This window comes from Thamnophis sirtalis, unplaced genomic scaffold, assembly GCF_051295495.1.
Source record: "Thamnophis sirtalis isolate CommonGarterSnake01/CBP01778 unplaced genomic scaffold, rThaSir2_p1.2 scaffold_1, whole genome shotgun sequence".
NCBI lineage: Eukaryota > Metazoa > Chordata > Lepidosauria > Squamata > Natricidae > Thamnophis > Thamnophis sirtalis.
The window spans coordinates 164,140,920-164,193,903 of NW_028261381.1; the positions used below are offsets into that span (position 1 = coordinate 164,140,920).

The 52,984-nt window shown below is 43.5% G+C and overlaps 1 protein-coding gene across 1 annotated transcript; it reads left to right on the forward strand.

Moving 5' to 3' along the window:
- The first annotated feature begins 1,542 nt into the window (after positions 1–1,542).
- Positions 1,543–46,499, forward strand: TBXA2R (thromboxane A2 receptor). The gene is made up of 3 exons (XM_087702539.1): positions 1,543–1,585; positions 40,123–41,086; positions 44,022–46,499. The coding sequence occupies exons 2-3, from the start codon at positions 40,268–40,270 to the stop codon at positions 44,289–44,291; spliced, it is 1,089 nt and encodes a 362-aa protein (XP_087558665.1). The 5' UTR covers positions 1,543–1,585; positions 40,123–40,267; the 3' UTR covers positions 44,292–46,499.
- Positions 46,500–52,984: the final 6,485 nt, after the last annotated feature.

Below are 52,984 nucleotides of genomic sequence, written 5' to 3' on the forward strand. Positions count from 1 at the left end.
GTTTGGATTTTGCTTTATTTTATTTAGTAGCTTTTAATATATATATATTTAATACACACACACACACACACACACACACACACACACACACACACACACTAGCTGGATATCCATGCTTGACGATGAAACTATGTGACCGGGCTATGCAGGAGAAATTCGGTTCACAGTCTGTTAGCTCAGTGGTGGTCGCTGATTGAAACACATAAGGGAATATCGCTCCCGCCACCTTGAGTCCAGAAGCAGTTCCATAGGTGAAAGGTGTGGACATTTTGGTGAGGTACCGACGTTTAGTACTGTAAGGAGCCCCACACTGCTCCCAAATGAAAGAGTGGAACGTTTGCCAGTTTGAACTGCAAGTAATGGAATATGAAGCAACTGGCAGTTGGAACGGGGTTCTTTTCAGGAGAGGAGGGGGAGCAGAATGTCTAATTCCTTAGTATCAGAACATGTTAATATAAGGCAACTGGCAGTTGGAACAGAGTTCTTTTCAGGTGGGGAGGGAGAGTAGAACTCCTTAGCATCAGAGTGTATTAATTGTTTTATAAGAAATGCTAATGATCTGATGGTCATTTCTAAAAATCCTTTCTTAGTGAGCACCTAGAAGCCAAGAGGAACATACAAACCAAATTTCAAGTTTGTAGGCTTTACGATTTTGGAGATTTCATGATGAGTGAGTGAGTGGTATTTGCCTTTTATATATATATATATATATATATATATATATATATATATATATATATATATATATATATATATATATATATATATATATATATATATATATATATATATATATATATATATATATATATATATATATATATATATATATATATATATATATATATATATATATATATATATATATATCCCACATTTATTATTTTTACAAAAAAACTCCAGATGGCAAATATATCTAGCACACCTTCCTCCTCCTATTTTTCCCCATAGCAACAACCCTGTGATGTGGGTTGAGCTGAGAGAGAATGAATGGCCCAGAGCCACCCAGAAGGCTTTCATGCCGAAGGCTAGACCGGAACTCACAATCTTCTGATTTCTAGTCTAGCAGCTTAGCCCCTACACCACTAGCTCAGCTTTAGCTACACTTCCTTCCCTCCTTAACCCCCACTGAAAAAAAACATCTGTTCCATCTGGGGTGGGGAATCCCCTCTCCATTCCAGAGTTTGGTGGGCAGCTGTCTCACCTCTTTGCAATGTCCTGTCCTGATTCATTTTCTCTTGCCTCATCCTCAATTCTAGTCCCTGGGGATTGAAATGGACCTAATTGTCTCCTGCCGCACATGTGTTCTCTCTTAGCATTCTGGAATGACCTTCCCAAAGTAACCTTCAATTACAAAAATAATTAAACTCCCTTTCCCAGGGAGTTCCACAGACCCCCTTCCCTTCTGAGCAATGAGAAGACTCCTGCAGATGCAGCCAACCTCTGGTCTAGAATCTGGAGGCCCCTCCCTTCTCCCACCCTCCCTTCCGTCTCTTCTGTGCTTTGTACAAATGCAGGCGGCTTAGACAGACGCCGGGCTGCCCCCTGAGCAAGAGACACCAACTTCTCAGTTCCCAGTTGAAAGGTAGGTGGCCAGTACCTGGATCTCCTCTGCTTGCTCTTGTTTTTCTGATTAAAGAAGGACCGTTCTGGTACTAAGATGCAGGCAGAAATCAACGGTGCCATGGTAAAAAAGTAAACTGAAAAATGTGTTCCTTTGGAAGTTCCTAAGGTACAAAAATGGTAATCCACAAGAAGAAAAAAGTGAGAAGAGAATCAGGGAGGAAGATTGGAAAACAGTAATGTGCTTCTCTTCTCTTGAGATGAAGTTAGTAAATAGGAGTGGCAAATGATGAGAACGTTGGCAGATAAATTAGGTTTATCAACTTAAAGCGGTCTCCAAGCTCCAGCTCTTGGCTGTGTCAAAACTGGCTATGTTTTTGCTGAGTCAGTTTCTTCATTGAAAAATCCTTCCTTAATGCATTAATCACTTAATCTGAGGAAACTTCATTAGCAGGCTTAGCACACTCTTCTTGTTCAGCTTCGTTGGTGTTAAGACCTCAGAGGATGGCTATTCCTTCTCTCTTCCAAAGAGATTTTCCAAAATAAGAACCATTCTCCAGATTACATTTGCTTCAGTATACGAGGTGATTTCCAGAGTGGGAACTTAATGAGAAGGCAATTTGTTTGGGGATACCAAATGGTTTCCCTGTTCTCATGTATAAGCAGGAGAAGCAATGAATCGGAATAGCCTGTTTGCAAGTTATCAATAGCTGAGTCTTGCTCCGACATCCAAAAGTAAAGGATTATGTCTTTTCACAATGCATGTTGGTAGCTGATGGAACATGCCACTATATGTGATGATGATGATGATGATGATGATGATGATGATGATGACGACGACGACGATAGGCTTCAGAAGAGATGAAATGCATTCATAAATAAGGAAGACGGTTGTTAAAGGTTGATTGGGCTGTTAGAAACTTTCATTTGCAGACGCAAAACTACAAAAAAGGCACACTAGAAGGTACAGGAAACCCAAAGAAATGGATTCTAATCTTTCATCTCTAGCTTGGAAGAAATAAATTCATGTTAGAACACAGTGGTTTTTGGACCATACAGTTTAAATTTGTGAGGTTTGTGGACGAGCCTGTGAATCATAAAAGTCATGATCTCTTTTAAATAATTGTTTCAGTTTCTAAGTCTCTCATCTGTCATAATTTGGCTCAAGATAGTTTTCTGTTTCTCATATCTCCCTGGTGTTCCATTACTTCGTAAATTGTTGACACATTTTTGTGCGAAAGTTCCCTGTAGTTCAGGGCTCAAATCTGAGGCCCTGGATGCGTGAGGGAGCCTGTCTCCTAGTTACTGATTTATTTTATATATTAAATGCATACGTTATGTTGATAATTATTTGTTGTTTGCAGGTTTTCATGTTTTTAAGTTTTTTTTATTATTATTTTAATGTTAGAAGTGGCCCAAAGTAATTTATTTGAACTGGGTAATTATATAAATCTATGAAACAAAAATAAATCTCCTAAATGAATAGGAGAACTTTGTTCCCATCCTTCAGTGTGAACACGATTTGACCGACTGCAGGTATTCTTCGCTTCTTTTAAATCAACATTTTAGACCAAACTCAAGACCCAGGGGCTGGAGCCGGACTGCGGAGTGCTTAGATTTTGTCCCAAGGCTGCCCTGGAAACAGCGAAAGATGGCCCACGGTGCCTCTGCCAGCGAAAATGGAGCTCTTGCAAGGACTGTGGGCAGCCCTCCCAAGCTCAGTTTTCGCTGGCAGAGGGTTGCAAGAGGCCTTTGCAGCCAAAAATGGATCTCAGGAGCCATTTTTGCTGCCAGAGCGCTTGGGCCACCGGTTCCACCACAAAACCGCGCTCGACTAAACCGCGCCCGACTAAACCGCATCACTGATGTCATCAACAGGGCGACAACAGCGCGGAGACAGAAGCACGCTGTAAACCCTAAACCTAAAATTAACCCCTAAACCTAAACCTAACCCCCCTAAACCTAATCCTAAACCTAATCCTAAACCTAACCCTTAACCTAACCCTAAACCTAATCCTAACCCTTAACCTAACCCTAAACCTAATCCTAACCCTTAACCTAACCCTAAACCTAACCCTAAACCTAACCCTAAACCTAACCCTTACCTTAAGTTGAATCGGCTTGCTTTCAAAGCGCTATTTAAAGCGCCCTTCTTTCTCCGCGCTGGCTGTTGTCGCCCTGTTGATGACATCAGCGACGCGGTTTAATCGGGCGCGGCTTAGTCGAGCGCGGTTTTGACGGATCACGTGGGCCACCACAGGTGCCCCAACATGAGTGACACCTAGTGGCCATGCCCACCCTGGCACCCCGAGTTCAAACACAACCCTGATGCGGCCCTCAATGAAATCAAGTTTGACACCCTGTTATAGACACCAATCACTCCGTTATGAAGCAGCAGAGCGATTCAGCTCTTTCTGAAACAAATTTGGGAGAGTCACTTTGGTCTAGTGCAGCAGGGGTGCAGAAATTAATTTCCCCAGGGATATCACATGAGAAACTGGGGCTGTTGTGGGGGGGGGGCGCGAACAGATAGGGCTGTGAAGGTGTATAGGAGCACACGCACATACGTAAATTGGAAAATAAAAAAAGCAGTCGCCTTCAAAATAAAAGCAACGCAGTTGTATTGCATGCATGGTGCATACTTATTTATATTTGATTTCTAATTTCCAATTGACCTCCTGGGCAGGGGGGGGGGGGCACACCGGGACTGCCAAAGTGCCAGTTGTGATCCATGGGCTGTAAAATGCCCAGATCTGGTCTAATGCTAAAGGCACTAGGCTTGATACCAGGAAACTATGAATTCGAATCCTGCCTTAGGCCACGTGAGTGATTTGGGTCAAGTCACAATCTCAGCCAAACCTACCTCACAGGGATGGTGATGTGGGGAAAATAGGAAGAGGATGCAGTATTAGGAATGTTAGCTGTCTTGAGTTACTTATAAAAAATAATAAAGGGATACAAATAAATCATACATTTGTATTTTCCTTGATTTATCCATTGCCTCATGTTTTGTGGAGGAAAAAACAGAGGAATAAAGGCAAGAAAATATAGAAAATGGGTTTGAAGATGGAAATGCTTTTGACTTTCCAGGCAAAAAGGAGTGAGTTTTTGATATGGAGCATATCATATGATATGGGCTGTAAAAGGGCTGAATCAGTAGTGGGTTGCAGGCAGTACATCCCGGTACGGTCGTACTGGAGCCAGCCCGGAGCTTTAAGCGCTGCCTTGTCTCGCAGCCGGGGCCGCTCCGGGCCGCCGGCCGCTGGTACGCACTCCTGCGAGAGCTTCTGCGTAGTGCCGGGAGGCCGCGGAGAAGCTTCGCTCCGCTTCTCACCCAGCCTTCCCCCAGAGGCGATCCGGGACTTTCAGCGGTGGAGCTTGGAGAAGCAGCGGCCGCAGGCCGGGGCAGCGGTCTGCCTCGGCAGGGAGGGGATTTGCATCGTGGGAGCCGCCAAGCACCTTTGCTGCAGACCCAGGTGCTTGGTTGCTCCCGCGATGCAACCCCCCCCGCCGAGGTCAACCGCTGCCCTGCTGAGCTGCTTCGCAAAAGGATGCCCAGCTGAGCCTCACCAGGTATAAACCTCACCGCACGTCACTGTTCTGCCTTCTATCAAAATCAGCTTTGTTTCTTTTTACCACCAAGGCACACTCCCCCCCCCCCCATATTTTCCCCTTTGGCTGCCAAAAGACAAAACTTTACCTCTGTTGCATCTCCAAATATTTGGTAATGTCTTTCATTCTGGATGTAAGCATTTCATTTGTATTAAAACAAACTAGCAATCCATCAGTCTTGGTCATGTTTTAGCCAGGCCTGATTTTGGGGACACCCACAAGTTATGGGGCACATTGTGTTGTGAAAAAGGGGAGACATTTAGAAGATGGAGGGCAGGCAGGAATTAGGAACAATACATTCCCAGGGCTGGGAAAATGATAAGAGGGTCCAGATTCAGCTGTGACTTGCTGTTTGCGAAATACATTCGAAGGACATCATGAACCCAGAATACTGAATCAATCACAGTTTTGTTTTCAAAACATGTCAAATCAAAAAAAACGTAAAATAGGAAATAAATGCTGTTAACGCAAACAAGTTGCTCTCAGAAAAATGTGTGTTTGTTTGTGTGTGTGAGGGGGGAACTATTGCTGCTTTTAGTTGTTTGGAGAAGTTTCTCTCTGGATCATGCTTGGCTCTTGATTATTTTTGATCATATTCTTGATCATTTTTCAGGCCACCCCACTGCATTGATTCATTGTGCTGGGCACGGTTGATTCCCTTTGAAGCAAACAATCATAGAGCCATAATGTTAATGGGTTTTTTGTTTTTTTTAGGGGCAAAGTATAATCTAGCTCAGGGGTATTAAACTCGATTTCATTGTGGGCCACATCAGAAAAGATATTAAAGTTAGCAATCCAGGTAGTATAAATGTTAAGCAAGCAACATAAAATACAATTATTAAAAAGTTGAGAGAAAAAAACCCAATAAAATGTTCCAAAAGGAAATTGAGAATTGTAAACTTTTCTTACACAGCCCCTATCAAACCTGAGAAAAATATATTACAATAGCTGACATGTCATTTATTTATTTATTTATTTATTTATTTATTTATTTATTTGTTTGTTTGTTTGTTTGTTTGTTTGTCTTGTATGCCGCCCACTCCCGAAGGACTCCGGCCGGCTCACAAAAGACAAGGGAAAGGGGGAAACGAGACAAAGACAACATATTAAAAACAAAACCAACCAACATTCACAATTTCCGTGGAGGTAGATGTTTCTCAGACCCCCCCCCCCCAGCCTGCTGGAACAGCCAGGACTTGGTGGCTTTGCGGAAGGCCGGGAGGGTAGTAAGGGTCCGGATCTCGACAGGGAGCTCGTTCCAGAGGGCCGGAGCTGCAACAGAGAAGGCTCTCCCCTGGGGAGTCACCAGCCGACATTGGCTGGCAGATGGAATCTGGAGGAGACCCAACCTGTGCGATCTAATTGGTCTGAGAGAGGTAATCGGCAGGAGGTGGTCTCTCAGGTACCCAGGTCCGATGCCATGTAGGGCTTTATAGGTAGCGACCAGCACCTTGAAGCGGATTCGGAGACTAATAGGTAGCCAGTGCAGCTCGCGGAGGATAGGTGTAACGTGGGTGTACCTTGGTGCACCCACAATCGCTCGCGCGGCTGCATTCTGGACTAATTGGAGTCTTCGAACACTCTTCAAGGGCAGCCCCATGTAGAGCACATCAACTCATTAAAAAAAAGAAGTTAGAAGAGAACCAATGGTTAATGCTGAGCCAGAGGCATTGCCGCCTGTCCATATTCAGGCAGGGGTAGTTGATCTTAATGATTCTTTGCCTGATATTGCGTGCCGCTACGATGCAAACGTGGCAACCTTGTGTGTTATTTCGGGATTGATGTTGAAAAGTAGAAATGGTTTGTAGTGTTGATTGGTGAGTCCTGTTTTGTTGGTCAGGAGCCCAGCTCAGTGAGAAAATCCAGACCAAAGCATCCCAAAATGTTAGCTGCTTAAGCCTCTACTTAATCCATTCATTAATTACTTTCTAAATAAATCATTGCACACTCGAATAGATTTAGATTTAGATTTAGATTGCTTTTATTTATAGGCCGCCCTTTTCCCTGAGGGGACTCAGGGCGGCTTACAACCTATAGGGAGGGGATACACATAATGACATATACAGACAGTACATAATTAAAAAATAGAAGCAACATTCATTCATCATTCGGGTGGGGACAGATCCTAATCTTTAACCCCAGGCCTGGCGGGATAGCCAGATCTTAAGGGCTGTGCGGAAGGTCTGGAGGGTGGTGAGGGTACGAATCTCCACGGGGAGGTCGTTCCAAAGGGTCGGAGCTACTACTGAAAAGGCTCTCCTCCGCGTAGTCCGTGAGGAGGTAATTGGCAGGAGGCGGTCTCTTAAATAGGTTTAAAGAGGGGCCAATCTTAATGTTCTTTTTCTTTTATTCCCCACTCCAACTCTTGTCTCTGCCCTTCATGGTATTGGACCTGGGTACTTGAGAGACCGCCTGCTGCCAATTACCTCCACTAGACCGATCAGATCCCACAGATTAGGCCTCCTCCGAATTCCATCCACCGGCCAATGCCAACTGGCGACTACCCGGAGGAGAGCCTTCTCTGTGGCTGCTCCGACCCTCTGGAACGAGCTCCCCGTGGAGATTCGAACCCTCACCACCCTCCAGGCCTTCCGCAAAGCCCTTAAAACCTGGCTGTTCCGACAGGCCTGGGGCTAAAGAGCTTTTGCCCCCCCCTCGAATGGTATGGTTGTTGTGTGTTTTTAAATTGTGTATTGTTATGTTCGTCTTTTTATCCCCTGTCTGTACCCCCTTCCCTGACTTGAATTGTGAGCTCCCCTGAGTCCCCTTCGAGGAAAAGGGCGGCATATAAATGAAATAAATCCAATCCAATCCAATTTCCAGACCCAAAATTTCAGTCCCACCCACCCCCCTCCAAAGACCACAGAGCCATTGGGGGCTCCCTGCTGTTCCCAAAATCAAGTTACCTACCAGAGTAAAGCAGGTGGCAATGTATATTGAATAAATGAATGAATGAAGATACTAGGAAAGGAGCTTTATTCAACCAGATTTATAAATGTCTAAATTTCGGAAGTATAACACTCCACCATCACTATGTAAATTTTTCTCCCATTAAATCATTAATGTCCGTGTCACTTCCTCACCTCCATCTAATGCAGGGGTGTCAAACTTTATTTCATTGAGGGACGCATCAGGGTTGTGTTTGGGGGTCAAGATGGGCATGGCCAGCTTGACATCAGGGGCTCCTGTGGCGGGCCGAGTGCTCTAGCAGTGAAAACTGGATCCCAAGCTTCATTTCAGCTGCGACGGCCTCCTGCAACCCTCTGCCAGTGAAAACGGAGTTGGGAATGCGACTTGAGACCATCATGAGCTGCATTTTTGGGTGCGATGGCCTCCTGCAGCCCTCTGCCAGCGAAAACGGAGCTCAGGAGAGCTGCACACAGCCCTCCTGAGCTCCGTTTTCACTAGCAGAGGCACTGCAAGCCAGTCCTTCGCTGTTTCGAGGGCAGCCCCGTGGGCCAGATCTAAGCACCCTGCAGGCTGAATCCGGCCCCCAACCCTTGAGTTTGACACCCCTGATCTAATGCTAATGAAAGATGGCAAACTGAGCAACAGGATAATATTCCATGGTGAAGTTTTGGTCAAATCCTACCAGTTTTCTTCTGTATCTTTGTCTGTCTTGGTAGAAAGGACAGCAATCTTTGCCATACTGGCAAATATCTATAGCTCGGGTGTAAGATGAGGGCGAAGGTTCGTCCTCCAAGCTTGTGGGTTGGTTTCTGAACGTTTCATTACCAGGCAGGGTAACATCTTCAGCGGAGTTTAGGGGAGTCTTTGCTGCTGCTGTTGTTGTTGTTTTAACATTTAAACACTTTTTGCTCTGTGTACAGGTAATCCTTGATTTACAATCACAATTGGGTCCAGAACATTTGTTAAATGGTGAGGTTGTTAGTTAAGTGAGATATGTGATCATGAGATGATGTAACTTTTACAAGTGCACTACCATTGCCAAGTGCCTGAATCATAGTGAAGGCGTCACAGGGAAGCTCCATTTTCACTGGCAGGGGCACCACAGGCCAGTCCTTTCCTGTTTCCAGGGCGGCCCTGTGGACCAGTTCTAAGCACCCTGTGGGACGGATCCAACCTCCGGGCCTTGAGTTTGACACCCCATATGTAAGACATCTGTATACTCTTGAGACACTATTCTTTAAAGTTTAGGCGACTCTTTCAACACTCCCATATTTTTTTCAGGGTTGTGCAGAAATTTGAAATAAATCAATGAATTGGAAAGTTTAATGAATTGCAGAAAAATTCTGTGTTCCTTATTCCTTTCCTTATACCATTTCCCAAGCGCAAACAGCTCTGGTGCAGAGTGCTGAAAAAAACCCAGTGTTGGTTACTTGATGCACAATGCAGAAAATCCCACCGAAATCTCACCTTCTGTCTGGCAATAAGAACAAAACATAAGACAATTTATTCCATGTGGCACCCCCTAATAGGCTGTGTGACGTGATCCATGTGCTGAGGTTTGAAAAAGGACTGACTCTGTCTTTTTCTGCAGACTTGATCACACACAAGTCCCCACGGTGAGTCTCTGGGTTGCAGTGCAGAATTTAGCTGATTATATGAAAGCTGGTTTCTTTTTCCAAGAACCATTTGGGAAACTCGATGTACTTTGCCTTGTCTCACACTCACACCCATTCACCCCCCCCTTCCATCCTTGCTGAGGGTTGCTGACCACGTCACAAGGCCTTTCAATGAACTTAAGATATTGAAATTATGTCATTTCCCGAAGCGGAAGGAGATAAGACCTGGAAATCCTTGAGCGCAAAAGCTTCTTCCTCTAGAAATGAATGTTTTGCTCTTTTGACTCTGTGACTTCCAGATTTTACACACACTGAAAAGTTAAGTAGAAGTTGCAGTACTGATTGACCAGAGGGCTTGATTAGATTAAGAGGCAAAAAGTCATCCGTTTTACAACATGCCTTGGATAATCAAGTCACAGTGAACTGAAATGCATGTACATAAATATCTGGAAGATAGCCTATAGCGGGGGTATCAAACATGATTTAGCAATAGCAATAGCAATAGCAGTTAGACTTATATACCACTTCATAGGGCTTTCAGCCCTCTCTAAGCGGTTTACAGAGTCAGCATATTGCCCCCAACAACAATCCAGGTCCTTATTTTACCCACCTCGGAAGGATGGAAGGCTGAGTCAACCCTGAGCCGGTGAGATTTGAACAGCCGAACTGCAGAACTGCAGTCAGCTGAAGTAGCCTGCAGTGCTGCATTTAACCACTGCGCCACCTTGGCTCTTTCATTGAGGGCTGCATCAGGGTTTAGTTTGACTTCAGGGGCTGGGCTGGGGATTGCTGGGTGGGGTTGGCCAGCTTGACGTCACTTGTGTTGGGGCAGTGGTGGGTTCTAGATTCCATCGCAACCGGTATGCTGCGACGGGGCCGGGTGTCCACCATGCGCACCCACCGCCTGCAAAGCTCCAGCTGTTTGGCGGAGTATCACACAGATGCCGTATGCTGCAAATACAGGTAAGGAATGACGGCGGGCGGGCCCTCCAAAGCACCATTCTGGTACGGTGGCTGCGGATTTTGGCAGATCCTGGTACATGCGTACCGGGGCGTACTGCATGGAATGCACCACTGTGTTGGGGCATCTGTGGTGGCCCAAGTGCTCTGCCAGCAAAAATGGGTTCCCAATCTCTGTTTTCGGTTGAGACAGCCTCCTGCAACCCTCTGCCATAGAAAACAGAGCTTGGGAGGGCCACTTGCTGCCTTCACAAGCTCTGTTTTTGGCTGGGACAGCCTCCTGCAATGCTCTGCCAGTGAAAATGGAAGTAGGGAGGTCTGCGCATGGCCCTCCCAAGCTCTATTTTTGCTGGCAGAGGCACTGTGGGCCAGTCTTTCGCTGTTTCCAGGATGGTCCCGTGGACCAGATTTAAGCCTTGAGTTTGACACCCCTGGCCTACAGTGTCTTTTAAAGCAGCTTGCCTGCAGAACAGTGGTGGGTTTCAAATTTTTTTAGAACCTCTTCTGTAGGTGTGGCCTGCTTTGTGGGAGTGGCTTACTGGCCATGTGACCTGGGGGAGTGGCTTGCTGGCCATGTGACTGGGTGGGCATGGCCAATTTGTAAAATGTGGTGAAACTCACTTAACAATGCTCTTGCTTAGCAACCAAAATGTTGGCTCAGAAACTCTGGCATTGAAGTGTACGTCTTAAAACTGTCAAGTTACAAGACCCTTGCACCCCTAACCCTTTAGAAAAAAAACCCAGGGGTGTTCAAACTTGACAGCTTTAAGGCTTGTGGACTTCAACTCCCAGAATTCTTCCTCCAGTCATGTTGACTCAGAAACTCTGGCATTGAAGTGTGCGTCTTAAAGCTGTCAAGTTACAAGACCCTTGGACCCCTAACCCTTTAGAAAAAAACCCCCCAGGGGTGTTCCAACATGACAGCTTTAAGACTTGTGGACTTCAGCTCCCAGAATTCCTCCTCTTGCTCTTCATCTTAATGATGTGCGGACGGGCGGGGGGAGGGAACTGGAAACGGTTCTAAACGGCACGGTAGATTTGTGGAACCTCTTTTATAGAAGAGGTTAGAACTGGCAGGAACCCACCCCTGCTGCAAAAGTTGTGGGTGCTCCAACACTGGAGGTTTTTAAGAAGAGCCTGGATAGCCAATTGTCTTGAATGATATACTCCTGCTTGGGTAGGAGATTGGGCCTCCAAGTTCCCTTCCAATTCTCTATTTCTATTATTTCTTTTGATTTGTTCAAAAGATTCAAAACAGCCCCTGAAAAAAAGTGATTACAACCGGTGCCCCACCCCCCACGCATGCTGGCAGAGACCTGAAGACCAGGCGGCCAGCGGGAGCTGCATGCGCATGCGCAGCAGAGCTGAACTGGGGCGACAGCTCGTGTGCCATCAGAGAGGGCGCTGCCGGCCACCTCTGGCACACGTGCCATAGGTTTGCCATCACGGCCTTATTCCATTTCAGACAAGTGGTTGTCCAATCTCTTCTTTAAAAACTTCCAGTGTTGGAGCATTCACAACTTCTGGAGGCAAGTCCTTAATTGTTTAATTGTTCCACTGATTAATTGTTCTCACTGACAGGAAATTTATCCTTAGTTGCCCGAGAGACAAACCACCTACCTATACTGCAGAGGTCTCAGAAGTGAATGTGTCTTTGGTGGTGGTGGAAAGTTGTCAGAGAAGGTTGGAGAAAGGGTCATATAAAGGAAAGTAGAGTCAGGATAAATGGGGAGGACCATCCAAGTCTTCTCGGTGTCTTTGATTATTATGGGCTGGCAAGAATACTCCCTCCCCACTTTGCAATTTCTTCTTCAAAGGAAAGGAAGAGGGAAAGGAAGGAGAGGAGAGAAGGAAGGAGGGAAGGAAGGAAGGAAGGAAGGAAGAAGGGAAGGAAGGAAGGAGGGAAAGAAGGAGGGAAGGAGAGAAGGAGGGAAGGGGGAAGGAGGGAGGGAAGGAAGGAGGGAAGGAAGGAGAGTAGGAGAGAAGAAACGAGGGAAGGAAAGAGGGAGGGAGGGAAGAAGAAGTAGGACCGTTGTAAGATAAGATGGATCTATGGGATGGTAAGAAAGCAATCTTCAAGTATATTGTCAACTGTAGGGAAAAAATTGTTATAAATACATATTATTAATAACAGTTATGAGATCATATAATTGTGAATGTATATATGAAATTGATAAAATAATTTTTTTTTAAAAAAAATTCTTCTTCAAATGGTGTCTCTCCAAGATCCATTATCCTTTCTCTGGCTCAGGCAGAATCTTTTTCAGCCTTTTAACGTTCCTTTCTAACGAACCACTGCAGTCATTACCCACATTATGCTAGTAAACAACAACCCTATTGGCATGGCTTTTTATTACTCAAACATATTCTTTCATTTATTGTGCATTAGAGTGGATCAAGGGGCAGGGAAAGACATAAATGCTACTGTAATGAAGAAGAAAATAATAATTCTGTTCCCCGAATCCAGGGAGATGAGGAAAGGGTGGATATAGTGCATGATTGATGGGCTTCAGGGTGAAGAAAAAGGGACCACTTGGGTTATCCACCAGCCCCATGTTTCTTCCTTACACCCTGTGATCTACCACTGCTGGAATTAATAGTGTGAAATCGGCCAATAGGAGTCAAAACTGAGTCAAAGACACATATTTTGCTACTGCATTAGAGGTGGGTTTCTGCGGCAGCAGAGGTGGGTTTCTAGTGGCGGCAGCGGGAAGCTCCGCCCACCTACATAATGGTTCTGCACATGTGCAGAAGCATCACACGAGCACGCAAGTGAGCAAGCGAGCAAGTGCATGAGCGAACCGGTAGTAAAATAAATTGAAACCCACCAGGGTTAGAGCCGAGGTGGCGCAGTGGTTAAATGCAGCACTGCAGGCTACTTCAGCTGACTGCAGTTCAGCAGTTCGGCTGTTCAAATCCCACTAGGCTCAAGGTTGACTCAGCCTTCCATCCTTCCGAGGTGGGTAAAATGAGGACCTGGATTGTTGTTGGGGGCAATATGCTGACTCTGTAAACCGCTTAGAGAGGGCTGAAAGCCCTATGAAGCGGTATATAAGTCTAACTATTGCTATTGCTACCACTGTACAGCATCATCAGGAAAGTTTTTAAATAAACTACTCCCCCCCCCCAAATAAAAATATAAAGCAAAGAAGAATGTACATATTCCATATATTCTGGTCCTTGGCTCTCTCCCAATGTTAAGAGCTCCAGGCACCCAAAATATACCCAACCCTGGTAAGATTTGTAGTCCCAAATGGTGACATGTACTAGCTCTGAGTAAATGCATAGAATAGGACTGCCTACACCAATGGCAATGGTTGTGATAGCATAGACTAGGGATCTCAAACTCAATTGCATTGAGGGCTACATCTGGATTGTGTTTGACCTCGGGAGGGGGGTAGTCACTGAGGCCTGAAATGGCCAGCTCAATATCACTTGTATTGGGGGCACCTGTGGTGGCCTGGGCGGATCTGTGGGGGGGGAATCTCTTGCATCCCTCTGCCAGTGAAAATGGAGCCCAGGAGGGCTGCACTGGCAGAGGCATCATGGACCTGTCCATCACTATTTCCAGGGCAGCTCCACAAGCTAGTTCTAAGCACCCCGAGGGCCGGATGTGGCCTGTAGGCAAGGGTGGGATTCAGCCGGTTCAGACCGGTTTGGGCGAACCAGATGGTAATTTTGCATCCAGTTCGCCGAACCTGTTGTGGCAAGGACTGGCTGGCCCCACCCACCCTGTCCCTCCCCTCCCAGGAATCTCCACGTGGCCCGTCCATCATGGCAGGTAAGTACAGGGCCAGCGCAGAGGCTCCGGGAGGGAGAAAAACAGGCCTAGTGGAAATCCAGAAACGAGCCTATTTCCAGCTTTTGGAGGACCTCCAGAACCCGGGGAAGGACGTTTTCACCCTCCTGGAGGCTTGAGGAGTCTGGGGAGGGTGAAACCCCGCTGCTGTGAGGAGACCAAGTAGGCCATGCCCCTCCCCATGGCCACGGCTACCCAGCAACCAGGCAGAGAACCAGTTGCTAACATTTTTCAATCCCACCCCTGCCTGCAGGCCTTGAGTTTGACACCTGTGGCTTAGATAAACCTCCAGGTTCAAAGGCAGTCTACCTTGGAGTATCATTCTGGAAGTAAGGAAGCCAGCAGAGCAAGAAGACAATTGCCTCTGAACTTACTTGCTGGCTTTTCAGAAGCAACACGCATGGCTATTGTGCACATTAGTTGGTTCCATGACTCATTACATCAAGGTTGCTGCTTATGGGGGACATTTCCGTCAACTCCTCTTAAATCCCATACATTTACAATTCCCCAGCCATCTGTGCCCATTTATGAGCTGCTGGAGGACAAGCAACAGAAGGAAATTGGAAGGGGTCTTCCAGTTTTATTTGGAAAATAAAAGTGTTGCATCTAACCCAGTCTTCAGGATATTGGCCAAAGCTGGAAACGTTTCTAGGATTTTGTTCATCATAAGTCATGTTTTTTTATTATTTCTTGCTATTCATTTCCCTGGCAACTTTTGACTTTTCCCTAGTTTTGCCCTGATTTTCCAAGATTATTGTTTCTGATTCTATTCCTTCAGGAAGCTTTTTGGATAAGTAGGTTGATGTTTGTTGGTTTCTAGTAAATAAACCTCAAGCTATATTTCTAAGTAACTGAGCTGAATGGTGTATGTGCTATGAACTGATTGGACTACAATAACAATAAGAGAATGACAGAGTTGGAAGGAATCTTGGAGGTCTTCTAGTCCAACCCCTTGCTCGAGCCAGAGACTGTACCATTTCAGACCAATGGCTGTCCAGTGTCTTCTGAAAAGCCTCCAGTGATGAAGCACCCATAACTTCTGAAGGCAAGCTGTTCCATTGATTGAATGTTCTTACCTAGGAAATTTATCCTTAGAGTTCTAGTTTGCTTCTCTCGTTGTTTAGTTCCCATCCATTGCTTCTTGCCTTCTGGTGTTTTGAAAAATAGGTTGACCCCCCTCTTCTCTGTGGCAGCCCTTCAAATATTAAAATATTGCTATCATGTCTCCCCTAGTATTTCTTTTCACTGGACCAGATGTACACCCAATTCCTGCAAATATTCTTCATATGTTTTAGTCTCCTGTCCCTAAATCTCTTCTAAAAATGTCCAGTGATGGAGCATCCACAACCTCTGAAGGGAAGCTGAGCAGTGGATAATTGTTCTCACTGTCAGGAAATTTCTCCTTAGTACGAAGTGGTTTCTCTCCTTGGTTAATTTCCATCCATTATTTCTTGTCTTGTCCCCAGGTATTTGGAAAACGGGTCGTCCCACTCTTCTTTGTGGCAACCTCTGAAATATTGGAAGATTGCTATTATGTTACACCTAGTTCTTCTTTGCATTAGATTACGCCAGGAGTGGGTTCCTGCCAGTTCTAACCTCTTCTATAAAAGAGGTTTCACAAATCTACAGTGCCGTTTAGAACCATTTCCAGCTTCCCACCCCTCTGTCCGCACATCATCAAGATGAAGAGCGAGAGGAGGAATTCTGGGAGTTGAAGTCCACAAGTCTTAAAGCTTTCAAGTTTGAACACCCCTGGATTTTTTTTCTAAAGGGTTAGGGGTGCAAGGGTCTTGTAACTTGACAGCTTTAAGACTTGCACACTTCAATGTCAGAGTTCCTGAGCCAACATGACTGGAGGAGGAATTCTGGGAGTTGAAGTCCACAAGTCTTAAAGCTGTCAAGTTTGAACACCTCTGGGTTTTTTTCTAAAGGGTTAGGGGTGCAAGGGTCTTGTAACTTGACAGATTTAAGACTTGCGTGCTTCAAATGCCAGAGTTTCTGAACCAACATTTTGGCTGCTAAGCAAGAGCGTTGTTAAGTGAGTTTCACCACATTTTACAAGTTGGCCACGCCCACCCAGTCACATGACTGGCACGCCACTCCCACTCAGTCATATGGCCAGCAAGTCACTCTCACAAAGCAGGCCACACCTACAGAAGATGTTCTAAAAAATTTGAAACCCACCACTGGATTACGCATACCCAATCCTGCAACCATTCTTCATATGTTTCCTCTTCCAGCCCCCTAATTATCTTTGTTGCTCTTTTCTGCTCTGTTTTTCCAGAGTCTCAATCTCTTTTTTTGTGTCGTGGTGACCAGAACTGGATATAATATTCCAAGGGTGGTTCTTACCAAGGCAGGAGAGCAGTGCATATTGAATATGTACTGTAATGCATATCCACTTATGTTCTCAGCACTTTATCTATCACCATGCACTCATGTTCCACATCACCAGGTCCACCTAACGTGGCCAAGATTGGGAAACGCTGCCCACGAGGAAAGCTAAATACAAAATACAGAATAACAGAGTTGGAAGAGGCCTTGGAGGTCTTCTAGTCCAACCCACCGCCCAAGCAGGAGACCGTGTACCATTTCAGACAAGTAACCATCCAGTCTCTTCTTAAAAGCCTCCAGGGATGGAGCAGTATCCAACTAGAAATTATCCACTGTAATTTTCCAGCAGGAGATAAATTATTGTTGAGGAAGGGAAGAGATGTTAAGCCTCCTCTCCCCCCACCCCCAGCTGCATTACGTCATCGTTGGGTTTTGTTCCCAGCCTAGACTATCCGCTTGCAAAGAGAAACCACAAATTCTTTACATTCAGCATAAACAGAAAGTCTCTCAGGGCTGTGGGTGGGTCGTGTTTTTTGGGGGTGGGGTTTTTTTCTTCCCATCTAATTGCTCCTGTGATGGATGGGATGCAGGACTGGATGGGAAAGGGCAAAGGCAAAGCAGATGTTCTCCAAAGAGTTGAATGTCCTTGCTTGATTTATAAATCAATCCTGGCTTCATTTACGTAATCCTCTGCCTGCCCGCGTAGTGGGAGTGGGGCATTTCTCAGAAGGGACCCTGATGAAATTCTTTTGCCATGAGCTGATGAGGCTGATTAGGCTGCTGGTGCTGGTGGGAAGGCCTTGAAACTCACTGATAAACCTTGGCCTGGCCTCTGATCCGGAACATGGCTAGAAGTCTCTTAGGTCTCTGGAGGCCACGTTTTTGATAAGGATTCCAAGATCTGTCTGTGACATCTCCAACTTTGAGGCTGTAGGGCATTTTTCTAGGGAAACTACCTTTTATGGAATATGTTTCATTTTGAGAAGAGTGTGATTGTGCGTGTGCGTGTGCACCCCTGACTATGTGTGTCTGTGTCTCACCTAAATATTTCCTCCTTCAACCTGATGTTCTCGAGACGCATTGGACCAGTCACTTTCATCTAGAATTTGCAGCCAGACAGGCTCTGGAAGGAAGGATTTTCTAGTGTTAACTAAGTTTTTAGATAGTAGCTATGACCACTCACCTCGTTGAATCAAATTACTTGGAGTCTTGCAGCTATATGTACACATCCTTCTGAAACCACCTAATTTTTAGCTTGATTAATATTTTGTAGTGTATTGTGTTGAAAAAAATCAAGCCCCTGTGATGTTCACGATTCGTTGAATTATGTTTTAGTATATTGTATTTTCACTCTGAAAATGGATTAGTTCAGTCTAAAGGTAATGTATTTTTGTGCAAACATAGTTTACCACTGAATCACCGTTCTTGATCTAGAATAACAGAGTTGAAAGGGACCTTGGAGGTCTTCTCGTCCAACCTCCTGCTCAGGCAGGAAACCCTATACCACTTCAGACAAATGGCTATCCAACATCTTCCTAAAAACTTCCAGTGTTGGAGCATTCACAACTTCTGGAGGCAAGTTGTACCATTGATTAATTGTTCTAACTGTCAGGAAATTTTTCCTTAGTTCTAACTTGCTTTTCTCCTTGATTAGTTTCCACCCATTGCTTCTTGTTCTACCCTCAGGTGCCTTGGAGAATAGCTTGACTCCCTCTTCTTTGTGGTAACCCCTGAGATATTGGATCACTGCTATCATGTCTTCCCTAGTCCTTCTCTTCATTAAACTAGACATAGCCAGTTCTTGCAACCATTCTTCATATGTTTTAGCCTCCAGTCCCCTAATCATCTTTGTTGCTCTTCTCTGCCCTCTTTCCAGAGTCTCAACATCTTTTTTACATCATGGCAACCAAAACTGAATGCAGTATTCCAAGTGTGGCCTTACCGAGGCATTATAATGTGGTATTAACACTTCACGGGATCTTGATTCTATCCCTCTGTTTATGTAGCCTAGAACTGTGTTGACTTTTTGGCTATCTATTCCAAGCTGATTCTTACCTCAGTAAGATATAGGGCTTTAAAATTTAGTACCCAACCTCTTTTGATCAAAGCTTGCAAATCTGAATCATTTTCTAGAGCTCACAATCTCTTGGCATTTGGCCCAAAATCACACAGCTGTCTTTGATGCCTAAGGTGGGACTAGAATTCACCGTCTCCTTGTGATTGGCCATCCACCCAGCTTTCACACCTATGCGGGGAGTACAGCTCACAGTTTCTTGGTGTATGGCCCAAAATCACCCAGTCATCTTTGATGCCTAAGGTGGGACTAGAACTCAAAAACTCCTGGTGATTGGGATGTATAAACTTAGTAGGGATGCACCTGTGATCAAATGACATATTGTATGTGAAGATGGGTTTCCCCCCCCCTTTTTTTTCCATCTTCTCCTTTTCCCATTGTTGTCTGTGTAATAAAAATAATAATAATAATAATAATAATAATAATAATAATAATAATAATAATAAAAAACTCCTGGTGATTGGCCAAAAGTCATCCAGATGGTTTTTATGCTTTAGGTGGGTCTAATACGCACAGTCTCTTGGTTTCTAGTCTGGTGCCTTAACCACTAGACCAAACTACCTCAGTCATACATTGGAGATGAAAGGAAAGAATTATCATGTAGACGTGGCAGGAAACAGAGTTTGCCAGTTCCTGTTTGAGAAGGAGAAAAAGGCCCAGAGTCTTTTCAATGGCCAATCACAATTATGGAAGAAGCAATGATTTGAGATGCTGGCCCTTTGAGGGGGGGGGGGTTCTTAACTAGCTATTTAGCAGCTAATGGGGGGGGGGGAGATGCAGAAGCTGTTCCCTTGTGAAGCTGTCAGCCATGACTTAGAAGATGGATATTGTTCCATTAAGATTTGTGGGCTATTTTTAAGTTCATGGGAAGATTTACAGCATCTGTGCCAAGTCACCCAATGGATTGTATGGGAATCATTATAATCACAAAATTACAGAACTTCCAGGATCGTTTACGTCAGGGTGGGCAGCTGGAAAGCCCCAGAACATATGTAGCTTCCTTGGCCCATTTTTATTGTTCTTGGTACCTTCCCCAGACCACACTGCTGAGGGACCATTGAATTACAGCCACCCACATTTTCACTTTAAAAAAAGGAAAAACACGATCAAATCATTAGTCTTTATAGAGATTCATCAGTCCAAAGATTGGAAAATTTGGGTGACCATTGAGTTTCTGCTCCCTTAGGTATTAACACTAAATGACTGTTTCACCAAACCTGGTCTTCCTCAGGTGGAAACATATACATAAAAGAATACAGTTGGAAGGGACCATAAAGGGTCTTTGAGTCTAACTGACACAAACACACACAAACACACACACACACACACACACACACCACGTTCAAGCAGAGACCCTATATTCTGGGAGTTGCCACGTTTGAAAAACCCTGCCTTAGAACATAAAAAGAGGTCCATTGCTGTAAATCATCTTAAATTCAACACACATCAAGCAAAATATAAAAATCCAGATTCTAAGGCTGACCCAGCGGGATGGTATTTTTACAAATGTTGCAATAAGTATGCCTCCTTCCATAACATTTGCCAATACGTTTGCCTCACTCATATAACCTTTATAGGGTATTCGTGATCCAGATGGATTGTCTTCTATTTGTAAGCCTCTTGTGATTTATTATGTTGCTCTTTTTCTGTGCTTTTTGTCACCACCAAATAGGAGGACATAAAGCATTAATAGCACCAGGAGCTGTCCATCTGGACCTATGGAAAGCCATTTATATCTAGCACTGTATAGCAATTTTTGCAGAATTTTGCAATTTTTGCAGAATTATGTGCTTTTTTGCGTTCTTTCAAACATTAACCTCAGTCAGTAAGATATATATATATATATATATATATATATATAGTTTTCTGAGGTTTTCGCGGGTGTTAGTATGTAGGTCTCTAGTTGTTCAGGTTTTCTCTCGCGTAGAATTGGAGATGTCTTGGCGACATCCTGGAAACACCAAGCCTGAAGTAGCCTGAAGCAGCCTGAAGATGACGAATGAGACTTCGTCCAAACGTCGCCAAGACATCTCCAATTCTACGCGGGAGAAAACCCGAACAACTAGAGACCTATATATATATATACATATACATATACATATACATATACATATACATATACATATACATATACATATACATATACATATACATATACATATACATATACATATACATATACATATACATATACATATACATATACATATACATATACATATACATATACATATACATATACATATACATATACATATACATATACATATACATATATATATATATATATATATATATATATATGATATAGATGTAGATATGGAGTCTCCCTTTAGTTTATTTATGTTATCATCTATTATTTTAGTGCTAAATGCCAATCAATAAATAGATTAGCTTTATTGATTAGCCTAGAGGCCATATCAAAGCACAAGGTTCAAACACACACAAACAATTTAAAACAAGAGTCAGGTAAAATACAATAGTTATAGGATAAGATACAATATAATTTAATACATAAATATGTAAAATAGAATAAAATGACATAAAGTTATATTTTGGTGTCACTTAATTATTTATTGATTGGCATTTAGCATTAAAAATAGGTTATCATCAATGTGTGAAATTAGGCATTTTATAGAATGTCTAGGAAATCTATAGAAGGTGAGAGATGGAACATCAAAGTATGAAATACTTAATATTTCACAAATTCCTAGGCATTCTATGCAACCCGAAAAATATAAATCACTCTTACTAAAATGCCTTTCTAGCTTTCCTTGTTGCAACAAGTAAGTCAATACTAGTCTTTCTTTCTTGTTTTTTTTAGTAAGAAAGTCCTGTACTTTATTTTACATTTTTTTCTTTCATTTTCATATACAGTACGTCTTTTCAAAAAATAGTTAGGGTTAGGGTAAAGATTATAGTTAGGGTAAGAGTTAGGTGTAGGATAAGTCAAGAACTACATGTACAGTACTTTTTCCAAATATTGGCCTTTGTTGGGGACTATAAGGAAAATGAAAATTGAGTGGAAAATGAAAATTGATGTAATTTGCAGTTAATTACAAATATAATTACTTTCATGTGATTCCTTTTCAGTCATATAGTGAATAATTGCCCCCTATCTTTCATCATTTTGTAACAGCTTCTGGGGGTTTTGTGGATTAACCTCTTCTTCTTTTGAATTTACCCTTTCTTCTCCGTTGGGGATATTGGGCTAAAATGAGTGACCCAAGGACTCTTCTTATTTATGATTGCTGTTATAACGGTTTGGTTTGACAATTCCTAGGAAGGGTCCTTATATTTTTCTAAGGATTTATAATCTAGAAAGCAAAACAGAGAGGGAAAACAGAAATAAAACAGAAAAGAAAGTACAGTTACAGAGTTGAAGATGAAAGCATCCTCTGTGAAACTTTATGGAGTGAGCCTTTTTGGAAGAGAGTGTATATATTCATGATAAACTAAGAAAATTCATCCTACCGTGTTTCCCAGAAAATACAACATGTCCTGATAATAAGGCCATGCCACATTTTTCTGGTGGGCAAAAATATAAGCCCTCCCCTGCAAATAAGCCCCCTGGACAACCCTCCACCTTTGACCAGGCAGAGCACCACTCACCAACCTAGCGGTATCCCAAAGGTGCCAAGCTGTGGGAACCTGGGGGGGGGGGCAAAGGTGAGAGAGCCAAGGTGGCGCAGTGGTTAAATGCAGCACTGCAGGCTACTGCTAGATCAGCAGTTCAGCGGTTCAAATCTCACCGGCTCAGGGTTGACTCAGCCTTCCATCCTTCCGAGGTGGGTAAAATGAGGACCCAGATTGTTGGGGGCAATATGCTGACTCTCTGTAAACCGCTTAGAGAGGGCTGAAAGCCCTATGAAGCGGTATATAAGTCTACTGCTATAGAAGCAAGAGAGCAGCCACCCAGCAACCCCAAAACAATAAATCCTCCCCTCATAATAAGGCCCAAACCATATTTTGTGTGTAAAAAGAAAATAAGACCCTGTCTTATTTTTGGGAAAACACGGTAGTTAATATCATCCATCCAGTATTCTGAGTCACACTGTGGCCAAATATATGTATTTAGGAAGGTCATTAGCCTGAATGAGAAGACAAGATCCCCACTTACTTTCACTTCCCAGGAACCAGAACATAAGCATGAGTCTGGAAATGTCAACAGCTTTCATTTTTTCCAGCCTGACCCTCAATTCCAGGGAATGGGTTAGAACTAAAGAGAAATTTCCTGACCGTGAGAACAGCGAATCAATAGAATCACAACCAGCAGTTGTGGCTCCTCCATCACTGGACGTTTTTCAGATGAAATTGGACAGCCATTTTTCTGGCCTCCTGATTGAACAGGGGGCTGGACTAGAAGACCTCCAAGGTTCCTTCCAAGCTTGTTATTCTGTTGTAACTTTAAATGGTCACTAAATGAACTGAGCCGGGCTCCAAGATCACCGCAGATGGGGACTGCAGCCAAGAAATTAAAAGACGCTTGCTCCTGGGGAGGAAAGCTATGGCAAAGCTAGACAGCCTACTAAAAAGCAGAGGCATCACTCTGCCAACAAAAATGCGTATAGGCAAGGCTATGGTTTTCCCAGTTGCAATGTATGGCTGTGAAAGTTGGACCATAAGAAAGGCTGAGCACCAAAGAATGGTGGCCTTTGAACTGTAGGAAGTTAAAATCCATTCCTCTCCTAGAAAAATGAAATATCATAGGAATTATTGAAAAGGCGGAATATTACATTCCCCTGGTTCAGAAATAGAGAAACATGTTTTTAGGCAGGAAACAGAGTCACTCTTAATAGCCCCCACTTTTCTTAATGGGCCATTAAGAAGCCCAAGCCAGTCTATTCTACATAATAGAGTTCTCCCCTTCAGATCCAGAGGGATGGGATTAAGATGATAGTTTTAGCCCTTTACCCCATTCACCACATGGCATCTGGAAACTCAAACTTGAACTCAAAACAAAGCCTAGAGAGTTGCCCCTGCCTGGCCCCATGTGAGTCTGACAACCAAGCCGAATACATTTCTTACACAGGAACAGGAAACAGAGAGGTGGGGCTGAACAGAATATAAAACCAGGAACTTTCAGCCCTTCTCCCTTTCTTCTTCCTCACCCAACATTGAAGCATGTGATCACCTTTTCTGTTCAGGACTCAAGCCATGTGGGCCTGTCCACCATTAAACCATCTTTCCAAGCAGCCTCTATGTCTCCAGTGTCTTTTTCCCCACTTGGGAGCTGAACCCAGAAGCATATTTCTTCCAACAGAACTCTGGTGCTGGAGAAGACTCCTGCGAGTCCCTTGGATTGCAAGGCGATCCAACCGGTCAGTCCTAGAGGAGATCAACCCTGACTGCTCTTTAGAAGGCCAGATCCTGAAGAGGAAACTTAAAATACTTTGGCCACCTCATGAGAAGGAAGGACTCACTGGAGAAGAGGCTGATGCTGGGAAAGATTGAGGGCAAGAAAAGAAGGGGATGACAGAGAATGAGGTGGCTGGATGGAGTCACTGAAGCAGTTGGCGTGAGTTTAAATGGACCCCAGAGGATGGTAGAGGACAGGAAGGCCTGAAGGAGCATTGTCCATGGGTTTGTGATGGGTTGGATATGTCTTCGCAACTGACAACAACAAATGAACTGTTATAAGTCGACTACCTGTGCAAGGTGCAGCCAGCTACAAAGGTGTCTTTTCATCATCGGATAACCAATTGTTTTTCCAGATCCAACTTTTCTTGATATGATGATGCTCTTCAGATGTGTAAAGCAACAACCTATCTCCCAGCCCGTCCTGACTAAGACGGCTGTGGTTCATGGCAAATATAATCCCAATCTGTTTGGTGGGATCCATGTTTGCAAAATTTGGATTAGCCAGGTTTTTTTTAAAAGAACTTTTTACAACCTTGGCTTTTAAATCTGCAGAAAGAAGCACGGTGTGAATTCATTTAGCCCATTTAGATGCCTAACCACGATTAATCTAAGAGTTTTGACGTGTCTGCTGCTAATTTGTCCTCTGGCTTCTCATTGTTGATTCCTCCTTCCCCTATAATATTTCTAGCCCACAGCCTGCAAATAATTGTGTTGATATATGTATGTTTGTGTACTTGTTTGGTAAATCCTTTCCATTCGTTGGTATTTGTAATCTTTCCCACTTGAGAAACATCTGTGGCATTTCAGAAGCTAAAAGGGCAATGTACTGTTTTAAGATTTCAAAAACAGGCATCTTAAAATCCAAACATCAGCCTTGGTTGAATGGGATAATCTGTTTTCTTAGCTGCAAATCCATTCTTTCAACACAATCCTACCCTTTGCATCTGTCTAAATACAGCCTGACCAAATGTACAAATCATTATCCCTCCCTGGAAATAGCAAAATGTAAAAGTTTTAAATTTTGTAAGTAGTAACTTGGCAGGCCACGTCCCCAAACTGTTGGCAGTGCCATAGGTGCTGCCATCTTGTTTTTTGCTTTGGCGCATGCACAGAAGCCATTTTCTACATACTGCATATGCGCACATAGCGGGCATCTAGCGCATGCACAAAGCGCGTCCCTCAGCAAACCAGCAGTAACAGAAGCTGGAACCCACCTCTGCTCTGTAGGATGTGCTCAATAAAAAATCAAGATCACGGCCAGCCCAGGATGTTACAATTGAACCTCTCTGTCTGTTTTTTATGTGCATATAAATAAACAGTTCTGCCTAGTGGTTAATACAGCAGGGTGGAAGCCAGGACTTTAATAGTTCTACTTCCACCTTAGGCGTGAAAAGCAACTGGGTGACTTTGGGCCAATCACCAGGAGACTGAGAGTTCTAGTCCCGCCCTAACCAATGAAAGCCAGCTGGTGACTGGTCCTTGCCCTCTCTCTTAGCCCAACCCACCCAGCCCAAGGTTGCTGTTATGGGGACAATAGGAGGAAGAAGGACTATTGTGTATGTTTCCTGCCTTGAGATTTTCATAAAAATAATAAAGGTGGAATATCAATAAATACATGTCCGCATAAAAAGCAGAGCTTTGTTTGCACTGTCACGGCTGCCATTTTGACTTTTTTGACCACATCTTAGAGGATCCTGAAGAAAAAGCTTTCACTTGTCTCCAGAATCCACCTGGGGGTGTCTACAGCCATCTCTGGAATGGCGGGGGAGGGAGCTGTGAGGAGAGAGGTCTGGCATCATACCAGTGGTGGGATTCAATTTTTTTTACTACCAGTTCTGTGGGTATGGCTTGACTTGGTGGGCATGGCTTGGTAGGCATGGTAGGGGGTTACTGCAAAATCCCCATTCCCTCTCGATCAACTGGGACTCGGGAGGCAGAGAATAGATGGGGGTGGGGCCAGCCAGAAGTGGTATTTACCGGTTCTCCGAACTACTCAAAATTTCCGCTACCGGTTCTCCAGAACTGGTCAGAACCTGCTGAAAATCACGTCTGTATCATACCCGTACAGCCACACCTCACATAAAGGGGAGGAATATTCATCAAACGTTCTTTGGATAGCCAGATTTTCTTCTACAAGCAAATCCCCCAAGCATATTCAATACTGTGCATAAGAAACTTTTGAAAAATAAATTGAGAATCTTTTGTCTTCTACAGATGACCTTTACTGGAGTCCTTAGGAAAAAGCGAGGCCTTTGGTGTTCTACACAAACTTGTGTTTATTTTAAGGTGTTGTAAGACATGTTGTTGATCCGGGAAAGAAGTGTTGTTTGAAAGAGTGTGTTGCATTCCCACAAGGGTTGTTTATGGGTGAGTCCAGCTGCATTCTCAGGGGGAGGATATGGCGTGGGGGTGGGGGCCAAGCTGACAAAAGAAGGTTGCAATGCAACTGGGTTGCAAAACTGGTGGGATTACCCTGTGCGATGACAGCCTGTGGATGCCACCGAAGGAGTGTCATCATGAGAATATCTGCCCTTAACTATGGAGCTCCTTGTGTGATTTGTGCCAGCCCCTTTTTCTCAGCCCAGCTTAAATCACGGGGTTGTTAACCGAATAACAGAGTTGAAAAGGACCTTAGAGAGCTTCTAGTCCAACCTCCTGCTCAAGCAGGAAAACACAGCTTGTTGATTGGTTGATTATTGCTTGTTGAATTGGTTGAGTGCTGATTGTCGAAAGTTTTCAAGACTGCAAACTTTCCAAATTGTCGAAGGCTTTTTCTGATCTCTCTAGATTGTGGTGTGTTTAAGATGAAATGAGATCAAAAAATTTTGCGCGCCAGTAGCAACCCACCCCTGATGCACTGGTAGCAAGAGGGATTTTTAAAAAAATGTATTTATAGGCCTTAGATGCATGCATGGTTTGAGGTAGGCTTCAGCTCCAGATGTTTCCATTTCTCTCAGTCTTTTTGAACGGTGCTTTATCAATGCTCAGAAGCAGCTGCTCAGAAGCAATTGTACATGGGAACAAAATACAGAACAAAAATAACCCCAAGACCATCTTCCTTACGATCCCATCAAAATTGCTTATTTTATTTTATTTTATTTTTTTCAAAACAAACACAACACATAAAATCTTCCTTTTTTACATACTATAGAAAGTGTATCAGTTGGTTTCAAAAGACTTTCGTGCATCTCTTCCACAGTCATCAAGCATAATTCATATTAACTGAAGTATTTTAACTCAGATATTTATACATATTACCATCATTATACCTCCATTTAACTACAATTGTTTAATTGTTATCCCTCCTTCCTTCCCTCCTTCCTTCCTTCCTTCCCTCCTTTCTTTTCTCCTTCTCTCCTTCGTTTCCCCCTTCCTTTCCTCCTTCCTTCCCCCCTTCCTTCTCTCCTTTCTTCCCTCCTTTCTTCCCTCCTTTCTTCTCTCCTTCTCTCCTTCCTTCCTTCCTCCTCTCCTTTCCCTTCTCTCCTTCCCCTTCCTCCCCTTTACCCAAAATTGCTTTTATTATCATTTCATTCATGCCCAAGGGCATTTTGGAACCAATTTAGGTGAAAATGGTAGCCACTATGTATATGGCAGTGATGGAACCCATCAAACTGAAGAATCCCAGTTTATTGATTTGGTTTAGTTTGGTTTGGTTTGATTTCTATAGCTGCCCATCCAGTGGTGGGATTCAATTTTTTTTACTATCGGTTCTGTGGGCGTGGCTTGGTGGGCATGGTGTGGCTTGGTGGGCGTGGCAGGGGAAGGTTACTGCAAAATCCCAATTCCCTCCTGATCAGCTGGGACTCAGGAGGCAGAGAATAGATGGGGGCAGGGCCAGTCAGAGGCGGTATTTACTGGTTTTCTGAACTACTCAAAATTTCCGCTACTGGTTCTCCAAAACTGATCAGAACCTGCTGAATACCACCTCTGGTATATGGTATCCTGCTTGAACAGGGGTTGGACTAGAAGACCAAGGTCCCTTCCAGTTCTGTTATTCTGTTCTGCAGTAATCTAACCAAGACGTTACAAGGGCATGGGTGAGAGGACATCCATATGGTCAAACTTTGCTACTGTTAGCTGACGTTTAAATTACCAGCATCATTTTTTCTGCAGTTTGTTTCAGTTGTATTAAATCAGTAATCTTTTGCTTCTTGTTCAGATTCCCAACACTGATTTCCTTCCAGTCACAAGTTCCCAGACTGGATTTTTACAGCTTGTTTCTTTCTCCCATTCTATTCTTGATTTTTACAGCTTCTGTTTTACAGCTTCTATTCTTGACTCCCATATTATGCCCGTGGGAGATTTATGTCTCTGAGGATCACATTTAATCCTAAAGAGGATTATTTCTCTAAGGGTGTTTTTTCACATAGTTCCTGTTGCATCAATTACTAGGAAGATGGGAATTCTTTCTTTCTTAAGAGATGGATCTGTATTTCAAGGCAAACAGGATGAAGCTGTTTGTTGAATCTTTTGGGCAGAGGACCAATTCTCTTAACATTCATCTTCATAGAGCTTGACATTTTCTAGACTTTCTAATACTAAAGCAGGCAAAGGGTTGTGTTGTGGCCCAGCAGGAGCCGTTGGAGCTGCCGATGGACTCTGATAGCGAGGACCTCTATGAGTCTGCTATGGAAGATGTGGAGGACCCTGGGCAGGGTTCAGACTCAGAGCAGGGACCAGAGAGGCTGATTGGCCACCAGGAGGTGCCTGAGGTATGGAGCAGTGGGGAAGATCAAAGGGAGTTTGTCCCTGACGCCAGGCAACGAAGGGCGGAGAAACGGAGGCAGCAGTTACGGAGATAGACTCATAAGAGATAATCCAGCCCAAGTGGTTGTGGCTTGGCCCCTCGCAAGAGAGTATATAAGAAGAGACTTTGGGAGGAGTCCTTTTGCAGGACACAACCGTTCGTACTAATCTGGAGAACTCCTTGTCTGGTCTGCCTTGTGTTCCCGTGTCTGTTGGAGTCTGGGTTGCTGCCAACGTCTTGCCAGTGAGGTGTGTCTGGGCTTTCAGCCAACAGGATTATAATTGCTGTAAATAAAGAGTGGCAAACAGCTAAGCCTGTGTCTGCGTTCATTACCGGATGGAGGGGGGCCAGAACAGGATTGTATCTTGCAAATGTTTGGATCAGAATCTGAACCTGGAATAGGAAGTAGAAATCGATTTAGGCCAGAGGTGGGTTTCTTCCAGCATTACTGCCGTTTCAGTGTGTGCACAATTTGCGCCGGTGCAGTTACCTGTAAATAGGTCTGCGCATGCGCAGAACATTTAAAGTGTCAAAAAACATGCTGCAGTGATTGAGGAACTGGTTCGGGGGTGTGGAGAGCCTGCCATCCCTACCGGTTCGGAAACCCAGTCACAATTTCCACTACCGGTTTGCCTGAACCGGTAGCAACCCACCTCTGATTTAGGCATAGCAATTTTTCAGAATTAATTCTCCTCTAATTGAAATAATCTGCAGTAAATGCCCCATCTCTGGCCCAGCATCCTCAGTTTTTTGTGGGACCCAGAGCACTGCTGGATAGCAAAATGGCAATTGAGGGGGGCGGCATAACTTTTTTTTCTTTTGGCTTGTAATTTAAATAAAACCGTAAACGGGGAAAGTCTGCAAATTCTACAGGTAGTTCTGCTTTAGGCATAAAAAGCCAGCTGGGTGACTTTAGGCCAGTCACTCTCTCTCAGCCCAATCCTCCACGCAGGGTTGTTTTTGTGGGGAAAATAAAGGGAGGAAGGAGTATTGTGTGCCATTATTTGTAAAAATAATAAAGGCAAGATTTAAATAAAGAAAAAGAAAAGAAAAGAAAGAAAGAAAGAAAGAAAGAAGGAAGAAAAGGAAGGAAGGAAGGAAGGAAGGAAGGAAGAAAGAAAGAAAGAAAGAAAGAAAGAAAGAAAGAAAGAAAGAAAGAAAGAAAGAAAGAAAGAAAGAAAGAAAGAAAGAAAGAAAGAAAGAAAGAAAGAAAGAAAGAAAGAAAGAAAGAAAGAAAGAAAAAGTCCCAAAGGTGCTTTTTTCAAGAGGCAATTGGACTTTCTGGTTTTTCTTTAAAGAGGCAATTGGACTTTCTGGTTTTTCTTTAAAGACATTTCGCTTCTCATCCAAGAAGCTTCTTCAGCTCTCAAGAAGCTTCTTGGATGAGAAGCAAAACATCTTTTAAAAGTACCTTGAAAAAGCACCTTTGGGACAACCATCACCTGGATGGCTGAGAATCTCCATAGACATTTAGAATTCAAGGGAACAAACAGCATATGTGAAACTATTCAACACTATTCAAGCAAGTGAGAGTAAAGTGTCTGAGGTTTGGGTGTTGAAAATTAACTATTATTAATTTTGAACATTGAGACTCCTGGAAGAAGGCAAGGCAGCAGTGCCGAAGAAAATAAGCTGAAAAGGTTCCCATGAATTGACAGCAGCTCAAAGGCAATCATATCCTTTTACCAGTGTCTTGATAAAGCGCACACACAAACAGAATCTTGATCTACTTAGGTGAGCATGTCCATGTAAGCGTTGTTAATGGAGGAACTGGAAAAAAACCCAAGGAACAGAGGTCATAACTAGTAATTTGTCGGACTATACGAGGGGCGGTATACACTTATCTTCCCTACCATTTCGCAAATGTGCTCAGATCCTTCTGCACATGCACTTTTAGCGAGAAAATGGCCTAAATGGGATGCCGTAGAGCCGGGCACAGGTGGGGGCAGAGCCCCCTGCGATTTCCACTACCGGTTCAGGCGATCCAGAATCGGTAGAATACCACCTCTGGACTATACATATAGGATTCAGAATTTTTAAAATAAGTTAATAGAAATGTCAAGTACATTGATACTACAAGTAGCTTTCAAATCATCTATGGCCACAATTCAACCCCAAATTTCCATTGGTAAGTTAGACAGGTTTTTGGAGTGAATTTTGCCCTATTTTATGACCATTTTTGGTTACAATTGTTAAGTGAATCACTGCACTTGATTCACTTAACAGCAGTTAGCTGTTAAGTGAATCTGGCTTTGCCTTTGACTTTGCTTATCAGAAGGTTGCCTGCAAAAGATGATCATAGGACCCCAGGACACTGCATCCGTCAAAAATACATGCCAGTTGCCAAACGTCCAAATTTTGATCTCATAGCTACGGGGATGCTGCAACAAGCATAAGCATTGAAAAATCAGGTCCAGTCCAGTCCAAGCTAGGAATAAAATGGAGGCTGCTATAAGAAAGAAGATTTATTGATGAGGAGAATGTAGTTCTGGGACAGCTGAAAAAATGGCTAAATGAGTGGATGAATCTTTATAGGTTTCAGGGGTTTTGTGTTTGAGATGCTCCAGGGGGTTGTGCAATGTAAATAGCTTTTTGTCTTTTACTATTTCAGTGTGGGGCTTAATCCTATTATGTCCTAAAGGTCATGTCCTGTCCTTCTTAATCCCATCAGCTGGAGCTGAAGGTGTTTTGTTTATGAATAGATTAGTCCTATCTATCTATCTATCTATCTATCTATCTATCTATCTATCTATCTATCTATCTATCTATCTATCTATCTCTATCTCTATCTCTATCTCTATCTCTATCTCTATCTCTATCTCTATCTCTATCTCTCTCTCTCTCTCTCTCTAATATATATATATATATATATATATATATATATATATATATATATATATATATATATATATATATATATATATACACACATATATATATATATATATATATATATATATATATATATATATATATATATATATATATATATATATATATATAATTTTTTATTAACAAACATGTAAAATACAAGTAAACTTAGATGTACACCACATTTACACAATACAATACGAACAGGAGCTTTCTGTTCTTTCTAATAGCAATTATCAATTGATACCGCTCACCTTATATTATTTCCCCTTCTATTGTATTTCATTTGGATTCACCATTCTTAACCCTCTTAATTTACTCATAACTATTATTTTTGAGTTTTGTTATATTCCTTCATTGATTCTTGTTTCTTTCCTCCATCCACCTATACCATTTAAACCATATCTGGTAGAATTCTGATTCTTCTTTTCCCTGGATTTCTTTAGTTAATTTGTCCATTTCAGCACAATCCATAACATTTCTTATTATTTCAACTTCACTTGGATTTAATTTGTTTTTCCATTTCTGGGCAAAGGCAATCCTTGCCGCCGTAATTATATGTAGTATTAAATACTGGATTTCTTTTTTGTATTTCACAGACATAATTCCTAATTTAAAAAAATCAGCTTTCCATTCTATTCTAACCCGTTATTGCCTCCAGCCAATTTTTGATCATTTTCCAAAAAAATGTAGCCTCCTCACAGGTCCACCATAAATGATAATATGTTCCGTGTATTGATTCACATTTCCAACATTTGGGGGAGGTATTTGTTAAGATTTTAGCTAACCTTGTTGGTGCCAGGTGCCATCTGTAAAACATTTTGTACTGGTTTTCCTTGAATGCAGGTCCAATCCTTCTTAATGGACATAAAATATCCCTCTCTAAAGACATCTGCTGGAGGCTATTAAGAAAGACTGGAGCTGCTTTCTGCCTTTAAGAACATGTTTTCTCTATTTCTCCTTTGGGCAAATAATCTATCCAATCTCTTTTAATGTTAAGACTAAGAATATTTTTATCTAGGGGGGATGGCTTCCTACAGTATGAAAAAAATGGTCATTCCAAGTAACAAACCCCTTTTTTCATTGCCATTGTAACTCTGAATGGTCACTAAATGAATGGTTATAAGTCAAGTACTACCTGAACTTCAAGAAGGAGACAATGCAAAGCTTCACCTCCAAAAACATTTCTATCTGGGGAATTCTGGAACCATCATTCTCTGGAAAAATATTGGGGAAACTGTATTTTAAAAATAGAGAAAATCCTTCATTTATTCTATTCTTGGCAGTTGCTTTTTTGGTGTTAACATGACTTATCTTGTATTCCTTAACTAAAATACCATGGAAAAACGTCTCATGTATCCAAGTCCCCTTGACTGATTCACTTGTGCCATCAAGTTGGGGTCAACTCTTAGTGAACCCATAGATGGAGCTTCTCCAGGATGATCTATCTCTAATTTGGCCCTTCACTGCACTTTCTTCTTCTTCTTCATCAGAAATTGAAGGATAAATTTAGATAACTGTCATGTTGAAGAAATGCCTGCTAAGTCTAATTTATATTATTTGGTCATTGACCCAAAGTTCTATTTTGACTATATCCCTTCAGTGCCATTTCTTTTTGTGTTTGTTTAGGTTGTCAATAGCAAATAGCATGATCTAACCAGTGGTGGGATTCAAATAATTTAATAACCAGTTCTCTGCCCTAATGACCGCTTGGGGTGTGTGACAGGCAGGCCTCCTGTACACTTCCTGGGAGCAAAAACAGGCCACGGAGGGGGTGCGGGGTGGCGGAGCTAGTAGGCCTCCAAGCAGCCTTCTAGGAGCAAATGGGCCTTGGAGGGGCCGCGCTGTACCCCCCCCCCCCCCGCACCCTGTTTTGGGCCTAGTAGGCCTCCCTGCAGCCTCCTGGGAGCAAAAATGGGCCACACGAGATCTCCTGGAAGGGGCAGGGCCAGCCAGCAATTTAACAACCGGTTCGCATGAACCGGCCTGAACTGACTGAATCCCACCACTGGGTCTAACTGAAAGTATCTGCAAATAGTTCTTGACTTCCAACCGACCAGTTAGCAACCTTTTGAAGTTACAACGGACCCCTTCGCTAAAAAGCTAATTATAATCCGATTTTGAAATTCCAATGTTGCCTGCCCAGGTGGTCATGTGACTATATTTTGGCTGCTTGGCAACCAGCCAGCACACATAGCCATTTGCAGCATCCCACGGTCTTATGACCATGAATTATGACAGTTTTGCCAAAAACCAGAAACTGTTTATACAACCATGGAATTTGCTTAAAGACTGTCATATAAAGGTGATAAATTCAGGTCCAGTCCACAGGGTGAGTCGCTTTATGGCCAGCGCAACTGTATCAGTAATTGCCAGGCTCAATTGAGCAGCCGCAGAAATCAGGCAGCAGTACAACAGGTGTTGGGGCATGGGAGGCCTAGCTGCGGCAGTACTAAAGTAAGTGGGTAAGACATCCCCCCAAAATAAGACCTGGCAGCATTGATATACTTTTGAACTACTAAGTGGAACTAGGTGAAGACAGGTGCTCATCCCGTCATGCTATGCATGGATCTCTAACCTGAAATGTTGGCTTTCCAGCTAGTTGTTAGGTGCTAGGTGCTAGTTGTTACTTATAAAGCCCTACATCACTGTTCCCTCTAAGGTGCGCGGCCGCGTGGCCGCACACATGGCAAGTAAACATTGCGCAGCAGTTTCCCACTGCCGCGCAGTTGTTTGCTGGACACGGACTGCAGCGCTTCGGATCTTTCAACAAAGCCTTTCCCCACCCTGCGCTGGGGGACGTGCTTGTGTGCAAGCCGGCACCCCAAACAGAGCTGGCTCCAGTCATCTCCTCCCTGCCTTTTCTTCCCTTTTTATGCCCTGTCTCAGACGTGCGGGCGCGAATGCTGTGGACTCGCCTACTTAGACGTCGAGGTTGCTGCGTGCTTAGCTGCGGCCGTATCTCCTCTTGTTTTTTCCCCTCCCTCTTACATGCCCCCTTGGTGCAGCGGGCTAACGCCGGCGAAACAAGTGGGGTGGACTACATGGCACAACTGGGTAAATTATAAACCACAGATTTTAATCCTATTTAATTTTTAATGGTATCAAATTTAGCTATAAAGTGGCTTTTCCCTGGGCCTGCTAAATTCTGGTCCCTGGTGATACAATGAGTTAAATGCATTCTGGCCTGGATTTCCCATTGTGCAATTTGTGTCATGGACTTAATCATTTGAAATTCCATAAAATGCCAGTACACATCCTTTCTGCCAAGAGATCAGAAAAAACAATGTTCGAATCTTCTGATATTTAAATGATTTATAATGTTGTTTAGATATATAATTTGGATTACATTTGAAAGCTATGCATTGATTAAATACTACGGAATACAATCCTGCGGCAGTTCTTTCTTTTTTGGTTTTAGAAAAGGATAATTCCCTTTTTGAATTAGATTAACACCAGTTTTTAAGTAGATTTCAATTTTAAAAAAATCTGTTAGCTGCTTTGAATACGTTGAAGATGAAAAGATGGGGTACAAAACTTAAATAATAAAAAAATTGTACATTCATTTTGAAAAATAAATGCAATACTTGATTAATTTCATATCTTTATTTAAAATAGTTTTGGCATGGCATGTGATTTTATTGACTCAGTTGGAAATGATGTGGATGTTGTATCTGATTCTGAGATACATATATTCTTAAGTAACATAACATAGCATATAGTCCAAACTTGCTAGACTATTTAATTGATCTTACTACTTTAAAGGGGGAGAGTTTCATGATAAATTATTTTATTACATTTATGTTGCATTTATATATTATATTTATTACATTTATATTCCAAATTATATATTTGTATTGTTATTTTAGTGTTTATTGTCAATTTTGATAGATATTATATTGATATATCAATACTGATTTTAATCATACTAAATAACAATTACTGCTATTATTTATCAGCATTAAATATTTACAGTTTTTAATATTAAGTTAGTCATATTTTAGAATAATAGGATTATCTTTTAATAGGATAATTGGCAAAATCTAATTCAAATGTGATGGGTTGCATTCCAAAGGAATGTGAGAGGACAGGTTGCCTGCAAAATGCCAGGACCCCGGCTGTTGGTGCCATTCTAGCCAGTCTAACAATGTAAAAGCTGAGCAGAGAGCCTTTTTTCCCCAGTGCGAGCGGAAAAGTATAGTGTTTGAGTGGCACATTTTCATGCCTGGCATTCATCAGGCTGAAACCTCGCTCGCAATTAGCGCTTGACGCTTGGAATGTTGCACAAATGTCCAGCAGACGTGACAGCAGTTCAAACTGTTGCTCTCTTAGGTGCTCAGGCATGAAACTGTGCAGCTCAAACACTGTACTTTTCTGCTCACACTGAAAAAAAATTAGAGGGAACATTGCCCTACATGGCATCGGACCTGGGTACCTGAGAGACCGCCTCCTGCCAATTACCTCCCAAAGACCAATTCGATCGCACAGGCTTGGACTTCTCCGGGTTCCATCTGCCAGCCAATGTCAGTTGGCGACCCCCTGGGGGAGAGCCCTCTATGTTGCTGCTCCGGCCCTCTGGAACGAGCTCTCCGTGGAGATCCGGACCCTTACTACCCTCCCGGCTTTCCGTAAAGCTACTAAGTTCTGGCTGTTCCGGCAGGCTGGGGGCTGTTAAAACACCCAGCCCCATCTTAATTGTGACTGTTGTGGATTTTAAAATTGTTTGTATTGTCTTATTTATTCCCTCCCCTGTTTATTGTGAGCCGCCCGGAGTCCTTCGGGAGTGGGCGGCATACAAAACCAATAAACCTAAACCTAAACCATGTCCAGCTTCTTAACTTTTGAGTCATCAGGTCACCCAATGGTGTTTGCTGAATGACTACCATGAAAAAACCTGTTCTGACCTAGGCTTCCTGAGACAGTAACAATTAAACGCTTAGTCCCCAAACCTCTCTTTTTATTTCAATGGCTGTCAATTATGCTCATTCACAGCCCGTAATGAGTCACAAAGAGTTTGTAAAGAGTCCGGCAGAAGTCTGCCACAGTCTTTCGGGAGAAGGCTGATAAGCACCCACCTTTTATCTCCCTTGAAATACTGGCAAAGATCTAATTGCCAATTAGTTTTGCAAAGCCAAACAGAGCACAGAGTCAAAATGGAGCTTCAGAGTTTAAACCGACCAGAACGAACAAAGTTGCTTCCTGCAAAACCTCACGTCCGTTTGCTCCTCTTTTATGCCTTATGGGAGGGGCCAATCACCTCCAAGCCTTACTCCCGAGTCACCCCTTTTGCCTTAACTGTTCTTGCCTTCTGGCAGCTCTGCGCATACGTGCACTGGGAACAGGCTCCCCCTGTTCCTCTGCCTCGCTGATATCAGACTCTGGAGGCTCCAGAGGCAGCACATAACTCCCAGATGGCCCTGGTCCCCTCTCTGCCTCCAACAGAGAGCCTTGTGTGAGCCTTCCCCAGACGCCAGGTTCCTCCCCAACCTCCTCACTGTCCGACTCTGCTTCCAGCTCCACAGGCTGCCAGCAGACCACAACAAAAACTGGAAAATTACTTCCAGTCACATGGATGCCTCGACTTACAACTGAAACAATTTGTGACCATAATTCTGAGCTTAATTGCTCTTGGTGGACATCTTCAATATTCTTTGCTTATCCCTTCACCCCTGGCATGATGACTCAGCACAGTGGGACTTGAGAGAGGCCAAGCCATCTTGCATCATAAGAGAGAAAAAGCACTAGAAAAGAGTTACAATAAACCAAACCACCCATCTCAATCTGTGTGGGATGATTGATGAGAGAAGCTGGAAAGAATTACCTTTTTAAAGTCTTTTTAAACAAAGAACAGAAGGAGGATTATTGTCCTGGCCAAATTTTCTCCTAATGTTTTACTAACGTAGCTCGGCTGAAGTCAAGGATGACATCGGCAGCTGGACATCATAAACATTGTTTTTTTTTTCTCCCCAAGCAATGCAGCATTATAGCAGTCATAAAGTGAAGCAATTGTCCTCTAGGAACCGCTTTTACTGAAAACTGGAAGTAAATGACAATTTTTGGCAAAAGCATTGTAAAATGTGGTCATGTGACAATGGTGGTAAATGGGGACTGGTTGCTGAGTGTCCAACATGCAGTCACATGACCGGGAGGGGAGGAATGACGGTCGGAACTTCAGAACCAGATTGTAAGTCCCTCGGCGTGTTTGTGGAGGGGAGAAAGTCCTCCATAACTTTGAACTAAATGATCAGTCATAAGCTACCTGTAAAATACTACAAAAGAACAAGAATGAGGAAAGACTTATTTTTCATAGTAGTGAATTAAATTACAGATTTTGTTATCATGCACTTGAGAAAGAAATCAGCACAACAGCTTTAAAAAATGGTTGAGATAAGTTAAAAGAGAATACAGTGGTACCTTGTTACTCAGCTGTTTGAAACTCATCAAATTTGGTACTCAACACATTTTGACATGGAACTTTTGTCCCGGTACTCATCATTTGTTAGGTACTCGACTCACAAGCTAGAACTTGTTGGTGTTGGCTGCCTTGTGATTCATCATGTTATTTCTTATGGGGAAAAATGTTTAGTACTCATCATTTTGGCTACTCATTGAGCCTCCCATAATCAATTAATGATGTGTACTGAATTGTACTGTATTGTATTGTAGCACTGCAAATATCAATGATTGATAATAAAACTTATGTACTCTCAGAAGCAGACATTCCAAATGAGTGAAATTTTTAAAGGGATGTCTCTCTTGGTATCCACCAACCTCTCTGTCTTGCTTGATTCAATTTTTAAAAAAATTAAAATAAACACATGGGAACCTGGGAGGCTGTAAAATGAAGTGCCAGCCTAACCTAGACAAATATCCAAAATTAATTCACAAAGCAGAGCGTACTCATTTTGGTAGTGTATGAAAGTAACTATACATTTCATAATTGTGTTGATAATAGTCCTGAGCTACTCTGGTCAGCTTGTTTATAAGATTTCCAGATGATGTATGTGAATGCTTTCCGCAATCTAAATATATTCTGTAAACACTAACTATGAATAAAACTAAATCTCAAAGGTGGAACTTATAGGGAGTAAACGTTCCAATGCTTGTAAGAGAATACCAGTGTTTGCTCTTTGTTTCCACTCCCTGTAGATCAGGGGTTTCCTAACCCCCGGGCAACAGCCCACTATAGGGCCATAGCCAGTTCAAAATCTGGCTGCGGGAGAAATGGACAAGTGTGCTTGTGTGAAGCTTCATTTGTGTGAGCTTTGAGCGCAAGCACCCTGTGCTCGCACATATGGAGCTTCACAAGCAAGCACAAACCCCCTCCACTCAAGACCCTCCATTTGCATGAGCACAAGGGCCTGCCACTCGCTAAAGTACGAGTGGGTATGAGCGCAAACACCCTCTGCTCACCTGCAAATGTTCTGACCTAGGCTTCCTGAGAGCATGAAGCAAACTCCTTGTCCCGACAAAAAAACCTTTTATTAATTGACTGTGAGTTCTGCTCATTCACATCCAGCAAAGTCTTTCAAGGGAGGATTTACAGACACAGACCTTATCTGACTTGGAGAGCTGACAGGCCGATAACTGCAAAACTTGGCAAGGAGTCTCTCAGAGTCACTAACCAATTAAGCAAACTAATTGTCTCTTGCAAACTCCACTCCCCTTTCTCTCCTCTTTTATTTCCTCTGGGAGGGGCCATTCATCGTCCACCTGTGGCCTTACTCCCAAGTCGACCCCTGATCCTTAGCTGTTCCCTTCGTCTGGCAACTCTGCTCATGCGCACACTGGGAACAAGCTCCAGCTATTTGTCTGCCTCACTGATGTCTGACTCTGAAGGCAGCTGATAACTGGCATACGGCTCTGGCCCCCTCTCTGCCTCCGACACAGAGCCCTCATCAGAGCTTTCCCCAGACTCCAGGACTGGCCCATGTTCCTCCCCAACCTCCTCACTGTCAAAATCTGCTGCCAGCTTTGCTGACCACTGGCGGGCCACAACAGCAAAGCTCCATTTGGAGCTATGCACGCATCCATGTACTGTACCTGCCACTCGCATGCCTCCTTTGTGTCGGGCCAGGCCGCCAAGCTGTAGATAGAATAAATGGTGCAAAATGTTTCAGAACACATGCTTTGTGTCACCATCTACAAAGATCAAAAAAATGTCTGTCTTTTGCATCTCAGGATTTAGGTGTGTCACATTGGGGAATCTTGTTTGGTTTATTTAAAGCATGAAATGCTGACTGATCCTCCTCTTTTTCCTTATCTTCCTCTCAAGTAAACACAGCAGGTTCCTTGCTATCCATAGAATGGAAGGAAGAAAACTTTGGTGGGGCACTGTCACACCTTCAGGAGAAGACCTGTCTTGAGGCTACGTCATGGGACTGTGCTGAATGTAGTTGTCGTTGTTCCCTATTGGAAAAATGTCAGAGATGATCTCCCACTTCCCAACTATGGAGTTGGGGAACTCCAGCGCCGCTAGACATCTTGGATCCTGCTTCAGGGGAGTGAATGTCAGCGACGAACACCTCACATCTCCTTGGTTTGCCACAACATTTGGCCTGATTGGCCTCTTCTCCAACCTCTTTGCCTTGGGCGCTCTGGTCAATTCCTCCCGGAAGATGCAGAGCTCATCCGGTTCCTCTTTCTTAGTCTTCCTCTGCGGCTTGGTGGTGACAGACCTCCTGGGCCTTCTGCTCACTTTCGTCATTGTCATTCCCTACCACTTCCTCCAGTTTGAATGGACGGATGTTGATCCTGGATGCCACCTCTGCAATTTCATGGGCTTCGTCATGGTCTTTTTCGGGCAGTGTCCTCTCTTGTTAGGTGCCACCATGGCTGGAGAGCGTTTTGTGGGTATCAACCGACCCTTTTCCCGGTCCGCGGGTATTTCCAAACGCAGGGCCTGGACCTTGGTGGGTGTGGTGTGGGCCTTGGGTTTCTTTTTTGGCCTCTTGCCCTTCTTTGGCCTAGGGAATTATAGCCTGCAGTACCCCAACTCCTGGTGTTTTCTCACTTTGGTCCATGATGCCCGGAATGTTGTTTTCTGCTTCCTGTTTGCCCTGTTGGGCCTCCTCTCTGTGGGTCTTTCCTTCATCTTCAATACAGTCAGCGTTGTGACCCTTTGCCGAGTCTACCATGACTCTGAATCCGTGCAACGCAGAAGGGACAGCGAGGTGGAGATGATGGTCCAGCTTTTGATGATCATGGTTATCGCAAGTGTCTGTTGGCTTCCATTGTTGGTGAGTCCTCAAGTCTTAGCCTTTTTCCCCAGAGAAAGCCTCTCTTTTATGGGTAGTCCTCAACTTACAACCATTTGAGCTGTGGTTAGAATGCAGTCCTGCAGGCCCACTGTCAGGAGTTCGATTCTCACTGGCTCAAGGTTGACTCAGCCTTCCATCCTTCTGAGGTCGGTAAAATGAGGACCCAGATTGTTGGGGGCAAGAGGTTGACTCTGTAAACCACTTAGAGAGGGCTGTAAAGCTGAAGACTACCTGTACTTTGTTTCAACTAAAAAAATGTTGGCAGCAAATGTATGGTACATTATTTTAAAGAACTTTCTGGAAGTTGTATATAACACTTTGATGTAATAATAGTTATAGGATAGAACTAGTGAGGTTGTTCTCCGTCACTTTCCTCTCAATCTCTCAGTTTCTGCCATTTTTATTTTCTAAATAAAACAAGACATTAAATCTTTTGAGGGGAAAAAATAATGCCAGAAACTTTACCATAAAAAAGAAGTAATATTGGAGGCTGGCTCTTTGTGTGTTAGAATGTCCAAGCTTCCAAGTTATTTTGATTAAAGCAACTATCATTCCTTAATTAAGGTAAAGGTAAAGGTTCCCCCACACATAAATGCTAGTCATTCCTGGCTCTAAAGGGTGGTGCTCATCTCCGTTTCTAAGCCGAAGAGCCAGCGCTGTCCGAAGACATCTCCGTGGTCATGTGGCCAGCATGACTAAATGCCGAAGGCACACGGAACACTGTTACCTTCCCACAAAATGTGGTTCCTATTTTTCTACTTGCATTTTTCTACATGCTTTCGAACTGCTAGGTTGGCAGAAACTGGGACAGGTAACGGCAGCTCACTCTGTTACATGGTGCTAGGGATTCGAACGGCTGAACTGCCAACCTTCTGATCGACAAATTCAGTGACTGAGCCACTGAGCCACCACACCCCTAATTCCTTAATTAGGAAGGACTAATTAAAATAACCTTTAAAATAAAGACTTTCTAATAAAACTTTGCAAACATTTCAGATCTGAAAGACCTGTTTCCTCTTGCCAACATCGGATTGATTACAACGCCCTTTGTTCCCTAATCCACACAGACATACAGTTCTGGATACCAATGGGCTTATTGTATAAAATCTGTCAGTGATGTTTGAGTTGGAGACAGCTTTATTTATTGCCAGAGGCATTGGAAGGAAAGCTGACCTTGACTAAACACCCATAATGTCAACGCAATACTTGCCAAAGTTTTATTAAATCTTCTCCAAAAAAGGCCAAGTGGAGGATGGAATCAGACTGTGATTTATTTGGAGCAGGGAGTGGAATTTGGGAGTTAATCTCCTGTTAATAGTGAAAATTGGAGCACAAGGGTTTTCAAGTATGCATATTTATAAATAAGGATGTGGACAAACAGCAGAGATGGATCCCGCTAGTCAGTCTTGTAGAAAGTTATTACCCATCCCTCTCCTAGAAGAATGAAATATTTTGAGAAATATTAAAAAAGGCAGAATATTATGTTTCCCTGGATGAGAAATTGAGAAACACGCTCTTAGAAAGCAGCCTCCATCTTCTTAATAGCCCTCTGCAGTTGTCAGCACTTAAGAGATAAAGAGATAGCTCTATCCATAAGCAAATATCCTTACCCAAGATCCAACAAAGATAGGATTAGCCCTCAACCATGATAGGAATTGCCCAACGCCCCTTCATTGCATCACCCTCAGAAACTTCAACCAAACATAGCTCAAACTCCTAGGATTTGTACATGGCCCCTATGGGAGTCTGAAAATAGCCAATAGAACACATGTTCTTGCACAGGAACAGGAAGTTCAAGTGCAAAGCCCAAGAGGAGGTATAAATATCCCCCACTCTCAATTCCATTTGGTCAGCTTCACCAGAACCATATGCTTGGCGGCAGGGGTGGGATTGAAAAATGTTAGCAACCAGTTCTCTGCCCAGGTGCTGGGTGGGTGTGGCCATGGTGGCCATGGCCTACTCAGCCTCCTGCATCATGGCAGGGGGGGCATTTTTGCCCTCCCCGTGCTACGGAGGCTTTCCTCAAGCTTCTGGGAGTATGAAAACGGTCTCCCCCGAGCTCTGGAGTCCCTCTGCAGGCAGAAAACAGGCCTGTTTTTGGACTTCTGGTAGGCCTATTTTTTGCTCTCCCCATGCTCCGGAGGCTTTTCCCGAGCCTCCAGGAGGGCAAAACGGTGTCACTGCCCCTTCATGTAATAACCAAGAAAGAAACCACTCAACTCCATATTTCAGAATTAAGTGTCCTTTTACTGGCTACAAACGAATAGAAGCAAAGCTGAATCTGAATAAAAAGGCGCGAAAGCAATAGATATCAATACATTATTCATTCCCCTCCCCTTGGTACCCCAGTCCATAGTCCAATCGTATTTCACCCAACTGTCAGGTGGGAGACATCTTCAAAAATCATCATCAGGATGGAATGTGCAAAGAGAAGGTGAGAATAACTCCCTAATAAACAGTCCTCCAGTACAGAATGATTCCCCTCCCAAATACCATGCCCCCCCCTCCCCGTTTCAATGGCAGCCGAAAAGCAGCAGCGAAGCAGAGGCTGACATCCGGCCTCCCTTGGGCTCCAGAGGCCAGAAACGGGCTTATTTCCAGACTTCCAGGAGGTCCATTTTTCAGCCAGCCATTTCCCCATGCTGGTTGGGGAATTCTGGGAGTTTAAGTCTACACCTCTTAAAGTTGCCAAGTTTGGGAAACCCAATTCTAATAGATCAGGGGTGTCAAACTCGAAGCCCGTGGGGTGGATGCGTCACGCGCTGGCCATGCCCATCCCCGGTTTAGCGAGGGGAACATGAAGCTGCGAGTTTGACACCCCTTGTGATAGATGTTTCTTTGAGCAAAGTTAATTTGGTGTTGAAGTGTTATTGTATAACTTGATCTCTTGTTATCCCACCTTTCTCTTCTCCAGATACTCATTCTCCAGACATCTCTTCAAGAGGCTCCTTCTAACCTGCCTGCCAATCAGATCCCACAGGAAACCGAGAAGTTGCTGCTCATCTACCTCCGGGTGGCCACTTGGAACCAGATTCTCGATCCCTGGGTCTACATCCTCTTCCGCCGAGCAGTGCTGAGACGCGTCTACCCCAGCTTCAAGTCCAGGCCTTCTATTGTCTCTCTCTACCCAGTGCTCAACCCATCCCTACGGAGGAAATTTACTCAGGAATCTGTGTTCCACTAGCAAGATCTTACGTTGAGCCCGAGAGAGGTCCTGCTCATAGGATTCCCTCTTTAACAGGGCAAGAGAGCTCTGGAGTGTTATGCTTTACCAGTAGTCCTCGACTTGTGACCAACAATTAGGCCCGAAATTTCCATTTAAGCAAATCACCGTAATTGTTCAATTAGCAACACAGTGGTTAAGTGAATCTGGCTTCCCCACTGGCTTCGTTTGTCAGAAAGTCATAAAAGAGGTCATATTATGATCCCAGGACACTGCAACCGACATAAATACCTGCCGGTTGCCAAGTAACTGAATTTTGATCATGTGACCATGGGGATGTTACAGTGGTTGTATAAGCATGGGAAATGATCATAAATCACTTTTTTCAGTGCCACTGTAACTTTGAACAGTCACTAACTAAATAGTTGTAAGTCAAGGACTACCTGATCTATACCTATGCTGCTTGATAGTTTGCACTGGGGTAAAGGCCCTGGGAGTGTACTATGACTTATCTCTAAGCTACAGTATAAGTATAAGGGCCGTGGTTAGAGTGTAGTACCGCAGGCTACTTCTGCTGCCTGCCAGCTGCCTGTACTTTGGCAATTCAAATCTCACCAGGCTCAAGGTTGACTCAGCCTTCCATGCTTCCGAGGTCAATAAAATGAGGACCCAGATTGTTGGGGTCAATATGCTGACTCTGTAAACTGCTTAAAGCACTGCAAGGTGGTATATAAGTCTAAGTGCTATTGCTATCGCTATTGCCGAGGTTCCGAGTTATGAACCCAACCAATCCAGCAACTTGAGACTTTCAGCTTTCTCAAAGAACTGCTTTATTGAGTACATCATATCGGCACTTTTGAAATGCAAAACCAGCGCTTTCAGTATCGTTAAAGCATAAACACCCCCTTTCCTTCTTGTCACAGGTCACACTGTTCAATGAGTGTTCTAATATCTCCTTGGTAACCTCTTCCTGTCTCTGGCCAGCACCTGTTGGGATGACCTTGGTTCCCACGAGGTAGTTAGGTGTTGATGTCTGGTCTCACATTCGAGAGCGCCTTCCTCCCCACCCCCCCACCCCCTGCCAAAGTATGTCAAGCTGAGAAATGGAGAAAATGGCTGCGACAGGCCAGAACCATTTTTAAAATCGACACTTATTCCATTGGATGTGGCCTTTCGGCTCGAGAGGCTCCTGCCATGGTACAACTCATAGCCCCAAATGTAGCATGTGGCTTCACATTGGAATCTTTCAGAGAGTAGGAAAAACGGTTCCTCCGAACGGAAGAAAGGCAGGAAGATACAAGTAGGCCTCAAATTAAGACTGGTAGCTTAGCAACCGTTCTTAGTTCCAGCCCCTCCCTCCCCAAAACTGCTTACAATCCAGTTCCAAAGTTCTGATGTCGCCCCCCCTCATTCCCTTGCAGTCACTTGACTGCATTTGGGGTGCAACTGGGCCACCCTTATGGCAGCTTGCAGCCCTCCGCAGTCACGTAGCCATGTGATTTGCGATGGTTTTGCCAGATTTCCCGCGAAACTCAGCCCATAGTGAACAATGGATTCACTTTAAAAAATCACTGTAGAAAAAAAAGTCCTCCAATTTGGTCTGGTTACCTAGTGACCTGCTCTATGTCCATCATGGCTTACAATTGCACGGGTAGTCCTCAACCTACAACCACAATTGAGCCCAAAATTTTAAGTTGCTAAGTGAGAAATTTGTGAAGTGAGTTTTTGCCCCTTTTTACGACTTCTCTTGCCACATTTGTTAAGTGAATCGCTACAGTTGTTAAATTAGTTAACCCGGTTGTTTAGTGAATCTGGCTTACGTCACTCCGGGACACTGCAACTGTCATAATTGTGAGTCAGTTGCCAAGCATCCAAATGTAAATCACATGAACATGGGGATGCTGCAACGGTCATAAGTGTGAAAATGGTCGTAACTCACTTTTTTCAGCACTGTTGAAATTTCAAATGGTCACTAAGCAAACTGTTGTAAGTCGAGGAGTACCTGTAATTGTCAGATTCAATGATGGTCGTAATTTGAGGATTACCTGTAGTTTGGCAACCTGATGCAGATGAAGAGCAGGAGCCAGTTTTCAATCACAACGTTGGCTGATTAATGGGGAAATTGATCCCTAGTGGGACTTCAGAGGAAAAGACTAAATGCAGGATGACTAGGGCAATTCAAAATGCATGGATTTATTCATAATAAATGATTGTTGCAGTAATAAATTATGTGGCAGTATACAATATATTTGTGATGGTCGTCTTTTGGGTCCTTTCACTATCTTTGCAAGTTGGATTTCAAAGCCTTGGAAAATATTGTGGATATTTCCAACTTAACTGCTTAAAGCACTGCAAGGTGGTATATAAGTCTAAGTGATACTGCTATTGCTATTGCCGAGGTTCCGAGTAATGAACCCAACCAATCCAGCAACTTGAGGCTTTCAGCTTTCACAAAGAACTGCTTTATTGAGTACATCATATCGGCACTTTTGAAATGCAAAACCAGCGCTTTCCAACTTAAGTCTGCCCCAAGCAATCCCTATATCCAGATTGAAGCCGCCCTGAGTCCCTTCAGGGAAAAGGGCGGCCTATAAATGACAATAAAATGAAAAATGACTAAAAAAATGAAGCAAATGAGTACACCACTCAGTTCAGCTAGCAAAAATTTTAAAAGCTAGATGTTTATTTATTAAACAGCGGTTAAATTTTTATTTTTATTTTTTTAAAGCCTCAGCTGGCTGGCTAAACCAGGATAAAAGGCAACTGAATGCTGGAAGAAAGAAGAACATGAACTATGTCTGTGGAGATTCTCGGCCATCCAGGTCATGGTTGTTTCAAATGTGCTTTTTCAAGAGGCAGCTGGAGTTTCTTTGATGACGTTTCACTTCTCATCCAAGAAGCTTCTTCAGCTCTGAGCAATAGGCAAGAATTTACCTGATCTACACACATGTTAGAGGTGGTATTCAGCAGGTTCTGACCAGTTCTGGAGAACCGGTAGCAGAAATTTTGAGTAGTTCAGAGAATCGGTAAATACCACCTCTGACTGGCCCCGCCCCCATCTATTCTCTATACCTCCCGTGTCCCAGCTGATTGGGAGGGAATGGGGATTTTGCAGTAACCTTCCTCCGGAGTGGGGGGGGGGGGAATGGAGATTTCACAATATCCTTCCCCTGCCACACCCACCAAGCCATGCCCACAGAACCGATAGTAAAAATTGTTGAATCCCACCACTGATACATATCTGTATGTATTCACAATCATAGATGTTTCCAAAGGCACAAGAATACTGTAAATCAAGGCATCAAATCTTTGCAACTTTATGGCTTATGGATTTCAACTCCCAGAATTCCCCAACTAGCCATGTAAGGGAGTAAACTTTGGCTACTCCAGTCCTAATCCCTTTATGAACATAATAGAGCGAAACAGAGATGGAAAGGAGGACAAGAGGCAATACCTCCTGTATTCTGTACCTTGAAGGAAATATTTTGGTCGATGGGGATGAGATACTCCAGAAAAATAGAATTTTAGAAGTTTCAAGATAGAGCTTTTTCAGGTGCTCTTCCCCCCCCCCCCCCGGCAATGGAGTGGGAGGAAAGAATAGCTGTCAATTAAGTGTCAGGAAGTATTGGGAGATTTACAAATGGCAATCCTTCATAAATTCCATCCATGATGCAGAGGAATTTAAAAGTATCCTGCAGTGTTAATAACAAATCTATCTATATATAAATGGCTATGTGTGTTTGTATGTTCCAGTATAACTCTGGAATGTCTCGAGCAATTTCAATCAAACTTGGTTCACAGATGACTTACCCTCTGGAAACAAATACTGTGGGGGGTAAGAAACCCCTAACACCCCTCGGGGTGTGTGCGTGTGTCTGTGTGTCTGTGTTCCACCATAACTCTGGAATGCCTGGGCCGCTGAAACAAAAAGGAATGAATCAAATCACAGTACTTTTGACAGTGATAGTGTGCATTAGTGTGATAGTGTTAGAATACAGCCTGTTGTGCCTTAAGATGCCATCTACTGTACAGCGCATTGGAGTTGCCATGGTAATGGCTTCACAGGACTCCACAAGGGGGCTCCAACCTAATACAGAATTAGGATAAATAAATACCAAGGCAATGCCGAGTTATCAGCTAGTTGCATATAAAGAGCCAGCTTTACAGTGCTCAAACAGTAAATATGAATGTTAGGTTCTTGTTACTGTGATTTTAAAACCTAATTGGGTTTTTAACACCTTAGGGGTGTTACTTGGAACCCTGACACTAATTTTCAAAGGCTTCATCGTCCACATGTCCTATGAACCATAGTGTGGATATGGCCCAATAGTTCCTTTTGTCTGCTGTGATTTCATGCTGTTTGTCTCTTAGCTAGCAGCTAGCCTAAGGTGACCAGAGGTCCCGCTTTTGGCGGGACAGTCCCAATTTTTCAAAATTTGTCCCATGTCCTGCGTCGTGTTCAAAAAGTCCCGATTCTCCAAAAGAAGGAAAAGACACCGAATCATCAATTTTAAAAAGGACGCCGTTAAAAAAAAAGTTTTTATTTCTCATCATTCCCGATGTGGCCTTTAGAGGGCAGTAGTTTCCCTCCCTCGGCTCGCTCGCAGCGCCCGACGAGGGGTGAGGCTCCCTCGCCTTCTGCGCGTACGCGCGCCGACGTGCAACATTTTTGCGACAGCCGTCCAGCAGCCTTGGGAAGTGAGGGTTTCCAGCAGCGGCAGCGTGGTGAGGAGGAGGCTCGGTCTGGGGTCAAGCGGCTCAGCTGTTGGAAGTTTTTTTTTTTTTTTTTTTGCCCACTTCTCTTGGGCGCCGCTCTCCCTACAGCCATGCTGTGCAAGCCGCCGTCAGCAACCTGGTCCGGGTGAGCCAAGAGGAGGCAGGCGGGGATCTGGTTGGGAGAGGCTGGTGAGGATCTGGTTGGGAGAGGCTGGCGATGGGGGTGGCTTTTGAAAGGGTTGGGGGGCATTGGGGGAAGGCAATCGGGGGAAGGCTGCTTTGCAACTGCCAGCGAAGTCCCGTCTAAACTTCTTGGTTCCCCTTCCCCGGCCTGGAGCAGACCGTTCTCGGGAAAGCCGGGTTCTTCCTCCCTCCCTCCCTTCTCTTCTCTTCCTCCCTTTTGCCTCCCTCCCCTCTTTCTTTCCCTCCCTTCTTTCCTTCCTTTCTTCCTTCCTTCTCCTCCCTTTCTCCCTCCCTTCCTCTTTCCTTCCTTCTCTCCTTCCTTTCTTCCTTCCTTCGCCTCCCTCCCCTTTCCATCCTGTAAACTGTTCAGAGAGGGCTGTAAAAGCACCATGAAGCGTTACCCCTGCTGCTGCCTCCTCCTTCTCCTCCGCCGTGCTTTTGAGGAGCCACGAGGCAGCGGGAGCCAGTAGGAAAGCAGCGGAGGGGGCGGGAGCAGGAATAAAAAGGCCCCATGCTCCTCAAAAGCACGACGGAGGCGGCAGCGGCAGCAGAGGTAACGCTTCATGGTTTTACAGCCCTCTTTTTTTTTTTTTTACAGCTCAGGTGCTCTGAGCTCCCCCCCCCCCCCCAGTCAATAGTGTCCCGCTTTACCCATCTTAAAATCTGGTCACTTTAAGCTAGCCACAGCTAAGGAAGTAACCTTAGTTGCTTAAAGTAGGGATTGTCCTTTTCTCCCAATACTTTCGGGTCTTATACAGGCCCGTTATATCCATGGGTTTAATGCTATTATGAAAAAGTGCTAGACTTGTGTTTATAAAGTAGATTGTGGAGTCTTTGGCGTTCCCTAAATTTGGTTGTTTGCTTGTGGATGTCTCATTAGGGCACTGATGGTGATACCTAGCTGGGTAATGAAACGTCTGCAAGAAGGAGAAAACAAAGCAAGTCTCATTCCATGACGTAGGTTAAAGAAATACTGCCAAAGAAGCGGTTTTTAAAAATATTTTTAATTATTTCAAAAACAAACTGACAGACATAAACAAAATTGCATATAAAACACAAGCACATAATTATCAGGTCGAAGTGGGTAAGAGGATTTTATATATATTGTGCACAGACAAGGAGAATGAAATAGCTTAGCAAAAAAATAATAATAATAAGGGCAGAAGATGAGAAGGAAAGGAAAGGAAAAGTAGGGAAAACTTGTTTACACCAATACATCCTCCATAGCTTCCTATCCTCACAAATCACCCTTGTTCCCAATATCCATAGAGCACTTTTTTCTTTAAATTTTTCAACTCTCTCTTTTTGAGGATCTCAGTAAGACCAGCCCACCACCGAAACTCCTTTTACAGATCCTTCATTTTGATTCCTTCATCCCTCTTCATTCATTCGCCTTCTGTGACTAAACCACTTCAATGTAGCTCTTCTATTCTGATTGCTCCCTTCTGTACCTAGCCCATTCATCTAGCACCCATTCCTTCTTGCCACGCTTCCATATGATGAAATATACCGTATTTTTCAGAGTATAAGACGCTCCGGAGTAGAAGATGCGCCTTAGTTTTGGGGGAGGAAAATAGGGGGGGGGATTCTGCCTTACCAGCATCCATGGTATTCAGCTGACACAAGGTAACAAGGTCAGCCAATGAATAGGCATAGCAACTAAGTCAGCCAGTGAGGGTTAAAGGTGCGTCTTATACTCTGAAAAATGCGGTAGGTAGTCCTCGATTTACAACCATTCATTTAGTGACCGGTTAAAGTTAGAATCTCATTGAAAAAAGTGGCTTATTACCATTTTTCACACTTACAACTGTTGCAGCATCCGAATAGTATGTGATCAAAATTCGGATACTCGGCAACGGAGTCATATTTATGACAATTGTGGTGCCCTAGGGTCATGTGATCACTTTTTGTGATGTTCCGACTAGCAAAGTCAATGGACAAGCCAGATTCACTTAACAACAGTGTCACTGCCTTAAAAACTACAGTGATTCACTTAACAACTGTGGCAAGAAAGGCCATACAGTCAGCCCTCGATTTACAACCACAATTGAGCTCAACATTTATGTTGCTAAGTGAGACATTTGTTAAGCGAGTTTTGCACCATTTTATGACCTTGCTTGCCTCCATTGTTAAGCGAATCACTGCAGTAGATAAGTTAGCAACCCAGTTGTTAAGCGAATCTGGCTTCCCCACTGGCTTTGCTTGTCATAAAAAGTGATCACAGGATCTTGGGACACAGCAAGGGTCATAAATATAAACCAGTTGCCAAGCATCTGGTTTTTGATCACGTGATTATGGGGATGCTGGAAAGGTTGTAAGTGTGAAAAACGGTCATAAGTCACTTTTTTCAGTGCCATTGTAACTTTGAACGGTCACTAAATGAACTGTTGTAAATCGAGGACTACCTGTAAAATGTTTTGCCTAGTAACATCAATTTTTGGTTCAATTGTGGTCATAAGTCAGGGACTAGCCACACTCCTTTCAACTTTAGGTGTCTTCTAGCACACCTTTCTCACTTCTATATAACCAAGTGGAATCCTTGACTTATGACCACAACTGACTCCAAAAGCGCACTTGGACACAGGGCCATTTCCATTTCTTTTATTCAAGATACAGATCAACATCCTAACAATGAAAAGCCTGTGGGGAAACAGCCGAGCTCAGAGAGCACCAAGGACAACCACAGTTCAACCCTGAGCTGCAAATATTCTCTTTCATTAATACTAACCATGAAAGAGAGCCGAGGTGGCGCAGTGGTTAGAGTGCAGCACTGCAGGCTACTTCAGCTGACTGCAGTTCTGCAGTTCGGCTGTTCAAATCTCACCGGCTCAGGGTTGACTCAGCCTTCCATCCTTCCGAGGTGGGTAAAATGAGGACCCGGATTGTTGGGGGCAACAGGCTGACTCTGTAAACCGCTTAGAGAGGGCTGAAAGCCCTATGAAGCGGTATATAAGTCTAACTGCTATTGCTATTGCTATTGCTATTGTTAATCCTAGGATGAACTCCCTTTTCTTGCATATATTCAAGTAGAAGTTAATTAACGACGAGTTGGAAAGGCATCTCAGCATCTCCCCATTCCCACTCTATGAACAGTTCTATAAAATGATTGGACTTAATGGCCCAGTTGTTCTCTAGAGACCTCTTGAAACTAATTAGGAACAATGGAAATTGTCTATGCAGATTGCTTTTGTTCCAAATGGGTCTTCAAAATGACTATAGGTTATTTGGGCAATTCATCAAAGGAAGGAAAGGTGAGGAACCTTGCTTTCCACAGGAGACCCGTCTTTGGGAGAGATTTATCTTTTTAAAAACCAACCACCAACTAGAAAAATTTACATAAGCAATCAAGGGTATCCTCAGGGAATATTTTAAAAAAATCAAGATAGTACTGTGCAATTTGGGATTGAAATTCCCGTTTTTTTAATGGGTGTTGCATGTGTCATGTTATTGTGGCTGTCCTCTTGACTTACTTCACTATGCCCTGCAGAAACCACTGTGAAGAATGATGGTTCAAGTCCTTTCCAGTTACAAATCGGTTTAAATAAAAACACCCACGTTTAACAGAAGCCCGAAATTGCAGTGTGATGGGTTACCAAGAAGCAGCGACTCTCGTAGCATTCTCCTATCTATTCTGCAATTATGATGAGCATAACTTAAACATCTGGAAGATACCACCCTGGCCTGTTAATGTGGACCTACAGGGTGGCAATTGTATTTTGGAATACTACTGGAAGAAGATCCCATATAGATGCTAACTAGGAGTAATCACCCAAATAACTCTCTGTTCCTTCCATACAGGTAAGTTCCTTCCACCC

Excerpts from the sequence above, each read along its gene's own strand:
- TBXA2R (XM_087702539.1), top strand. The coding sequence starts at position 40,268 with ATGTCAGAGATGATCTCCCACTTCCCAACTATGGAGTTGGGGAACTCC. Across the intron at positions 41,087-44,021 it reads TCTGTTGGCTTCCATTGTTG|ATACTCATTCTCCAGACATC; the intron begins GTGAGTCCTCAA and ends TCTCTTCTCCAG.